Genomic DNA, 69534 nt, shown 5'->3' on the forward strand with positions numbered 1-69534 from the left:
ACTGTAGACTTACATGTAAAATATTAAAAAAAAATTAAAGAGAAGAAAGTCTTAGGATGCAAAGCTAGAGGAAGAATGGAAAAACTAATAAGTTGGACCTCATCAAAATTAAAACCTCTTGCTTTGTGAAAGACAAGCTACAGGATGGAAGAAACGTTTGAAACTATGTATCAACAAGAGCTAGTTCTACAATATATAACAAACTCTCACAACTCAACAGTAAAAATAACACTCTAATTACAAAATAGGGAAAAGAAATTAGGTATTTCTTAGAATGAAGTACACAGATGGCATATAAGCACATGACAAGATGTTCAGCAATAGCCCTCAGGGAGATGCAAACCCAAGCAGCAAGGACATATCACCACAGGTCTGTTGGAATGGCTGAAATAAGAAACAGTGACAGTACCAAATGCTGGTGACGATGCAGAAAAACTGGACCACTCCGACGCTGCTGGGGCGAGCACTCTGGAAAACAGTCTGGTAGCTTCTTTGAAAAACTAAACATGCCACTACCACACAATTCAGCAATTACATTACTGGGCATCTATCCTAGAGAAATGAAGACTTGTGTCCGCACAAAAACCTGTTCGTAAATGTTTGTAGCAGTTTTACTCATATGAGCTAAAAACTGGAAACAATTGAGACACCCTCCAACCAACTGTGCTGTATCTACACCATGGACTACAACTCAGCAATAAGAAGGTATAGATACGCGACAACCTTGTGTAATCCCCAGGGAAATATGTTGAGAGAAAAGGCCAATCCCAAAAGGTTATATACTGTGTGTTTCCATTTATAAAATATTATTGAAATGACAAAATTACAGAAATGAAGAACAGATAAGCTACTGTTAGAGGTTAAGAAAGATGCGGGGCAATACAGAGGTGGGTATGGATATAAAAGAGCAACGTGAGGGGTCCTTGTGATATAGGAATGTTCTGTATTTTGACTGTACCAGCTTATCCAGGTCGCGATGATGTATCATAATCTTGCAAGATGCCACCATCAGGGGAAATTGGGTAAAGGTACATGGGATCTGCTTGTACTATTTCTACAACTGCATATGAATCTACAATTAAAGCTTATTTTTAAAAATCTACGGCAAACACTGTAGTTCATGAAGAACATTTAGTTGTATTTCCTTTGACAATGATGCTCATTGTCACTGCCACTGTTGAACACAGCACTCGTGGTCCTGCTCAAGGCTATGAAAAAGGAAACTAAGAGTTTTAAGGATTAGAAAGCAGCACTCTCAGTGTTTGCTGGTGTTATTATCTACCTAGAAAAGGAGAGAGAGAAAATGAGAGAGAAGGGAATGAGAGAGAATATCAACAAGAAATCAACCACTGAAATCAGCCAGAGAGCCCAGCAAGATTGCCCGTATGTGATCAACCTACAAAAATTGGTTGATTTCTGATACTTGCAAATCGCATATCTGATAAGGGGCTACTATCCAGAATATATAAAGAACCCCTACAACTCAACAACAACAAAGAAAACCACATAAAAGTACAATTTTATTTTACTTGCTTTTTTTGATCCATAACACATTTTCACTGATGCATAGTTTTTCTAAAAAATACAATTTAAAAATGGGTGAAGGACTTGAATAGACATGTCTCTAAAGATGATACACAGATGGCCAACAAACATACGGAAGGATGTTCAGCATCAGTAATCATTAGAGAAATGTTAATCAAAACCACATGAAGTATCACCTTACACCCATTAGGATGGCTACTATCAAAAAAAAAAAAAAAAGCAGGGATTTGAGGAGATATTTGCACACCCATATTTATAGCAGCAGTATTCACAGTAGCCAGGAGGAGGGAGCAACCCAAGTGTCCGCTGATGGAAGACTGGGTAACAAAATGTGGTCTATACAGACAATGGAAAATTATTCAGCTTAAGAAAGGAAAGACAGCCCAGCTGGCGAGCCTCTGCGGTTGATCGCGGTTGGTGTCCAGTCAGGGCACATGCCCGATCCCCAGCAGGGGGCGTGCGGGAGGCAGCCGATCAATGACCCTCATCATTGATGTTTCTATCTCTCTCCCTCTCCCTTCCTCTCTGAAATCCATAAAGACATTTAAAAATAAAATAATAATAATAAAAAGAAAGACATCCTGTCACACGCTACAAGGTGAATGAACTTTATGGACATTATGTTAAGTAAAATGGGCCAGTCACAAGTCTACAAATATTGTATGATTACACTTAAATGCAGTAAATAAAATCATCAGATTTGTAGAAACAGAAAGTAGGATGGTGGTTACCAGGGGCTGGGGAGAGAGGGAAATGGGGAGGTGTTTCATGGGTCCAGAGGTTCGGTTTTGCATGATGAAAAAGTTTTGGAGATTCGTTGCACAGCAATGTGAATATACTAACACTACTAAAATGTACATTCAAAACTGGTTAAGACAACAAGCTGGCCGCGTAGGTAACCCTGGTCCCCGCTGCCTCCCACAGCCATGTCAAAATTACAACTAAAATACAGAACAACCATCATTCAGAACCTCCTGAAATCTAGCTGGACAGAAGTCCTACAACCAGGGAACCGAAGAGGCACATCGAGACCGCAACCTTGGAAGCCACGTGCTGAGACAGGGACAAGGGAGATGAAGAAAGCCTGGATCTCCAAGTCACCGGATGGAAGGGAGTCCTCCCAAAGCTTCCTAAGGAAAAAGGAGCCCAAAGCTTTCATCAGATCCTCAAAGGGTCCATGACGCAAAACAGGACTGAGAAACATTTACCTAAAGAATCATCGTCAAGATCAATGAGGCATAATTCATAAATAGTACGGAGAACACACACAGTGCACAGAACACTTGGCAAATGTTTGTGCTCTTCTCTTTCTCTTTCTCATTTATTCAAACTTTTCTAAGCTTTATTCCCCCAATTATGTTACAATTCTCTTAGGGGCAAAGACTACCTTATAATTCCTTGTATGGCTTCCATTGTAACTAAGTACCGTAGAAATCTGCTACAGATTGAATATGTGTCTCACCAAAATTCCAAGGTTGGCACCTAATTACCAATGTGATGGCATTAGGAGGTGGGGCCTTCGGGTGCTGATTAAGTCCTGAGGATGGAGCCCCTATGAATGGGATTAGTGCCCTTACAAAAGGGACTCCTGAGAGCTCCCTCACCTTTTCTGACACGTGAGAATACAGGGAAAGGATAGCTGTCTAGGAACCAGGAAGCGGGCCCTGATTAGACACCACATCTGCCGGCATCTTGATCTTGGACTTCCTCTTATTAAAAGAAATAAGACAGTCAGACAAAGACAAGAATCACATGATCTCACTTCTATGTGGAATTTAATGAACAAAGTAAACTGACGAACAAAATAGACCGGAGACATTGAAGCAGGCGACAGACTGACATATATCAGAGGGAAGGGGAGTGCAGGAAGAGATAAGCCAAAGAATTTATATGCATATAGGCATAGCCCATGGATATAGGAAGTTGGGGACAGGGTGGGACTGGAGAGGAGGGAGTGCAGTGAAAGTCTGGGGAAGGGGTGGGATGGGGAGGGGATGCAGTGAAAGTCTGGGGAGGGGGTGGGACTGGAGGGGAGGGGTAGAGGGGAGGGGAGGACATCTGTAATATTTTCAACAATAAGATAAATTTTAAAATAAAAATAAAAATAGCTCAGCTGGGAGTGGCTCAGCAGTTGAGCATCAACCTAGGATCCAGGCGATCGGGGTTCGAGTCCCGGTCAGGGCACATGCCCAGTTGGGGGCCTGCAGGAGGCAGCGGATCAGTGACTCCCTCATCACTGATGTTTCTATCTCTCTCTCCCTCTCCTTTTCTCTCTTTGAAATCAATAAAGATATATTTTAAAAATAAATTAATTAAATAAATAAATAAATAAATAAATAAATAAATAAATAAATAAATGGTTAAGATGGTAAATTTATGTTATGTGGTTTTACCACCATTTTTTAAAAAGTGGTTACATTTTAAAAATTGGTTACATTTCTATACATCAGAAATAACTGATTGGAAAGTAAAAGCTACAAAATGTCTAAGAATTAACTGAACATACATAGGACCTCTATGAAAAAGTGTATTTTTTAAAGCATAATAAAGAGTAAACAAGATGATTTGAATAAATGGGGAAATAGCCGCTGCTCTTACATGGGGTAACTTAATGTTAAAAAGAAATCAATTACCCCCAAATGGCTCTATAAAGTCAATATAATATCAATCAAAATTCAAGTTTAATTTTGAGAAACTCAGTAAACTTACTGTAAAGTATATGAAAAAATAAAGATCCACAAAGAGATAGACAAGCCTTGGGGGTGGGGAGACCAGAAATGAGCGTCCTCCCAGGGCCCAGCAGGAAGCGGCAAACTTGGTCTTCTCTTGCTACTGAGGCCTCGTCCAAGGCCAAAGGAAGCCCAAGTTTTGTAACCTTCCCCCGAACCCTGGCTCCTTCCCTTCATATTGCAAATGTGCCAACTGTCTTCCAGCTATCCTCCCGGATCCACACTCCTCCATCCAGGTGACTGCGGGTGCTGGCCTGTAGGACTTCACAGGCTTGCAAGCTCCTTGCTTTCGGCCTTGCCCTGAAAGCCTAGGGAGGAGGGCAAGGTCAGGGTTTTTGTTCCCTTGGCTCCCTCCCTGCAAGGTCACCTTGGTTGGCTGTGTCCCTTGACTGACAAGGTGGTGACTCTATAGAGCTTGCTGTCCTGAGCTGACAGCCCCTCTAGTCCCCTGTCTCTTCAGGCCTTGGGGTGGTGAGAGCCCAGCTACTGCGAGCCAGGTCACTGTACCATCCTTCGCCCCCTTCTCTGTAAACACTTCCTTGTAAACAGACTCTCCTGGAGCTATCCTACTTGGAGTGTGCCCTGTTTTCTGTTGGGCCCTGATACAGTGAAAGCCATTTGTTTCTTTATTTGCTTTCCCAGACCAGTCTGGCTAGGGGCCCTTGGAAGCCTCACATGCAATGGAAAAGTGGGAGAGAGGGGGCTGGGAGAGCCTGAAGTGCCTGTCTGGGAGTAATCTCTGTGGGTTCGGGGCCTCTCCACTCTGCAGCCCCTGGGGACTGGTCTGGCCAACGGTGGCAGGAAGTACCAAGGAGGAGTCCCCTGGGCCCTGCTTTAAGGCCGTGGGAGGGCTCTTGGGAATGGCACGCACTCCCTGCAAAACCAAAGTGGGGACAGGGTTGGATTCCACCTTCATCTGTCATCCGATTTCCCCAATTTTACTTTGCAAACAGAATTACTTGAGATGATCTAATATAATTTTCCTAAATAAACATTGAGATTAAATACCAATCCTGGTCTGTTCCTTTCACACATGCGTGCGCAGGAGGAAGGAAACAGAGAGAACCTGGGACACAGGAAACAACGCTCAGGATACACCCCCACCCTACCCCCACCCCCACTGCTGTATATTTGGATTTATTCCCACTGGCTTTAATGGTCAAAAGAAAACCCTCAGACTTGAAGTCAACACATTTCCCTAAAGTAGTGGCACTGCCCGGAGGGCTGAAGCTCTCCCTGCAGCGCGGGAGCCCTCTAGGCGCAGCCAGCTCTTTCCCGGTGGAGAGCAGGGCTACATGCCTTCGATTCCCGCTCCAAGTTCAGCTTCTAAAACAAACAAAACACTGAAGGGAGAGAATCGTTTGTTGTGCCACTTGGATTAGATGGTCCAAAACCCACTGTCTCTCTCCCTCTCTCTCCGTCTCTCTCTGTCTCCGTCTCTCTCTGTCTCCCTCTCTCTCTGTCTCTCTCTGTCTCTGTCTCTCTCTGTCTCTCTCTCTCTCTCTCTCTCTCTCTCTCTCTCTCACACACACACACACACACACACACACACGCACACACACGGCGTTCTAGCATTTCGCTATGTTCTGCGTCTCCCCCCTCACTCGCCCGCCCTCCACCTCGCGGCGGGCGCCGGGCGCTCCCTGAGCAAGGACACGCACACCCCCCCCTTCTCTCCCCCTGGAACCCGGCGACCGGATCCCAGGAGATCTACATGCACTTTTCCTGCTCCCCATGTGGACGGAAAGAGCCTCCCCTATAAAACAAAACCTCAAGGTCAGGCAGAGAGAAGCCGGCTCGGGAGCGTCCGGAGGGGCCTGGACGCCGCGCAGCTGGCCGACCCCCCTCCCTTCCCCTGGGGTCGTCGCTCTGCTCCCCCCGCTGTGCCCAGACCCGGGCCCTGCGGACCCGCCGCGCCTTCAAAGCCGGCCCGGCACAGGCAAGACCCAAAGCCCCGCCCCGGACCAGACTAGAGTTTCAGGTGGAATTTGCTTTGTCAAACAAACAAAAACAAGAACAGTGGGTGGAAAACTGAAAACGGAACAACACAAGGTCCGAACAGGAAGTTATTACAGAAAACACAGTCAAGTCGAGGCGGCGGATTTGCATGACGCCCAAGCTAATTAAGTGAGCCATATAAAAACTTTAAATGAAACCTAAAACTGACAGCGCGTGGAGATCAGCTTCGGAGCCTACGTTTGGCGAGGGGCGCACCGTCCCCGCCCGCCCCGGGCCGCGCTCCGAGAAGACCCGTTTGGAATCCGTGCGCTCGCGCCTCCCCCTGGCCTCCCCGCCGCCCGGCGGGAGCGATGCCCGACCGCAGGGGTCCTTCGGGGAAACCTCGGGTGTGCCGGCGGTCGGCGCACGGGCCGGCAAACCCTGAGCGCCTGCTCCCGACGTCGAGGCTGCAGGAGCGAGGCCGCGCCCGCCCCCAGCCAGGCCCCTCGGCCCAGAGGCTGTCCGAGGACGCCGCGCCTGGGCGCCCACCCTGCACCCACCCAGCCACGGGCCGCAGCACGCAGGACGGCTCCGCGGCCTCCTGCCCCTGCCCCATCCTGATTCTGGCCGCGTGCGCTCCCTTCCCGACGCCCGCACAGGGCGCCTCCTTAGCCCTGGCCCTCCTTCCGCCGTCCTCTGCGGGGCTGAGCCAGCTCCTCGAGGACTTCTCTTCCTTTCTGGTTTCTTCTCTTCGCCTGAAGTCCAGCGTCCATCTCTAATTCCAAACCCAGCTGCGCAGCCCTGCTCTCTGGGCGCAGCCGGCCTCGCGGTCCCTGGACACGAACAGCACCCCGCTTCTGCTGTTTGAAACCCAGCCCCCAGCAGTGGTCGCCCCCGGGGTTTGGGGCAGGAGGGAGCGGGGGGCTGGCTCGGGAGGGCCCTGTGCTCCAGCACCAGGGACCCCAATACAGCAGTCTAGTTACTGCGCTCAGGGAGGCAAGCATGCTGTCAAGAACGTGCTCCGGGCCCTGGCGGGGCAGCGCCAGGGCTGCGGGCCCACCCCCGGCGGGCGCGTACAGGAAGCAACGGGCGAGCGCACCAGCAGGTGGAACAGCGCATCGACGGCGCGCTCCCTCGCTCTCTCCCAAGTCAATTTAAAATTTTTTAATTTCCTCTCTGACCTTAGACAGGTTGGTTAACCTCTCTGAACCTCATTTTCTTCATGCGTGACGCAGGGAGGCCGTCTGTTCCTGTGGGGTTATGGGGAGGGACAAACACGAAGCCCCCGGCCCGGCGCAAGCTCGTGATGGGCACTAAGCTACTTCCCTTCCCCACTCGGGGTTCCCAAGAAGCAGCCGCCCAGAGCTCAGGTGAGGTTCGGCCTCGCCCCCGAGTCCTGACTGTCCGAGGGCCTGGCAGGGTTGTGGCGAAGGTCGAATGAAATGGCGCGTGTGAGGCACCTGGCGCAATGCCTGGCCCAGAAAGCTGAGCGACTGAGCACAGCTAACGCCCTACTGTGCGCTCGCTTGGTGCCGCGCAGTGTTTTTAGCCAATTACAAGACTGAGCTCGTTTAATCCTGGTAAGATCCTTTATGAAGTAAAATGGCTGTTAGTCCCTCCCTCTACCTTACTCCGTGACTCCCTCCCACCACAGTTCAATTCCTTCTTATAAATTATCAATTTAAAAACTGCCCCGAATTCTGTCTCTCTAGGTGGAGAAATGGGAGAGGACTCCTCCCCCAGTAGGGGAGCATCAACCCCAGCCCCCCACTCCCCGCAGGCCTGCCCAGCGCCTCAGGGAAAGGCGGGGAAAGCAGCCCTTCCACCAGCGTTTATTCCTCAGGGACAGGCCAGCCGCTCCCTGCCCTCGGTGTCAGGCAGGGCCCTCAGGGGCCTCCCTCCCCGGGTTAGATCCACCCCAGAAGTACCGCCTTGGGCAATGGCTTGATTACAGAATATGCCCGGAAATGAGGTCCTCCACGTTGCTAAGGTTTACTAGGGAGGAGACTGGGAAACCCAAAGCGCTGGATGGAGAAACCCTGGGATCCCAGACGAAGTGGAGAGTTTGAGGACGTCGGGGGGGCGCAGGGCACCACTGAGGGACTGAATGTCCTTCTCCTCTGGAGTGGGAGCTGCAGAATCCCTCCTCTAGGAGATGTGCCGACCTGCAGGAGAAATCAAAAGGAGATAATAAGGCTTCAAACCGTCACCCCATCGTTGGTCCCTCTAACTATCATGCCAGAGCCCTTAATACAGTGATATTAAAAATTCCCAGGCCCCCTCCAGCCTCCTCCCCGTGGACACTCCACTGGGTGGGAGAGTGGGGGAGGCTCTCCTCTTTCCTGCTCCTAATCCCGCAACGGTGGCTTAAGTCAAGCTCTTGACCTGACCCTGGTAGAAGCTCACCCCTCCACAAAGCACCATTAGCTGAACCCAACGCTGACCCCTCAGGCATCACCCCTTCAGAAGGACCAGTAGGCAAACAGACAAACACAGATGTTACCTTCTGGATAATTGGACCCAGGGAGGGAAGTATAGCCTAGGAAAGGAAAATATTTGATTAGAGGAAGTCTCTGTGGATAAAAGTATCTGGCAGTGTCCCCAGCAAATGAGGCCGCGCTGGGAGAAGCACTGGGGGGGGGGGGGCGAGACTGGGAGTGAGAGTGCAGATGGGAGTTCAGGAAGGCCACTCACCAGAGGAGCCAGCTCTCCGCCAGCTGAGCAAACCCAGAGAGAAGATGATGAGGCCCAGGCCCAGAGTTGCCACAGACACAGAAACCTTCACTGTCTGCTCCGGGGACAGTCCAGGTGCTGCAAAACCAGAAACTTACTAGAACCGATCTTGGCTGCTCCTTCCCAGAGCAGCTTTATTTATTTCCACCGCCACCTGGCAGGTTCAAAGGTGCTTTACCCCAACCCCAAAGGTCTAGCTCACACTGCTTCACTCCTCAAAACTCCCATCCTGTGAATCTCTATTCCCAGAGTAACCCTGGGGGACCCCTAGAGTTAGCACCCTGGCTTCTAGTTCCTCTCTCATGCCGTGGGGCCTCTCTTCCTTTGCCCCGAAGGCACCCTCACCGAAGAAGAAGGCGTTGCTCCTTCCGCTGTCCATTGACCCCATGGTGACCATGTTTGCTCCCTTACTTGCTCTACCTGAGTTTTCCTATTAAAATGTCTTTCCACCTTTCCTAGCGCCCAGTGGTCCTATTCCGTGAGTTATGTGTCTCCTCCTGCCCACACCCAGATTTCCCATGTGTTCTTCCAGAACCTGCCTCCAGCCCATTCGCAGGCCCGGAGCGGGTCCCCTCTAAATCCTGTCCCACAAGGCCTTCTTTCCCAGGCTAAGATGAACATTCCGCCCCCAAGGGAACTCCTTGGGCAGCTGTAAGGGGGGGCTTGCCCAGGAGAGCCTGGGGAGCCTGCGGGCTCCTCTCTGCTCCCGGTGCCCTTCCAGGCCGCCCAACGACACGCAGGCTCCCCACAGGGGGAGGGCTCCTGTCGGCAGACAGCCTGGGCGGTTCCCTGGCCCGCTGTAGACTCTTCCTCTTCCTCATTTCTTCGTCTTCTCTTTCCCAAGAATCCCCAGGTCTGTGTGCAGCTTCCCGGGTCCCTTCTCTCGGAGCCCCAGTGGCGGGGCTCCCGCAGAGGTGGCTCCTCGCTCTCCCTCCTGACGCCCCGCCAGCGCCGCCCGCGCCGGGGGTCCCCTTCCTTCTGCAGCCTCCGCATTCCTCCAGCCCCCATTCCTGACCCCGCAGCAGGACAGCTGAAATCTGAGGGTCCTAGAGTATTGCGCCCGGCCAGCCCGGCTCCCCTCCCGCCGCAGCCAAGCGCCCACTCGGCCACACCCGCAGGGCTTTCCCTTCCTGAGCCCCGCGGCCGTCCCCAGGCGTGAGCCCTCCCCGTCTCCTGCAGGCCACTTCTCAGCCCCGCTCTCCCTCTCTAGCGCTCGCCAGGGGCCCAGGGACCCCTCCACACCTCACTCCCTCGCTCAGATCCTGGGGTCCATTTCCAACCGCCCACCAGCAATGGCTCCCCGCTTTGACCTGCTTCCTCCCCCTGCCCTGCGCTTACTCCAGTGCTGAAGGATGGGCTCAGGAGCCCCGATGTGCTCCACCACGCAGGTGTAGGTGTCCCCAAAAGCGGGGGTTGTGGCTAAATAGGAGAGGGTCTGGTATGTCCAGTCCCCATTGGGCTGGACAATCTTATGGGCACTGCCGTGAGGGGGGACAAGCTCCCCGTTCTTCCTCCACGTGATGGTCACATCCTCTGGGTAGAAGCCCCACACGTAGCAGGCCAGCATCACAGGCTCCCTCGTGTTGAAAGGAGTGGCTTTGGCCACTTGCACGGATGGCGGCCCTGCACAGAGGAAACCAGCGGTGAAGCAGGAGGGCCTCTTCCCCAGCCTGCCTTCTCTCCTTTAGCTCCTCACGGATTTTGCCAGACTACCCTCCCCCGGCCCACCCCGGGCCCACCCCAGGCCACCACGCCTCCCTTTGAAAATAAGGAATTAGAAACTCATTCCTGCTTTGCTCTCTTCCCTGCCATTCCTTCACTGCCCTTCCTTTCCTCCTTCCCAAAATTATGTTTGATCACAAGAAGCATCAGCCAGGCCCAAACTGCAAGCGTCCCAGACAGCCCTGTATTTATCTCAAGCACAAAGTGGACAATTGTCTAGAGTTGCAAATTGGGGTTTATGTAAAGGTAGAAAAAGACTTTGGTCCTCAAACCTCATTTAACAAATTAATTTGCTAAATAATGTATTTATCTCAAGCACAAAGTGGACAGTTGTCTAGAGTTGCAAATTGGGGTTTATGTAAAGGTAGAAAAAGACTTTGGTCCTCAAACCTCATTTAACAAATTAATTTGCTAAATAAATCCCCTTTTCCTCAGATAGTTTAAGGAAATGAGGCCAACTCAGGACTCTCTCAAATTTGGATAAATGCAGTTCAAATTAATGAGACTGTTAATGTATACATTTTTTACTAGTTTATTCTCCTCGGTCACCCTCCTACTTGCCTCTATCTTGGTGCTTTTCAAACAAAATCCCAGACCTTGTGTTAAAATGCAGATTGCCTAACCAGCATCCCCAGGTATTTTCATTCCACTGGTCTGCGGGGCTCTCAAGGGCTTGTATTTTTAAGGAGCACCTTCCCCAGGCAATTCTGAGGAAGGTGGATCAGAAATCACAGCTCAAGACACAATGCTCTTTCCTGTGGAGATCCAGTTTCCTGTACCACTCTCAGGTCATTGTCAGTGCAGGGGATTAAGGGTGAGAGAGCAGACATCGTGGGAGGCTTTCGGCAGATTCCATACCTGGGTCCATCCCAGACCTGGAAGCTCAGATCCTGGCATGGAAAGGCATGCACCTTGGGGAAGGCCACTCTGGCTATTCTGACATGTCCCTGGTGGAACCGGGATCTGCCAGTTGAGATGCCTGCCTAGGAGGAAAATACTCGGACTGTCCCCTCAAGAGCTCCTTGCGGCCTCAAGCATCACCTCCCCTCCTTTATTCCCGCTCCACCCCTGCAGACCACCTTGTGTCCCCTTTAGGGTCAACCCTCCCTTTTTACATCCAGGTCCACACACTTTCTGCTTCTTTTCTGCCCAAATCTCAAACCCCTTGCCTGCTGAGGGATCCTCCCTGGCCTCCCCTCTCTTAACTGTTCCTAATAGACCCTCCGCACCCCTCTCTCCTTACTTGTCCTTTGGGTCAGCGATCCCCAAAAGGGCTGCGTGTGGTTGGCACAATCTTGGAGCCCCTCAGACAAGCGCTGGAGCAGTTTTTCCTGCTCGTTGAGGGAATCTGAGAGGTATTTGGCCAAGATATTCAGTGCCCCAAATTCACAAGGGGTCATTGCTTTCTCCTTTGGATCCCAGCAGGACAGCAAATCTTTGTTGAAGGAGACACAGTATGTGAAATCCTGTGGAATTCCATTATCATCAAGCAGACAGGTGCTTTCCACATGGGCCAGGAAGCCACCTGCAGGAGCCAGAGAAGAGGGCGGGTCAGAAGCCAGGCTCAGTGACCCCAGCGAGCTGCGCATGTTTCCCACCTTGGCAGCATCTACCGGCCAAGCTCAGGCACGGGAGTCCCCAGGAGCCCCAATTAAGGGAGTCAATGGTAGCAGCAGAGGTGTTTTTAGAACTGTTTCCTCTTTATGTGAGACTAAGTATGAGGACAGGAGTGGCCCAAGATTATTTGCATGTTGAAAAATGACAATTTGCCCAGGAAAAGACCTTCAAAAAGGCACATTATTGAGTGAGAAAGGGTCAAGGGAAAGAGTCAGCCCTGTTCTGTGCTGCACGTGTTACTAAATATTCACTCTACACATGTTTATGAAGTGCTCAGTGTGTGCCTGGCACTGTGTGAGCAGCTGGGGATGCAGCAAATGAGACAGCTGTGGCCCTTGACTCAATCCCGGCAGGAGGTCCCTATTACACAAATGATTACACAGCTTCACTGCTATTAAAATCGCTACACAGGAGCAGTGCAAGAGCTGCTAGAGTACATCACAGGGAAACAAGCTAGTCTGTGTGTCCAAATCCAATGACAAAACTGAGCCCCCTTACCCCGAAACAGGAGGAGAGGAAGACAGGCCCCAGGAAGAAATGTCCTTACCTGCTCCGCTGCAGCCCAGGCTGAGGCCCAGCAGCAGCCGCAGGAGTGTGGTCATGATCTACTCTGGGAGGCGCAGGGAATTCGGTCCCCTGGCCCAGCTCTTCCAGGGGCCTTGAGTCCTTGCCTGCGCCAGAAACCCCAGCCTGGGTGGTGATCTCCAGACCCTGAGCAGAATACGGTATTTTGCGGGCCCCTTGAATCCCACTAAATAAATGATAGATTACTAACTTGTTCCTACCAGCTCATCTAAGTCCCGTCCCAAACTGAGGGTTGTCAGCTTGGCTAGGGAGCTGGGGACAAACGTAGAAACAAATCGGTAAGCGCCTCAGCCTAGCGTCATCAGTTGCTAGGTAAATCTCATCCTGCCCTAGGCTCTAAACAACTGGTCTCTTTCTTAACTCTTGCTGTGCAGCAACCATCTGCAGGTAGATTTCCCTGGGTCAGTAGAGGGAATACTCCCAGTATTCCCAGGACACATGTAGCCTGTCCTGCCAGCTGGTTGAGCCATTTCCTCTCAATGTCTTCCCCAAAGACCTACTAGATAACCTCTTTTGTTCCTTAAGGGAAGGTTACTTGGGAAGATATTCCATAACCTTTGGTCTGCCCTGTCATACAGCAGTTGGAGGACACCGCCCTTCTGGGGCAGGTGGCAGGGGCAGGAATGCTGAGAAGGAAGGTGCGGGAAAGGGCAGGGTTTGCTCTGGCCTCAAAGCAAGACAGCAGAATCAGGAAGGCCGCTCCACCATGGGCAGGGGCATGGCCTGAAAACCCCACCCTGGGCCTCCAGTCTTCCTTTGTCCAGCCAGTGGAGTTTCACGTCCCCCTTTCTGCTTTCTGGAGCAGAAAACCCTGTCCTCCTATGCGCTGAGCCACCTCAGGGCAGCCTGCAGTCCAAATCCACTTAGCCCCTTGATTGATAAAAGGCTACATGGGCCAGTGCCCAGAGCTCACCTGTCTGCCCCAAACTCAAAACTCCCCTGTGTGTTTCCCATCTGAGCCTGGGCAGGTCCCTGCATTATGAAGCCATGAGAAACATAAGATAAAGCTTCCCTAATTTTCTTCCCCTAGAAAAGACAGAATTTATTCAATTTTTTATTTTTTTATTAAATTTATTGGGGTGACATTGGCCAATAGGACCATATAGGTTTCAAGTGTACATTTCTATGATACAAGATCTGTACATTGCACTGTGTGCCCATCACCCAAAGTCAAATCATCCTCCATCACTACATTTGACCCCTACACCCTTTACTACTTCCCCCCACCCCCTTCCCTCTGGTAACCACCACACTGCCATTTGTGTCTATGAATTTCAGTTTTATATCCCACATATGAGTGAAATCATATGGTTCTTAGCTTTTTTCCAACTGACTTATTTCACTTAACCTAATATTCTCAAGCTCTATCGTTGTTGTTGCAAATGGCAGTATTGCATCCTTTCTCATGGCTGCGTAGTAGTATCTATAGTATATATGTCCTGCATCTTCTTTATCCAGTCCTCTATCAAAGGACACTTTGGTTGTCTCCATGTCTTGGCCACCGTGAATAATGGTGCAATGAACATAGGGGTGCATATATCCTCACAAATAAATGTTTCCAAGTTTTTCAAGTAGATACCCAGAAGAGGGATTGCTAGGTCATATGGTAGCTTTTTCTTAATTTTTTGAGGAACTGCCAGACTGTTTTCCATAGTGGCTGTACCAGTCTACATTCCCACCAGCAGTGAATGAGGGTTCCCTTTTCTCCACAACCTCTCCAACACTTGTTATTACTAGCCTTGTTCATAATAGCCATTCTAACAGGTGTGAGGTGGTATTTCATTGTGGTTTTGATTTGCATTTCCCTAATTGCTAGTGAAGTTGAGCATCTTTTCATATATCTATTGGCTGTTCCTATGTCTTCTTGGGAGAGGTTCTCTGCTCATTTTTTAATTGGATTGTTTGTTTGCTTGGTGTTGAGTTGTATGACTTCTTTATATATTTTGGATATTAACCCCTTGTTGGAGCTGTTGTTTAAAAATATCACCTGCTATTTGATTGGTAGCCTTTTTGTTTTGTTGTGCAGAAGCTTTTTAGTTTGATATAGTCATTTATTTTTGCCTTTACTTCCCTTAACTTTGGGGTCAAATTCATAAAATAGTCTCTCTGACCAAGGTCCATAAGTTTAGTACCTATTTTTTCTTCTATGTAATTTATGGTTTCAGGTCTTATATTTAGGTATTTGATCAACTTTAAGTTAATTTTTGTACATGGGGACAAACTGTAATACAGTTTCATTGTTTTGCATATAGCTTTCCAATTTTCCCAGCACCATTTATTGAAGAGGCTTTCTTTTCTCCATTGTGTTTTTGGCTCCATTGTCAAAAATTATTTGCCCATATACATGTGGTTTTATTTCTGGGCTCTCAATTCTGTTCCATTGGTATGTGTGCCTGTTTCTCTGCCAATGCCATGCTGTTTTGATTATCATAGCTCTGTAACATAATTTGAAGTCAAGTAGCACGATACTTCTGGCTTTGTTCTTTTTTCTCAGGATTGTTTTGGCTATTTGGGGTCTTTTGTGGTTCCATACAAATCTGATGATTTTTTGTTCTATTTCGTTAAAAAATGACATTGGGATTTTGATGGGGATTGCATTAAATCTGTATATTGCTTTGGGTAATATGGCCATTTTAACTATGTTGATTCTTCCAATCCATGAACATGAAATGTCTATCTGGAAAAGACAGATTTTAAATGGTAATTCATTCTCCTATCCCATTGTGAACTATACCATTGGTGGCTTTTTCCATCACAAATTTACAGCCCTAAATTGGTTTCTCTCTGCTCCCCAACAGGCTTCCGGGCTGCCTATTCTCACCTTGGTTTCTTAAAACTCTTGGATTTGATTTAATAGTGAGTTAAACAAAAAAGGATTAAGAGGGAGCCCCCGTCACCACATTTGTCTGTCATCCACCCCAAGAAATTTCTGATCTTTATGAAGAAAAATGGAAGGGCAAAAAAGCATGCACCAAAAGTAATACTAAGATGAATGAATATCAGAAACAAAAGACTTGTTTCATACAACTGAAAGTGTGCCCATGTTTGCAGGCTGCCCTGGTGATAAGACTGTTCTGGATACTAACTCCTCTAATGAACCATCAAGGGCATTGGAGTGGGCAGAAGATGGGGCGGGAGACCAAAATTTGATGAGTTTCTTCTTCGTTACAAATTCTATACTAGGCAGGCCTTTTACATGCTGTCTCATTTAATCTTAAAAGACCTGTTCCTTGTCCTCACTTTACAGTTTTGGAAAAAGATCCAAAGATACACACCCAAGGTCTAGAGGTACACACACACACACACACACACACACACACGAGTGTGCCCACACACGGGCTCCCTCCTGGGACTGAGACAACCCGCATGGCTAGCAGTGGCTCTGCTGAGGAAAGAAGAAAGGCAAGGGCCGCGGGATCCATCCGGGCCTTGTCTCTCCCGTTCTCAGACTTCCTTCTGCTCCTAGAACTAATGTCTCTTCCACTTTCCCTTTCAGTGGTTTCAAACTGGGCGAGTTCTCCTACACACGCACACTTCCCCCTTACACCTCCCCCTCCCACTAGGTAGGCGGGAGCCCAACCTCGCAGGAGCTAGGCCTTGGCCCCTTACATGCTCACAAAGCCCGGCCTGGCCCAGGACCCCTCGGTGTGGCCCTCGCCCAGCGGCCCAGGCTGAGCTCCCTCCCGCCCTCCCCAGCCCAGGCCTCTGCTCCTTCGGCCAAAGGAGATGTGAAACCTGTGGGGCGGCAGCAGGAAATGTAGGTTTCACTTCCCTATTACAGAGAAGACGGGGTGATTTTTAGAATAAAGGACAGAAAAACCCGCAGACCTACGCTCAGCGAAGCAGTGCCTTCCTTCCCCTCTTCATCTTAAGCCTGCTTTGTTTTTTACAGACATAACTGTCCCCCACCCCCACTCAACCCAAAAGAATATTTCAGCTGCCCTGTCCACTGTTGGTGATCTGCTAACTATTTATGCAACACTAGGACCCAAGAGGTTGGAGAGCCCCAGCCGGCTTCCCACAGCTGTCCCAATGTCACTGCCATATGCAGGGGCCCCAGGAGCGAGTCCTCCCTTTCCCAGGTGCCGGAAGTGAACTGATCAAGGCCTTTCTGTGCAAAGCAGTCCAGGGAGTTCCCAGAGCTGGGAGACAGGGCCTCGGCCCCACCGTTCCTCATTCACTTAGAGGGCCACTGGGGAGTGAGAATAAACATCTCTGAGGCCCCGGCTGCGGCTCGGGGGTTGAGCATCGACCTAGGATCCAGGAGGTCGTGGTTTCACTCCCGGTCAGGGCACATGCCCGGGTTGCTGGCTCGATCCGCAGTCGGGGGCATGCAGGAGGCGGCAGATCAATGACTCTCTCATCATTGATGTTTCTATGTATCTCTCTCTCCCTCTTCCTTCCTCTCTCTGAAATCAATAAAGATATATTTTTAAAAAAACACATCTATAAGGAGAAGCATTTATGTTAAAGCCAGTGAGCCATTAGGCCAATGGACTTAAAAGGGAAAAGAGAAATCGCCGTGGGGGGCAACAGGGTGTCCCCTCCACCTGCGGGAGGGGCGCTGGGACTGGGCGCAGGCAGTGGGCGTCAGTCACAGCGGGCAGCTGCAGGGGCCTGGCCACGCGATGAGCTGCTGTCCCAGGCCTGGCAGGAGCCTCAGCCGCTCAAACAAAAACGAACTGCAACAATGTCAGTGGCACTGCACACTGGGGGAAGTCACAAATGTGCTCTCGTGCTTTTCCTGAGAGTGTGGCCATAACAATAAATCTCATCTAGTTACTTCCTAAGGCCGCTCCCTCTGAGGTCTCAGGTTCCTCTTCTGGACAGACGCTTTTAACTCGAGCCTCCACTTTAGAAACAAAAATCGCTCAACCCATCAGTTATTAGTAATCTAAGCCCAATAGCGTGGGACCACATTTGTGACTTCCTCCAATGTCTTTTCAAAACTACACACACCTGCACCTGCCGGGATTACACTGCTCCCCAGTCTGCCCAGCCTCGCTCACCCCTCCTCCCACTCCCTCTCCCCTACCGGGATTCATGCTCCAGAGTCTAGACTCTGACCTTGGGGTTACAGTTGCTGTAACTACATCGTCCTTCCATCCTTCAGCCAAAGTGCTCGAATTGCCAGACGATATCCTACCTGATTTGCCACCACAGCTCTTGAGGAGTGAGTGTTATCTCCACTTTAACTATGAGAGAATGGAGGCCGAAGGAGGTTAGTGTTGCCCAGACTTACCCAGATACGAAGTAACAAAGCATAACTTGAACTCAGGATTTATGATTCAAAATCTTATACTTCTAATAATTGATTAAAATAATTGAAAATTGCCAACCATTTAAAATAATAATAAAAGCCATAATATATCCAGAAATTAACATAAAAGTATAAGAACTTTATGAGGAAAAAAACCTTTATTAAATTACATAAATGAGAAGTAAAGAGATATATAATTTTCATGGATAGGGCATCCTAACATAATGAAAAAGTCAATTGCCCCCATATCTTTAACTGAAATGATGCCCCAACCAAAATTATAGCAGGATTTGGGGAGAAATTGACAAGTTGATTCCAAAATGTACATGGAAATAAGGTCCATGAATATCTTAGGCAATTTGGATAAAGAAGAGCATATTAAAAAGCCATAGACAAACCCATGCATATAGGGAACTTGGTGTAAAATCCTTGGGGATAAATGGAATATTTGGTCATCTGTACTAGAAAGATTAATTTACTATTTGGACGAAAAGAAAATTGTATCCTTACACCAAATAGAAAAATTCTAGATCAATAAACATCTCAATGTGAGAAGAAAACAATCACGCTAATTACAGCGCAGTGGAATATCACAGGCAGCCAGATAGCTGTAAGGCCAAGCTTTTTACCCCAAATTACTCATCAGAAAAGAGGGGATCACCTCATATGGAAGTCCTTAGGGTTTTTCATTCCAAATTAAGGCCACTCCAAAGCTATTTGGAGAAGATACATTACCTTGAAATGATCTCAATTAATAAATTCATTAGAAGAATTAGAATAAAATTGTTTTATGAAATGTGAGAGTGAGAACAGCAATATGCATACATTAATATATTACATTAGAAAATGTGGTTTTAAATTTGTGAGTTGGTAACTAAATAAAGGTAGTTTGGCTATTTGACTATTTCCCTATAACTTCTATATCCCTAAAATTGTATATACTAAAATTTGTCAAAAAAATACTTTTAAAATGTTCTCACTGAGAAAGTGGAGTATTTATTACTTTATCACTTTATATTCCAGCAAAAATTGTCACTTTATTGCCATGTGGTTGGAAAGGATTTCTTAAGATCATAAAAGCACAAACCACAATGGTTTTGAAGATCAAAATTAAACCTATTCAGGGAAAAACTGTATAAATTTAACTAATGAGCAGCAAATGGAAGAAGGCATTTGCAATATTTATACTGACATAAGATTACTATATGGAATATATTAGATTCCCACAAATTCACAAGAAAATGCAATTTTTAAATAGACAAAAGATATGAATCAGCAACTCACAGAAGAGCGAACCCTATGAAAAGATGCCAGCCTCACTAGTAATGAGAGAAAGGCAACTTAAAACCAGGTACCGCCTTACACTCACCGAATTGCCAACATTTGAAAGCCAAATAATCTCAACTGTTAGTGATGACCAAGGAAAATGAGAACCGCCTGGCTCTGCTGGTGGAAGCGTAAACTGTTTATGGTCCCTGAGTGCTAAAAATTAGAAACTAGTTGGGTGAAAAAGTTAACGTATGAAACAGGCAGGATATCCTTGAGCGTAAAGCCTGGGTTGAGTGCTTCCAAGAGTTCGGTGAAGACCGATCAGGGCCGCAGGATTAGGGAGAGGTTCGCGGAAGGGTCAACCTTGAGTGCCTCCAGCGTTGGTTAAGATGGGAACAAGCAGAGCGGAATGAGGAAGGTGTTCGGGTGAGAGGAAAAAGCCTGAGCAAATGCCCTAAAGCGAAGACAGACATGATACTGTTGGGGAAGAGGGAGAAAACACACTCACTGAAGAACAGGACTCCTGCTGGGAAAAGTGGGTGATATTTTTTATTAGAAGCAGGACCCAGAGTAGACAGGGTCTTAAGTGCTTCTTGAGCATTATGAGTGACAGTCTAACAGACAAAAAAAAAGTGACAGTCTAATAGGATTTTTGATCAGAAAGCACCTAACCTAAGTCCATCATCTTACAGGTGACGAATTTGAGGCTCAGAGAGGGGATGTGACTTGTCTAAGGTCACACAGCATAACAAAAGCACCTTCAAGGTTTGACTGGAAGGAACTTCTGGATAAGTTGGAAAATAGATAGAAATCAGGAAGTGGAAAGCAATAAGAGATAGATGTAGAATGGTAAAGTGAAAAGAAAAACATCTCAAAGGGAGAAAATATAATACTTGAAGGTAGATTCAAAGTAGATTCCAGAAAAGAGAAAGAAGTCAATGGTGCTGCTATGCTCCCCTGTGAAAATCTTGGCTAAGTTATTGAGCAATTTTTCTATGTGCCACTGTTCTAAGCCTCCATCGAATAGTAACTTACATAAGCTTCACAACAATACTATTAAGGGGGTCACTACTATTATCATCCTTCTACTGAACATGCTACCAAGGCACAGAGGGCTTAAGTAACTTGCCCAAGAGTACACAGCTAAAATTTAAGTCACAGTTGAATTCCTAGTAGTCTGATTCCATAGCCCATACCCTTAACCAGTGTGCATGCTGCTCTTAGAAATGACGTGGTTCAGAGAGGTTCCAGCTCCTGGAAAGAATTGGTATTTTCCCTTAGATTCTGGTACAATGCAAACAACAGAGATTCCTTCACCAAAACCAAAATAATTTCTGGTTAACCTCAATGCCACCCCCTCCTTCAAAGCAACCTCCTGACCCTAAAGAAAGCCAGAGGCAAAGCATATGCAAAGAAATCTAGCCCCGGGAGGCAGGTGCCCTGGCCCAGCCCACTATCAGCCCAGGACAGCACTGTCAGTTCTACTTGGAGGAGCGGCTCAGGCCAAAGAACAGCCCATTTGGAAGGACACGTGAATTCAGGAAAATAGAAATCCAGGCTGTTCCAGGGCCCTTCCAGGCTGTTCAAATGTCACTTCAGGAGTATGATTATACTGTTTTCACAGAACTAACATGTTGAAGTTAGAATAGCGTCTGGCCTGGCCAGCGTGTGGCTCAGTTGGTTGGCAGTCATCCCGTGCACAGAGAGGTTGCGGGTTCGATTCCCAGTCAGGGCACATGCCAGGGTTGTGGGTTTGATCCCCGATAGGGGGCATGCAGGAGGCAGCCAATCGATGTTTCTCACTGATGTTTCTATCTCTCCCTCTCCCTTCCTGTCTCTCTCTAAAAAAAAAAAAAAAAAATCAATAAAAACATTAAAAAGACTAGCTTCTGAAGGCTTCCTTTCCCCACTCCTGCACTCCTGTTTCCCAGCTAGGGCAAAGGGGGAAGGGAGATACATACTTCTCCAGGCGGTGAAGTGCAAAAATACCCACAAGCAAAAACGTCACCATTTGGTGAGCTGGTGATCGGAAAGCAGCTCTGCCTTCATTTCTCACGGTCTGCACACAGTGACAGAGCGAAAGCGACAGCACGGTGCTGAGACCAGGGAACAGGAGGCAGCTGAGGGGGCAGGGGGTTCCCAATTTCCCTCCCTGAGGACAAGCTAGGTTCGGGTTAAGGCATGTTGAATGTGACATGACAACGCACTCAAGTTGAGATATCCAGAAACAAACACCATGAGTTAAAAAAAAAGGCCACAATAAAAAGTAATGAGATTTATTGCCTTGAAGTGGGAAGGACTGTGGTCATGATAGAAAGGCCACTCTGGGTTCTCTGGGATGCAAGCCCCGGATAGCGGAGCCCCCAGCTGAGAACCTGCACACACACACACACACACACACACACGCACATGCATGCACACGCGTGCACATGCACCCACGCACACACAAACGCGCGTGCGTTCACACGTGCACACACACGCATGCACACGCGCGAGCACAAACACACGCGCGCACACATGCACACATGCGCACACATGCGCGAGCATGCGCACACATCTACGCACACGCATGCACATGCATGCATGCACACAGCCCAGGGGAGCCCCAGGCCTTCTGCTCAGGGAAGCAGCGATGCTGGGCAGCCCCTGCTAGCGAGGCCCGAAGGTGTTGGCCTCAGGCTCTGACCAGGAAGAATCAATCTGAGGAGAGAAGGGTGGAGGGAAGCCATCAGGGGGAGGCCTCCTCCCCAAAGGCCCCCTGCCTGCGGCAGCCCTACAGAAGTAGCTCTCTCCTTGTCCCCAGATCATCCCCACACCCTTCCTGCAGCGCCCATCATCACTCCTCCGCCACTCGGGGCCATCCCTGTGACCCATGACTGTGTGTGGGAACCAGGACCCCAACCAGGCGGATGCCCATGGAGCCCATGCAGCCTTTCCCCGCGGGCCTGAGGGTCCCCTAAGTCCCCCGCAGGCCCGGGAGAATGCCGGCAGCCCACGCAGCACCGCCTGTGGCCCCCGCCGGCTGCCCCGCAGGCCACGAACCTGAACAAGGCCTCCGGAAGCAGACTATGAGCACCAAGCCAACGACGATGCCCAGCACACCCAGGCCGAAGGCCAGGCCGCACAGCACATTCTCCAGAAGATCTGAGGGCAGCGGGTTGTGGGGCACTGGACACAAAGGGGAGCAGGTGGGCCCTGAGACCTGGTTAGGGAGCCCCCCCACCCTGGGGAATGACCTGGGTGTCTGGGATGACAAGGGAGAAACTGGGCATGGAAGACTGAGGTTGGCTCAGAGTGGGAATGGACTAAACAAGGTCCAAGTAGAGAAAAAAGGCTCTCCCGTGGGTCTATCCTTTTTTGTCCCCAAATGAGCCAGACTTCCAGGGAGGAGCCTCTCACCCCAGTAGGCAATTGCTGTGTAGCCGTCGATCTCATGAGTCACGAGGCAGGAGAAGAGGTCCGAGGGTGAGGGTGTGAAGTTTAAGTAAGAAAAGGCCTGGAAGCTGAGTCCATTGATGGCTGAGACAAAAGTAGGCCCCGCGCCTTCCACAGGGGCTGCATGATGCTGCCAGGTCACCGTCAGTGTGGGTGGGAAGAGGTTACTGACAAAGCAGACCAGTGTGTTGGGCTTGCCGAACTCCAGGGGCTTCAGCGTGAACACCTCGGCAACAGGAAGCCCTGGGGCAGGGTGGGAAGGAGGTGTGAGGGAAAGAAGAGTCTTATTTAGATGGTACCCTGGTGTTTGATGGGACATGTCATACAGAGGGGAGGGCAGACAGTCAATGGGGATGGGCTTTGAGGGGAGAGATGAGGGAGGCCTTGGGCTCTGAGGTCTTCTTCTAGGCAAGAGCCAGAGCTGGACCTAGAGGCAGAGCCAGACCCAGGCCACCCTGCAGCCATCGGCCCTGACTTCCTGCAGTCTTCCTGTCTAGACCCCTCAGCGACATCTGATCACAGCTGTCTGACCATGAAAACACGGGCACGTCATCAGGCACATCCCCTCTTCTGCTGAGCATAGTAACACAGCGCTCAGTCACTAGGCCTCAGCTGCTCCTGCTGGCTTCATCAAGTTGAATAAATAGCTTTGAATGTTGCCACCTCTAGACCTGCCCTCTGACCCAGAGAAGCAGGGTTCAGCCCAGACGTGGGGGGCTGGTGTGAAAGGGAACAATTCAGTGTATAGATTAATGAGGGTAAGAATGCAGTTCCCATCCCACCCCAAAAAAAGCTCTGACCTCTAGACACTGGGATTTGCCCTTCTAATTTTGGGCCTATTTCCTGGACCATGGCTTGGCAGAAGGCTTTATCAAAGAAAATGTTGGAAGAATCTCCAGGCTTCTGGGCCCAGTCAGCAAATTCAGGCAGGCGAGGAACTCGAGTGTTCTGGGAAAAGTCGAAGGAGAAAAGCAGGTCCTCATCGTAAGCCTCAGAGAGTCCGACGTTGGGACTCCAGTCCTGACAGTACATTGTGTGCTGGAACGTGTGGTTCTGTAGGTCTGGGATACAAAGGAGATAGGGCCCAGTTCAGGACCAGGAGCCTCCTCCCCCTCCCCCTCTTCCTCCTCTCTAGCTTAGAAAAGGCCAGGCCTGCTGCAACCAGAGGGGCAGGGCTGGGATATAACCAACCCCCCCCCCCCCAGTGCCTGTTATTTGGGCTATCCCACCCAGTGGGGGTGAAAAAGAAATTACTGGGATCTCTCCAAACTACCCCTGCCCATAAAAAGGCCAACTGTCTGAAGCTGTGAGAAGTAAACTGGCTGCTGTCTGAAGCGTCCAGCGTTGGTGGGGTTTGCGCACTGCTAGAGGCAGAAACCCAGCCTGCACTCTGCTCCAGGCGACAGTCCGTCACAGGCTGCATCCACCCAGGGGAGACCTTTGTCTAACTCACAGGCCACCGTAGTGACCTGTGGGGGGCCTGGATGGGTTCCCCAGTCTTAGAAGGGAGGGCGAAGGAATGGTTACCACCACCCCAAGCTATTGATGACACCACTCCCTCCTCCGCCCAGATACGTGGTGAACTGAAAAGCAGTCTCCGGGCTTCTTCTCAGCCTCCCTGGAAACGTCTTCCCCTCTCTCAACTGTCCAGCCCTTGCTATGCCAGGACTGGGGGAAATGAGCCCATAACTGCACGAAATAATCCCTTTTCTTTGAAACTTCTGGCAGGAATCCCCCCAGTGAGCAGGAAACCTACCCAGTCAATACCCAATACTTCGAATAACAGACATTTAGAGTAAGAGGGATCTTCCAGATTATTTTTCCATTCTGCCCCATCCTTCTCCGAGAAGGAAATTAAGGACCAATGAAGACTTTTCAAGAATTGCAAGGTGAGTTGATGACCGAGTGCAGAGTGACTCTTGCATGCAGCAGTGGAAATAACATTTGCTTTGTTAAATCCCAGCGCTACCACCTCCCAGTGTGTGAACTTGCACCAGTTACTTTAAACTGAGTTTCATTTTCTTCAACTGGAAAATGGATATAATAATCTCTGCTTCAAGGGACTCTTAAATGAAATGTACAACATGCCCCTGACACTGCCATCCATCCATAGTAGCTTTGTCCCAGTTCCTCTCGTCTCGACCACCCAGCAGCACTTCCCACCACTTACAAAGCATGGGCTCTCTCCCAGGGCTGTGGGTGGGCACCCTGAGCTGAGCCCCCGCAGGACTGAAGCAAAGGGGAGGTGCTGTCATACCTTGAGGGGCGGTCTGGGCGTGGGGCAGCAGCCACAGGAGGTGTAGCAGCAGCGCTGGTCCTGGGCCCCCCTCATGATCCATGGCTGCACCCACACTGCGGGCTGGGAGCTGCCACCAGCTCCCCAACTCCCTTCCAGACCGTGTTCCGCCAGCTCACTTCCAATAGTGTCCCTGCCATTTGGGCTAAACCAATCACAGAGGCGAAAGCTTTCACGTCACCAGTCACCGGGGAGAGGCCTGGGGCCAGCCAGCCTCCTCGGGAAGAGGGCCCTTGGTCAGGCCGGAGCCGGGCGCGGACCTGGGCCGGGCGGGCGCGCGGGAACTGCGCCCCCTGGCGGGGACCGCTCCCGCTGTCCGCGCAGCCTCAGCCGGGCTCTAACCGGGGCCGGGCCGGGCCGGGCGCGGGGCGGGGAAGCTCCCGGTCCCGCAGCGCACTGCAGGCCCTCCGGACCCCGCTCCCGCAGAGGCACTCCCGTCGCCAGCAGCTCCAGCGCGCTCCGCGGTGCTGGCAACGCCAAGGTGAGCAGGGCACGCTCCCGCCTGCAGAGAGCGTGGAGTCTAATCGAGGGGGCGGTGGTAACGGATAAACTGGACAATGTGACGTATTTGAAACGTATTTGAATAAGAACGCGCCGAGTGGTTTGGAATTAGCAATTTTATGAAGTTGAAGGAATGGATGGGACATATCAGGATGGCCCCTAAGAGTCTTGAAGAAAAAAACAATTTGATTATATGCACAACCCAAGGACACGGACAGTGGTGGGGAGAGGGACTGTGGAGGGGTATGGGACGGGGTGGAACGGGTCATTGGGGAGAAAAAGGGACATCTGTAATATTCTAAACCAAAAAAAATTTTTAAAAAAATTTGATCAACAGAACATGAGTGGAGAGAAAAGCGGTCAAGGGATCCGCACGTGTGTACAAGTCAAAGGCACCTGAGCTCCTTGCTGCCGAGCCTCCCCCGCGGGGAAGCTGGGTGTGGATGTTGTGGAGCCGGCTCACGTGCTGTCCAGAGGAACTAGGATTTTAGGCGAGAACAGATCATATAAGCCCCGTTATGCCACAAGGAGGGGCCAGCTTTTCTTGGCAGATGATGGAGATACTAAAACTGAGGCAGCGCCATCATTTCAACCTTTGAAAAGAATTGTTCCGATATTTCAAACAATGAATGGACTGGAGCTTAGAAAGAATTGAGGCAAAGCTGCTGATCAAGAGTCTGTAGCATATGACATCAAAATTAAAAGTCTCACACACACACTGCCCTTTTGTAACAATATAGCAATGGTTTAGGTGAAAATGTTAAGATCCAGAGTTAAGTCAGGAAGAGAGGCGATGGGGGAATGGAATATTGAGGTAATCAGGAAGTAGCCTCCAAAGGGCGTGGCTACTGATTAGATGTGGGAAGGTCAGATGGAGGGTCAGAGATAACACCCAGGTTTCTGAATGGGTGGCAGGGAGAGACGTGAGTGATGGACAGATGAAAGGGATGAATTCAGTTCTGTACAAGTTGAATTTGAGATGCCCATGGATCAGCCACGCAGGAGTGAGGCGTATGCGTGTGGATTTCAGCTTTGGGCTGAAGAACCTTCATTTGAGAGTCACCGGCACAAATGTTGAAACAGAGGTGGTAGACGAGATCACCCAAGTGAACTGCGCAGAGATGAGTGGGTGCATGAGTTCAAACCCCAGGCCTCACGCCCGCCAGGATCCAGGACCCAGGACCCAGTCAGAGCACATAGTGCGCTAGGTATTCAGACTGAGACATTTACCGCAGAGAATTCATTGCAAAGGCAAGAAGTGCAAAAGGGATGGAGAGTGGCTGGAGGTGCACAGAGGAGCGAGGAATACCTGGAAGTCAGAAGCTGCTGTGGCCCCTGAGCAGGAATCCATGTCTGCACCTGCTGTCGCCCTGACGGACAAACTGTCATAGTTGGTGCTGAATCTCCTGAAAAGCTGTCATCTCCAGCAAGGCGGGCTCACTGAGAAGGTACTTCCTGAATCACCTGTTCTTGCTGCTGCTATAACTCCCTGCTACTGCCAGTCTTTTAGAGACAAGGCAGGAAGCTTCTCGGTTTCTCCTGTCTGCTGAGCTGTCTCCTACTGAGAGACTCTAACAGGAAGCCAACCGCCAGGAAGCTAGAAGTACGCGCCTTGCAGACTCCGAGGCCAAGCAGCCCAGAGCCCAGTGTAGGAGGGGAGCCAGGCACTGACGCCGTGTGGTAGGTAACCAGTGCGCTGAAATGCGCTAACTTGTGAGAATCTGGTGGCAGCAGGAGCATCCAGAGAACGAGAGAAGGAAGAAACAGATTAAGAGGAATGGAGGTGTCCCACGAAGAAGGGCAAGGCCAGCATTATCAAGTGCTACTGGAGAGTGTCCCTGCATTTGGCAATAATGAGATGGCTGACGGATTTATGGAGAGCAGTTTCAGTGTTGTGGTGGGAGCGACTCCAGATGGCGGTGGGCTGAGAAGTGGGAGGTGAGGAAGAAACTGTCAGTGTATAGCTGCAAGTTTGATAGAGAAGAAGAGAGAAAGACAGAAGGGGTGGGGGAAGGTGCAGTGAGAAAGCATTAATGTGGCAATTAAGTAACCTTAGAAATTAATCTATGTGAATGTGGACCAGACATGTTTCTGAGACTTTCAAAATCCATACCCCTTTTCGAAAGCAAAAAACAGCAATAACAGCACCCCCAAAATAACTCAGGACCTCCTGGATATTAAGATTTGTGTGGGGGTGGGGCTGGGGGTGGGAGGCAGAGTGCCAGGGCTAGAGTAGGGTTTGGAAATGATTGTATTACCCTCCAAAACATGGAACATTTTCCCACTGTCTCTCCCTTTGTGGACTAACCCATGTTAGTTGCTGTGGTGGAGATTCAGGCCCCTAGGAAAGTAGAAAGTCTGTGATATGCCCAGGCCCGGAAGGGGAGATGTATGGCACTCAGCCACCCAGGGTGCCATGAAGGATCAGATAGTAAATATTTTCGGCTTTGTGAGACACTCCATCTCAGTCCCAGTTCCTCAGTCGGGCTGCCCAACAGCCCCAGGCAGCATGTGAATGACAGAGCAGGGCTGTGCGCTCCCTCCTGCTCCTCTCCCACTTCTCAGGCCTCTCCTCACTCCTTCCCGGACTTGCTCTCAGCTATTTTTTAAATACTGTTGTTCCTGGAGTTTTGTTCTTAACCTTCTTTTGACTTATGGACGCTGAAATTTGAATTTCATATAACTCTTGTAACTCACAAAATATATATATTTTTCAACCATTTAAAAATGTAAAAACCATTCTTAGTTCTCAGGCCGTATAAAAACAAGCTGGATTTTGCTCAGACCATAATTTGCTAAACACTGTTCTATGCATGTGCCAGAATTGGGATGGGGGACCCAAAATAAACCCACCCTCCAAAGAAGACCCCCACTGGCCCGTGGGGATGACAACTGGTTAATGAACACATTGTGCAGCAGATACAGCGGGTGGTTTGGAAGGAGGTCTGGGTGGGAGGGCTAGGAACACATGCAGCAGACACTGCAGCTCCTCTGGGTGGGAGGGTGGCGGCAAAGACCCGAGTGAGAGCTATAACCCCATCACCAGGACAGGACTGAGGCGTGGTTAACTCCTCTCTCCTGGTGTAAATGCAAAAAGGTCAAACACTTGTAATGCCCCTCCCTCTATGTAACCCTTCTTCCCATCAGGACTCTCCAACAACGTCCACAATAGATGATCTCAAAAACAGTCTTTCATCAGTTGGGGGAGTGATAATCATGGGCAAGAGAGGAGCAGGCAGCCAGTCTGGCCCCCCAGAAACTGTTCACTCTGGTCTTCAGATATGAATGCCTCTGAGAACACCAGCATGCCCACGGCTGACGCTCAGCTCTCCCATCCTTTTTGTCCTGGCAGAGCCAAATTTTCTGAAAAAGTCATGGCAACCATCTCTCCACTTTCATACTTGCCTTTTAATACTTACCCCTCCACGGTGGGGCTGTTCACTAGTATTCTGGTGTTGCTAAGTCACATGGACTCTGCAGTCTCTGCAACATTTGACACTGTTGGCCCGGCCTCCTTCCAACCTTTCCAGCATCTGGGCAGCGCTCTCTCCCGGGGGTTTCCCCCCATTTCCCTGGCACTCTGTCTCCATTGCGCACTCCTTCCTTTCAGTTACCCTTTAAGTGCTGGTGTCCCTGGAGGTTGGTCTTCAACTTTTTCTCTTACATTGTCCATGTCCTGGATGGCATTTACTCCCACACGCCTTCCCTTACCACCGACTGGCTCAGCTCTACTCTGCTCCACACCCCTTGTCCCCAACTGCCTGTGTGTGGCTTCGTGGGGGTGTCGACAACAGCAGTTCTCAAACCATATTCCCCACAGAAGTCTCCCTCAGGAAAAATTTTTAAATGTATTTTTTATTCTTAAATTTATTTCAACACTAAACACATTTACATAATAATTATGCAACACTTTATTATATTTAATAAGGCTATTTTGGTTGTAAGCAATAGAAACCAATTCTGGCTAACTTACAATTTAAAATGGCAATTTATTAGGAAACTGAGTGAGCTCATGAAATCAAAAGAGTGGAATAAGCTAGCCCCGGGAAGGGGAGCCATGGGGCCTAGCAGCGGGGTACACTGCCATTAATATGCAACAGCTCCAAAGGCACACTGCTGGGCGAGGCAACCCGACTGGCTCAGCTTGTATGAGGTGTGCACCTCGATATCAATGAGCTGTGGCCAGGCACATCATCACCCCTATGCATTAGAGCTGTTTCCAGAGACGGGAGAATCATCACGAACCTAAAAACCACACCTCTCTTGAACTTGTGGCATCCCAGCTGCTTGAGACCATCTGAGGCATGAACAGGTAGAATCTGCATTCATTCTCAGGCAGCAGTTCCCAAGTAACTGCCTGGGTGACACATGTGATCTCCTTGATGCTCTCTGGTCTGTCACAAGTCTGGCCACAAACTCCAAATATACTTGTGATATGACCTGATGTTGATTAATTAATAAAAATATTTATATTCACTAACTGATTTCCTTTGGACCTATAATTAAAAGGATTTTTTTTTTAAATCCTCACCCAAGGATATTTTTTCCATTGCTTTTCAGAGAGTGGAAAAGAGAGAGAAAAACATCAATGTGACAGAGACACATTGATTGGTTGCCTCCCGCATGCACCCATACTGGGGCCAGGGATCGAGCCTGCAACAGAGGTATGTGCCCTTGACCAGAACTGAACCCGAGACCCTTCAGTCCAAGGCCAACGCTCTAATGACTCAGCCAAACCAGCTAGGGCTAAAAGGATTTTTAAAAATCTCTACTAGAAAAATTTCAAACATACACAAAAGAGAATAATAAACCCCTATGTACTCATAAATTTCAATGATTTTCAACCTTCTGAAAGCTTTCTATTCTTGTTTCATCTATTCTCCTGTTCCACACACTTTTTTTTCCTGTATTTTTTTCAGTAAATGTTTTTAATATATTTTTATTGATTTCAGAGAGGAAGGGAGAAGGAGAGAGAGAAACATCAGTGATGAGTCATTGATCGGCTGCCTCCTGCACGCCCCCTGCTGGGGATCCAGCCATGTGCCCTGACCGGGAATCAACCACAATCTCCTGGATTCTAGGTCGATGCTGAACCACTGAGCCACGCCACTGGACTCCTGTAGTATTTTAAAGCAAATTTTGTCATTGTATTCCACGAGGAAATATTTCTATGGGTGTCTATAATAGATAACTTTTCTTTACAATAACTATACTACTATCTCCAATAACATTAAAAACAATTGCTTAACTCCATTTAACACAATATGTGTTCGTTTTTCCCTAATTATCCAAAAAATGTCTAAAAGGTGTTTTAAATGAAAAGCAACGTCTTATGGTTTCCCAACTGTGCTTTCATTCTTTAAAACACTGGTAAATTTTCTATTTTATATTGTCTCATAACTCCTCTCGATGGTTCAATAATTGTAATAGACAAATTAAATTTAGCAATTACTACTCTGAATGTACCTCCATCTCAAAATTTACAAAACCAAACTCATCACCTTCCCTTCCCAACATGTTCCAACTCATATTCAAGACCTTAATAAATAACTATCCAGCCAAATTATCAGAGCTACAAATGTGTCAACCTTGACTTCATTTTCCTCAAACCTTCTCACTCCATTGTTTACCAAGTCCTATCAATTCTACCTCTTAAATAGCTCTTAAATCTGTCTTCCCTTTTCTTTCCATTCCCACTAGCTCAGGCCATCATTGGTTTGTTTCCTCGATTACTACAACTTTCTTATAAATTGGCCTCTGTCTCCAATCTCATTCTTATTTTCCAGTGCTGCCAAAGGGACATTTTTATTATGCGTATTCAGTCACATCATACTTTTGATCTGGGCCCTACTTAAGCAACTTATATATTCCTTTGAGATGAAATCTCACCTCCCTCAGGAAGCCTTCTGGGAACTGAACAGAGATTAGTGCATAGCATCTTCAGGGTGCTTCCACAGCACCTGGTGCCTGCCATTGCCATCATTTTTTTAAAAATTTATCTTTATTGTTGAAACTATTACAGATGTCTTTTTCCAATTGACTCCTTCCACCCCTTCCACCACCCCCTTTCCGACCTACCTCACTATTGTCCGTGTTCATGGGTTGTGCATACATGTATATTAGTCTTTGATTAACCTCTTCCTGCTCCGCCCCCCACCCCTTCCCTCTGAGATCCATCAGTCTGTTCCATGCTTCCACGTCTCTGGATCTGTTTTGTTCATTGGTTTATTTTGTTCATTAGATTCCACATATGAGTGAGATCATGTGACACTTGTCTTTCTCTGCCTGGCTTATTTCACTCAGCATAATTCTCTCCAGGTCCCTCTATACTGTCTCAAAGGGTAGGAGATCCTTCTTTTTACAGCTGGGTAGTATCCATGGTGTGAATGTCCCACAGCTTTTCATCCCCTCATCTCCTGATGGGCACTTGGGCTGTTTCCTGATCTGAGCGATTGTAAATTGCGGTGCTGTGAACACAGGGGTGCATCAGTTCTTTCTGATTAGTGTTTCAGGATTCTTAGGCTATGTTCCTAGAAGTGGGATCACTGGGTTAAACTGGACCATCATTTTTTTTTCCTTTTCCTTTTTTTGGTTAATCCTCACCCAAGGATATTTTGTGCACTGACTTGTTAGAGAGTGGAAGGGAGGGAAGGGGAGAGAGAGAGGAAGAGAAACATCGATGGGAGAGACAGCGATTCGCCGCCTCCTGCCTGAGCTGCGCTGGCGCAGGGCGGGAACCGCAGTCCCGGGCGGGCGCGGGGCGGGGCGGGGCGGGGCGGGGCGGGCGCTCTAACCGCGGAGCCTGTGCGGGCACCTGCCCCGCCCGCGCCAGCCTTGCTACCGCGCCTGTCCGCGCCTGCTCCACAGTCACCTCACCTCCCGCCGCAAGGTCCCTAAGAGATCACATCGTATTCTTCCTCACCTTCTCGGCATCCACCAAGGTCCACCGAGCGACCACTCACTGGGTGAACAAACAGCCGCCAGCGGCCTGGCCAGTGTGGCTCAGTTGGCTGGGTGTCAGCCGCTGCACTGAAGGGTCGCCCGCTCAACTCCCAGTCAGGCGCATGCCCAGTGGTGGGCCCGATCCCCAGTTGGGGGGGGTGTGGGAGGCAGCTGATCAATGATTCTCTCTCACATTGTTTTTTCTCCTTCTCTCTCTCCCTCTTCCTTCCCCTCTCTCTAAAATCATAAAAACATATTTAAAAAAATAAAATTAAAGTAAGTGGGCTGCTAGTTACTGAAGGTGTTGAAGCTGAGCCACAACAGATCATCCCTTCTAACAGAGATTTCAACAGTAAATCTTACCAGAAATGTCTCTATTCTACAAACACCTTCACCCCCACTGCCCTCCCTGTGCGCCCCACCACTCTTCCCACTCCATCCCTAGGTCCTTCCCAACTGCCACTTTCTTCCTACTTCCACCTCCTACTTCAGAAATCAAACCTAGCCACCCAGCTCCCACATGTACCTTCATTCCCAGTTCAGTGTGTCTCCTCATGTCCATAGTCATCCTCTCCTTTCGCTACATTACTAGGAGTAACAATCCTCTCAATTGCTCCACAAGGTTGGGATTTATTAACCCCACTATATGAACAAGGTCTGTGGCTCAGAGAGGTTCATTCAGTTATTTATTTCAGAAATATTTGCTGAACACCCTCTACGTACCTGGAAGTATGCTGGACACCACACACCTACCATCAAACTTGTAACCTAATAAAAATAAAGAGACATTAAACAAACATACAAATCTATAAAAGCAAATTGTAAAAAGTACTATGAAGGAAAAGAACTATGATTCCCTAAGAGAGACCAGCTGGAGTTGGAGACCTTCTGATATTGAAACGGGATCTGGAGGGCAAGTAAGAATTAGGCAGGCAGGGTGGGAAGAGCGCACCGCCGGAGGGAACAGCATGTGTAGCGCCCGGAGGCAGGAAGGGGCTGGCTCCTTCTAGCAAATAAGGAAGGACCAATGTGGCTGGAGCAGTCAGTGACGCAGTGAGGCCAGAGGCAGGCGGAAGCAAAGCCAGCTGGGACCTTGTGGACCAGGGTTTTGGGTTCTCTTTTAGTGCAGTCAGTCCTGATGCTGCACCTACTTTATTCTTCAGCTCATGTGTGCCTGTGCTAAGGTTGCTAACTGGCCCACCTCCAGCCTCTTCAAAGCCAATCCATGGGGCATACTGTTGCTAAGTAAATCTTCCCACAAAGGTAGCTCTCACTTCCCCAGTCAAAAAGCTTAAAATAGTCCCCTCCTTCCTACTATAGTCAATCTGAATTGCTTGGCCTGGGTCCCCTGCACTTGAGTTCTATCCCCAGGTGACAGAACTGCTCTCCAGTATCAGTAGTGACCCCAGAGCCAACTAATGGTTGCTCCCCTTCTTTATTCCCCCAAACCCATCTGTGGGGTCTCACTGCCTCATCAACCAGAACAGGGCTCCTTAACCTGCAGTCCCATCATAAAATTCAGGGGTCCATGAACTTCGATGGAATAAATAAGTCACTTTGTTTTAGTTTTATGAATGTAGTTCAGTTTTATGATGGAGAAAATAAATCTTTGTAGTACTAGCAGTACGTTAATGTTGTCATCAATAGAAATCATCAGTTCATATTTTCATATCACATATACAGACATCTCTAAATATTTCTACAATTATGGGAGTTGTGAGACCTGCCAATAAATCATTTTATTTAATATATAAGAAACATGTATTAATAAGAAAACACATATTGCTCTGGCCAGTGTGGTTCAGTTGGTTGCAGTGTCATCTTGTGCACCAAAGGGTCTCGGGTTTGATTCCCGGTCAGGGCACATATCCAGGTTGTGGGTTCGATCCCTAGTCGATGTATCTCTTTTCCATTGATGTTCCTCTCTCTTCCTCTTTAAAATCAATTTTTTAAAAAATCTTTAAAAAAAACCCCAGACATTTTACTAGACCATCACGCATTTCTTCAAATATTTTTATAATTATTTTATTTATGCATTTACAAATATGATTGTTGGACAAGGTCCAAAGTGCCACCAAACTGCCAAAGAAGTCCACAGCACAGACAAGCTTAAAAACTCCTTTGGCAAACATGAAGTCCTCACTGGAGCCCTCTCCTGTTCTGCCTTACTCACATTCTGTTGTTTGCTCTTCCTTCCTGTCTGACGCTCTTCTGTTGGTTCCACTTTCTATTCTTGCTCCCTGGGGAGCAAACCGAAAGCTCACTCCTTGTCCTACAACTCAATTGTTTCCTACTTCCTCCCTTATAAATCTCACCTACCTGCCTGCCTAATTCAAAACCTGCCTCAAAGATGACCCCAAATCTACCTCTGCTAATCCTTTTTTCTCCAACTTTCAATCCCGGGTCTTAAAATACCTGCTGTGCTTAGCAATCAGAATAACATACCGTCCAGGGGCAGACCGCCTGGGTTCAAATCCCAGCTTTGGTCACGTACTGAAAGTGTGGCCGTGGGCAAATTATTTAATGTCTCTTGCTTCAGTTGCTTCATTTGAAAAACGGGGGGTGACAACAACAGTATCTACGTTACAGGGTTATAATGATTAAGAGAGTTAATACATGTAAAGTACTTACAACAGGGCCTGATAAATTTCAAGTACTCAATAAATGTTAGCTATCACCAGTCTCATCTCCTTCCAACCGCACACTTTCATTTTTAATTTTTTTATTGAATTTATTGTGGTGATACTGGTTAATAAAATTATATAGGTTTCAAGTGCACAATTCTGTAACACATCATTGTATACTGTATTGTGTGTTCACTACCCAGTCAACTCTCCTTCCATCACCACTTCTCCCCCCTTTACCCTCACATTTTTTGTTTATTAACAGGTATAGTTCTAGCTACCAGAGATATGAAGATAGAGTTCCCATCCTACGACATAACCCTCATCAAGTCATTGCTCAAAAACTTGCAGTGACTCCCCAAAGTCCAAACTTAACAGCACTAGAAATCCTTCGCAATATCACCTCAAATCAATTTACCTTCCAGTCTTCCCTCCTTCAGCTTTACTCTTGAAGCTTTTATTCTCTTCCGGCCAGACTGGACTGCACTGCTCTCTGTAAAAGTGACCTGTGCTATACTGCTTTGTCTTTCCTCACACCATCCCAGTGTCTCAAAAATGTATCTGACAGCAATGATTGTTTCTTACTATGATTATTTCCCCAATACTATGGATGGTGCCTCACAAACATATACATTACAATCTTACCTAAGTCACATACTTACACATCAATTTCCTTCAACATTTGCTGACTTTGTGAGCACCTCATACTGGCAGGTACTATGCCAGGAGCCAGGGATATATACTGGGGCAGGGGGAAAAAGGAGTGCGACATGGCCCTGTTCTGAGGACCAAAGTCTAACAAGGGAGAGGAGCATGTAAGCACATAAACGCCGTTCACTGTGAAAGGTGCAATCATAAGGACACCAAGGAGTGGGCAGTCAGCTGAATTTGGGAGGCAAGAGTAGGCTTTTCAGATGCTTTGGGGGCTTAAATGGATTGGGGAAAAGCCTATTATGTGTTAGACTGCAGTATGTGTAAAATACAAAGGCATAAAACAATGGCATGTCTAGGAAATAATTCATTATGGCTGGAGTATAGGGCACAAAAAGCGGCTAGATTCAAGGCTGAAGAAGTAGCAGACTTTTCTGTCAAGTGCAGGAATTTGGACTTTCTCTCACAGAAAATGAGGAATTAATATAGGGTTTAAACACTAGCACATGACCAGAGTTATACTTTGGAAACCTCACTCCTAACAGAACTGTGGCAGAGGCAGAGAGAAAAATCTAGAGCAGCGCTGACAACAGGGCTTTCTGCAATGATGGAAATGTTCTCTAACCTGTGCTGTCCAGTAGGTCAGCCATTAGCCACCTGTGGCTAATGAGAACTTGAAAGGTAGCCAGTGCAACTGAGGAACTAAATTTAAAATTGTATTTAATGTTAACTTAACCCTTTGCGGTTGTATTAAATTTGGACATGGGTGTCGTACTGGTCGGAATTAATTTCCATTGAAAGAGCAGTGATACATAACATGCAAGATTATGAAGGATAAACAAGAGAAATTATGAACTGATACATGAATGAACAGAGTTAAGATTCGTACAGTTCCTTGCTGTGGTGACTGAGAGCAGACATACGACCAGGACGGTAAAAAAGCTTTGGTGGCTGAGAGTAGACAAACGACCGCAAAGGGTTAAATAGCCACATGTGGACAGAGTGTCATTCAATGGATATTTTAAAGGCAAAACGGTAAGTCTAGTGGATATAAAGCTGTGAGAAAAAGAAATCAAGAATGTGCTCCCAGATTCCAGGTTTTGTGACTGAACAGCTGCCATCAGCCAGGCTAACAGAGGAGCAAGTCTCATGTGCATACAGACTGCATCAATCTTGACCAGGTTAAAGTAGCTGAGGGTTATCCAAGCAGTAATATTTAGTAGCAAGTTAAGCTCTGGAGAGTTGTCTGAACAAAAGGTAGAGATTTGAGAAGCTTTGAGTCACTGAATGAAATTAGAGATGAACAGAACTAGAAGCACCCTGAAGCAAAATCCTGGCAAACATCAACACGTAGGAATAAAGCAGAGTCCATGAGGAGACTGGAGAGAAACAGCTGGACAATAGGGAGAGAAACCAGTGAGACTGGTCACAGAAATCAAGGGTGTAGAGAATTCAGGAAGGAAGCTTGATCAAGTGTCAAACGCTTCAGAGAGGTCACTTAACTGAAAAGTGCTTCCTGCCTTTGCCAATCCGGAGGTCCTTGGCGACATTCGCCAGAAGTTTCAGTAGTGGAAGAAAGGGGCAGAGAGGAAAATTTAGGTAATTTCAGGTCTTGACTGTGCAGGGGAGCTGAAAGGTAAATATGAGAGTATATAAAGGGATACAATAGTGATAAGGTTACTTTCTTTCCCTTTTTTTTTTGTGGGCTGGGAGTAGAACAGAGAAGTTTAAAATGCCAGTTGGTAGAAAAAGGTTAGCTTCAGAGTAATAGATAAGGTCGAACATTTTAAGGTATTTCCTTAAACAGGAGCGGACTTCTAGTACAATGGTAGCAGACGTGGCCGTTTACAGAAGGGCGAGGGAAAGCGGAGAGTCCTGCAGGTCGGCCTTTCTGTTCTGTTAGCGGTGGGGAGTGGGGGTTATGGACTACGGAGCGAACACTGTGACTATACGCCGACGGTCGAGGAGACTGTCCACGAACCAGTAAAAGGTCTGCTTTAGGTAGCAACTCAATCACTGTAACACCCCTAGGTTCTATTTTTATGGGACTGAATCAAGATCAAAAGAGTGAGGGCAAAGCCTTAGGGAAAACTATGTTTTAATTTCAGTGGTCGATGGGTAAAAAAGTAAAAGTGAGCAGAAGGCCGGTAGGTTGGGTAGAAGGCCGGAGTCCAGGGACTAGCAGGTCTCGATGAAGTAAGGAAGTGTAGGTAGGGTCAGGGAAATGAGAAGTTGTAAAACTCTAAGCCAAAGATGGAAACGAAACGCCCACATCTAGCGTCCACACCGCATCTCCCCGCAGCAGGCACCGGCAGGATGACAAGTCCCTACACCGGGCAAGGGGTCCCACCGGGCCACCCCTCAATCTGCAGATCCAGGCCCCGTTCTCCTTCGCGGACTACAGCGCCATGGCGCGCATTTCCGCTGGACTCAGGTCAAGACGAGTCGAGCGTCTCCTAAAACCTGAGGGAAAGGGAGAGAGAGAGGCCGCCGGGCGGGCTCTGGGGAAGGGGAGCGGGAGGCCGAAGGTCCCCTCGCCGCGCCCGCTTCCGCCCCACCCACCGCGCGCGCTCCCGGAAGCGCCGCGGGAGCTCCCACGCCTGCGCCCTGCTGCTCTCGCCGCGGCCTCCGGGGCTCCTTCCCCTCCCCCAACCCGGCCGCACCCTTGCGCCTGCGCAGTGCAACATTCCCGGGCTGCGGTAGCCATGCTGAACCCGTAAGGAGAGGCGTGGGGGGGACAAGGTCGGCGACAGCGGGATAGGAAGCCGGGACTATAGAGAAGCAGCGGCATTAGGGCTCACTGAGCCTCTGGAAATAGGCCTGGGCCATGCAGTTCCCTTGGCGCCTTGTGGCGACCCCCAGGAACCTTCGGAAATCTGGCCCCCGTGGACGGGAAGGGGGGGCGCTCGGCACGTGACCCGCGTCAGCCAATCTGGGTGTTGCTGACGTGTCCGCGCGGCCCAGATGATTTCCCCACCCCCCTACTCCATGGAGAAGGGAGGGGCTGGGGGCTACGCCCCCTCCCCCAACACAGCTTCAGTTTCCGGGGTGGGGGGTGACACCCCGGATTACATCTTCCCCCCGCACCAAGCCAAGGGGAACATTGGATCCCCCCTGGAAGGTTCCAGGATCCAGGTAAGAAGGGGCCCTTGGGCGGAGATGTTGCCAGTAATTTACGTGCTTAACCAATGGTGGGGAGTCCGGGAGGGGGATTCTTGGGGTTCAGAATAGAATCCTGAGGGTGGGTTTGTCCTTCAACTATTTCACAGCCAGTGGGAGCGTAAAGGGGGGCAAGCTGGAGAAGGGCACCTCGGATGGGGGAAGGGAATGGCCAACCTCATGCCTCCATATCAATGGGAGGGCAAAGGGGCTTGGGGCGGTGTGCCCCCCCATTCCCTTCGTCCCCTCGGGGGTACAGAAGCCCGGAGCCAGGTGAGGTTTCCTTTTGGCGAGTGGGGTGCGGGGGGTAGTGACCTAGTGGGTTGAGGAGTGGGAGTGGTGACTAGTCCTTATTTGTAGGTGTGAAGGTTTAGAGTGGGCAGCCCGGGGTGTGAACTGAGATTGTTCCCAGGCCCCCACTCCCTTTCTCCCCAGACTCTGGAAGGAGCATTTCTGTGCGTCCTTTGTGTCAGTAGTAGGAAGCTCGCAGTGGTCACCTGGCACACTGGAGTTTACGCTTCGAGTTGCTTATCAAAATTGTGTGCATTCACGTGGACACGGCCTGTGGAGCCTTCTGCACAAACCTTTGCCCCGTTGGGGTCTTAACTGAGCATGTGTCTACCCCAGGCTGGGGAGGGCTTACAAGCTGAAAACTCGGGGTCTGCTTGGGAGCAGAAACCAGGCCCAAGGTGGGTGCAGGGAGGGCAGTAGATAGCGTGGTCTGAAACTGGAGGGAGTGAGGCTTAGGACCTGGAATGATTTCACAGCTCACAAGGTTTCGGGTTTCTCCAGGGTGGTGTCGTTCGCCTCCATCCCCTCCCCCACTCCTAACAGTTCTCTCCTTGTGTACTGCGGGGGAGGGAACGGAAAGGAGGGAAGAGTTACTTTTCCAAATTACTGAGTAGCTGTAGTCTCCAGGGTGACTCATGTGGGGGAAGGGAGGATTGGGAGGGAGCGGCGGGCAGTGATTTTCCGGAATGCGGGGAAACAAGCCAGAGTAATGTCTGGCTGCCCTTTCGCTTTCTAAGGCCCAGTATTTTCTCTGACCTCCTAAATTTTTCTTTCCCGGCTGGCCTCTGTGCGGACTTGCATGGCCCCGGGTTGAAAAAAGCAGATTTGGGAGGCTGGGCCACTGGGGGAGGGGAGAAGGCTTGCAAAGTTGCTGTGTCATTGCCCTCCCTGCTGCAGCCACCGGGCGGGCCCGTTTGTACTGTCGGGCCGAGGCCTGGTCTCTGGTGGCGAATCTTCTTTCCAGGGGCGCACTTCCCCCGCAGGGTTGCCCGACTAGGGAGGTCGTGAAGACAGGAGGTTGACGGCCATTTTAGACGCAGTAACCAGGTTGAGGCTCAAGAACTGCAGAGGAAGGGTGACGTGTTTGGAGCTCAAGGATGTAGGCCCCCAGGAACCTTTCCGAGGGGAGGGGGCTCTTGTATTTGTTGACTTGCATTAATTTCCTTTCTGTTTTCTTTTTTGGTGTCCAGAAAAGGGGAAATGGTGGGGCGGGATTTACTCTCCCATAAGGGGACGGGAAGCCCCAGAAATAATGGCTTTAGAGATCCTGACCGAGTTATGCTCTTGCTCTATTCATTCGTAGTCTAACCCGATTCGGATAGCCAGCTTGTGGGGACGACTTAGGTGAGTGGGTGGGGGGAGGGGGCGAAACCGAGCTCCCAAAATGGCTCCTGCCCCTCCTCGGAGGCGGACGGCCCGGGGGGAGGGGAGAAGGGGAGAGGAGGGGGAGGGCTAGTGAGCCGCAGCGGCCGCCTCCTCCGCTCGCCCTCCTCCCTGGCGCTGACCGATGGACCAGCCGCTCCGTGGGGAGGTCTACGGACCCTGGTGGGGGGATGGGGGGCCTCCAGCTCCCACGACGGAGGGACCCTAAGGGTGTGCGGGCATGCCCTTGGGGTGGGGGAGGTGGGGGAAAGTTCGAGCTCTCGGCTGTGGTATTCAGTGTGATTCGCCCCTGCCTGGACTTGTTTTTTTCCGCTCTGAGCCAGACACCGGAATGAAGTTTGGGGAGGTGGGTTTCATACCTAAGTGTGTTTGCAGGTTTTGTTCCCACCTAAGGGCTGCCGAGGTTTTGTCGAGGTTTTGCGAAGGTATTTGTATTGATACAGTATGAGTGTGTAGGGGTCGGAGATGTGTTTGGGGTGCAAGTTTTTGGAACGAATTCTAGGTTTTATACCTTGTTGATTCAAGATTTGGGGAGTTTTTTGCCTTTGTCTTTCTGTTGTTTGACCTGGGGAAGGGCAGGGACGATTGTAAGACCAGCCAGCCTGTACTTTTTATTGTGGAACATGGGGCCGTTAGATCCCGTCCTCGCTACGTCCGGGAGCCTTTCGCCGTTTGCCAGATACCAGGCCGTGCTTTTAAGATGGCGTCTTCTTCCTCATTTCAGGTTCTTCACTGCGGCGGCCTCGCGGTCGAGAACAGTCACCCGCCGGGCGTCCTGCGGCCACACCCTGGCGGGCCCGGGCTGGCTACGCCCACGCGGCCCCCAGCAGCCCTGCCTGCCTGGCCTGTGGAGGAGCTACGAATGGCACGACCTGCCCGAGCTTGGCAGTCGCCAGTCGCCCTGGGCCTGGAGGCCTGGGAAGACTTTGTTGGAAAGGGAGGTGGGGAGAGGGTGCTGCACCCTGCCAACGTCCTCGTCTCCCTGGAGTCGCCGGCCCACGGCGCGGCCAATTGGCTCAGTGGTACGGCGGGTCGCCGCTCCCCCGTGGGTTTATGCGGCACTCTTCTGCCTGGTGACTGACGCTTTGGAAACGAAGTTTATGACATAATCGCTTCAGCGGACCAATAGAAAATGCTCCCGCGGAGAGGCGTTCCTTCGCCTTCGACCGGACTTCTTCTCGGGCGCGAGCGAGCGTGCGCGCGCGCAGGGGGTGGGGGAAATTTCGAGCACGGTGGCGCGCATGAGCGGCGAAGCTCCTCCCCTTTGCCTATATATAAAGGGCTGGCGCGGGGCTCGGCGGCGCCATTTCGCGCTGGAGTGGAGCAGCCTCTAGAACGGGCTGGAGGATTCTGCCTACCGATACAGAGCCTTCGAGTCGCCGGGGCCCGCCATTGCAATCCACGTCCATCCGCTTGGAAATGGCCTTCGTCTCGGCCTATGAACGTTCCCGGCGGACAGTACAGACCCCATAGAAGCCCCCGAAGCTCCCCTTTTTCGGGCCCCGCCCAGTCCTCGGAATCTGTCCACCCCCTCTACTCCGCCCTCAAGAGGATTTCAAAGATGGAGGCGGCGGCTCCCTAAACCACTTTCCGTGTTCATCCGCCTCCATCGAGATCGAAACGGGACCTCGTCCGCCTCGGACAGTCCCCGCAGGAAGAGGGGATTCTTGCATACCAACAGCGGGCAAAATTGACGACGGTGTCTGGGATCGGGGGCCTTCCTAGGGTTCGAAGAGTCCGTCTCCCCTCGCTCGCCCGCCTCTGCTGAGGTCGACGCCATTTTCTCGCTGTCCGCCTCCTGTGGAGCGCGCCAAGCTGCTGGGAGCTTTCCGTGAAGCAACGGAAGACTGCTTTCGTGCCTGCCCGGTGGGGGGGGGTTGTCGCCTGGAAGGCAAGGGCAGCGGCCCCCCCTACTTCCCGGGTTATGCTGGACCGGGCGGTAAGGGGAACGGAGGCCACCCGGACTTGGAGCGGCTGAGTGCAGTGCCGGTTCCCCGCGGTCAAGATGCTGCAAAACGTGACTCCCCACAACAAGTACGTGGTCGCGAGCTGGAAGGGGACGTTGGGGGGCTGCAGCACGGGGGAGAGGCACGTCGGGTTCGGAGGGAATGCAGAACTGACTGGCGCGTTGCTGTTCGGCGGCGCGACTGTTGACTCGGGGCTCGCGGAGGGGCTCAGCGGCGGTTTTGGAGCCGAGGTGCAGTGTCCCAGACTCCGCGTATGGAGGGAGTGCAGGCTGTCAGTGTGTGGATTACTCTCCCTGTGGTGGCCCAGTCTTAACCGAGTCGGACAGAGCTAGGTTGGCGGCGGAATGTAATGCGAGGACATTGGGCTGCGGGTAGTGAGCCTGGTGTTTAGTGACGGTTTGTCATATAGTCCTTTTGAGGTGTTCGTGGCCACATCTAGCGCCTTATAGGGTTGCCATGGTGACAGAGCTTCAGGGGCTGGCAACGGGAATTCCCAGAGTAGGGTAGAGGGATTATTGTTTTAGCCGGTGGGTTCCTGGTGTCTAAGCTAGGTTATTAAACCCCCTGCTTGTCTTTCAGTAACAGGGTCGGTTTTGTGTTGGGGTGTTGTGTTTGTGTGGTGGAGGGGACGTTTTGATATCCTTGAGTTTCATTCAAGGCGGGAGGGTGGAGCTAAGGATTCTAGTCCAGCTGTTTTCAGGTGTAAATAGTAAGATCTCGGAGTAGTGATTTTAATCTTAGGCCCTAGGAAACACCTGGTCCAGAGGAGCACCAGAGAGAATGTATACTTGAACCACTGTTGGCCTTCGATCTCATAGTTGATGGTACAGTGAGAATGGTTGGAATCTTGTTTTTTGGCCAGGTTGGGGCAGGGGGTCTGTCTCTAATGAGAGAACTTGCTGACCTTGACTGGGCATCTCCATTTTTTGAGTCCCTTGGAGAGAGATTAGATTTGCAAAAATTTCTGGGAGCTGGCAGCTGGATTATTCCAGGCTGTGAAGTCTGTCAGCTCTCCTTGCTGGTTTTTTGTGTGTTTTGGTGTGTTTTTTTTGTTGTTTTTTTTTTTTTTTTTTTTGAGTTGGTATGGTTTTCCTTTAGATTTCTGGTCCATTTTCTGCTTCGAAGTTAAATATGCAGAGCATGTGGAAGATGTTCATCTTTTCTGCCCAGGTGAATCTTAGTTGTCTCATCATTTTATGAAATTCTTCCTATTTTCTTCTCTTTCTCTTTTCATCTGCTTCCCTTAGGCTCGACCACCATGGCAACCATCAAGCCCCTAGTGGATGGGGCCCTCCTCAGGCTTGGCTTGAGTTTCTAGGCTCCACCCATTTTGCTTAAGTTTTTCCCCCATAACCTGTGGTTCTCAGTAATTTCCTATAAGAAACCATTTGGGAGCTTTTTTTCTCCTAAATAATTTTTAAAAAATAGATGATAGAGTCTATCAGACTCAGAAGGTGGGACCTAGATAAGTGTGCTAGAAATAAGGAAACAAAAATGTGGGAGTAGGGGACAAACAAAATATCTGAGAATGTTTAAATACTTGCTGGTAGTTAAGCTTGCCTACCTCTCACTAGGTCCCAAGCCTGAATTTACTTGGTATATAGTTTAAATTGCATTCTCCCTAATTTCTGTGAGATTACATCTAATTTTGTTTCCAATTTCCACAGGCTCCCTGGGGAGGGGAATGCAGGGTTACTGGGGCTGGGCCCAGAGGCTGCAGCGCCTGGGAAAAGGATTCGAAAGCCCTCCTTGTTGTATGAGGGATTCGAAAGCCCCACAATGGCTTCAGTGCCAGCTTTACAACTGACCCCTGCCAACCCACCACCCCCGGAGGTATCCAATCCGAAAAAGCCAGGACGGGTTACCAACCAGCTGCAATACCTGCACAAGGTGGTAATGAAGGCTCTGTGGAAACATCAGTTTGCATGGCCCTTCCGGCAGCCTGTGGATGCCGTCAAACTGGGTCTGCCGGTGAGTTGAGAAGTTGGAGTGGGGAGGTGTGGGAATGAACAAGAATGTGTGTGAGTGGGGGTGGGCTATCTAGTATAGGTGCTGCGGCCCCTAGGTATTTCCCATCTCTCCTGCATTGGGCAGATAGCCACCAGATTTCTGGATTTTTGGTCCTTTGTCATTGATCCAACCGTTTGCTATCTTGGCATCTCTTATTGTGCCCTCCATGTGTCCTTCCTTAACTTTTGTGCCCTGGCTCCATTTTACAGATTCCCACCCCGGGTTGGGAGAGGACCACGGTGGCCAAAATTCTTAGCTTCTTCCTCTCCCTCATGCAGCCCATGGATAGCCAGCCCCAGAGGTAATGTCACAGGATGGGAAACCTTCCAGAGTGGGTGGGAGGTGGGTGGTTAGAGAAAGACAGTAGGGGCCTCCTGTTGGGTGTTAAGGATACTATTCCATTTTTTTTTTCTGTCCTATAGCTTAATTGGGGCCGCAGTTTAGGAAACTATGTACTCCTTTGACACGGGGTGTGTGTGTGTGTATGTGTGTGTGTTGGGGTAAGTAGTTTTTGCTTAGGAGAACAAGCATGCATTTTTCAGTGGCTCTGACCTAGTTTGTTTTGTTTTTAGGATTACCACAAAATTATAAAGCAGCCCATGGACATGGGTACTATTAAGAGGAGACTTGAAAACAATTATTATTGGGCTGCTTCAGAGTGTATGCAGGATTTTAATACCATGTTCACCAACTGTTACATCTACAACAAAGTGAGTTTTTCTCTGTGTGTGTTCATTAATAGGGAAGGGGAGTGCTTTTATTGCTAGTCTTGTCTACACAAAGTCTAAGTCTTTTACTATAGGAGGTATTCTCAGTAGTCAGGATCTAGAAAACCTGAGCTCCAAAGTATACCACTACACACAGTGATATGGTTTCAGAAATTCGGGGTTAAGGGTTGTATAAAGTAGAAAACTCTTCATACTTGGGGATGGTGGCACTGTCAGAAATTCCTAGATGCCTGAAAAGAGCAGCATATTTTTTCCATGTGAGATCTTCCCTTAGTTTTGAATTTTCTTTCTTGGTTGTATTTTGAGGGACAGGGTTGACAAAGAAAGTGGGAATTAGTGGCCCAGTGTAGTATCTTGCTGGTATTTGAACCTTTCTTGTTTTTTATAGCCCACTGATGATATTGTATTGATGGCACAAACGCTGGAAAAGATCTTCCTACAGAAAGTGGCGTCAATGCCACAAGAGGAACAAGAGCTTGTGGTGACCATCCCTAAGAACAGCCACAAGAAGGGGGCCAAATTGGCAGGTAGGAAGAGTGGGTGTTCTGCTAATGGAGAACGAAAGATGGGAAAGATGACCAAACTAACCTTTTCTTTTTTTCTAGCACTCCAGGGCAGTATCACCAGTGCCCATCAGGTGCCTGCTATCTCTTCTGTATCTCACACAGCCCTGTATACTCCACCTCCTGAGATACCTACCACTGTCCTCAACATTCCCAACCCATCAGTCATCTCCTCTCCCCTTCTCAAGTCCTTGCACTCCGCTGGACCCCCGCTCCTTGCTGTCTCTGCAGGTCCCCCAGCCCAGCCCCTTGCCAAGGTATAGATCCGTGGATTTCTTTTGGACAATGGGGAGGGAAAGCTTGATAGAGGTAGACCTGAGGTAAAGGCTTCTGTCTTGTTTTTCTTCGCAGAAGAAGGGGGTAAAGCGGAAAGCAGATACTACCACCCCTACACCCACAGCCATCCTGGCTCCTGGCTCTCCAGCTAGCCCCCCCGGGGGTCTTGAGCCTAAGGCAGCACGGCTTCCCCCTATGCGCAGAGAGAGTGGCCGCCCCATCAAGCCCCCACGCAAAGACTTGCCTGATTCTCAGCAGCAACACCAGAGCTCCAAGAAAGGAAAGCTATCGGAACAGTTGAAACATTGCAATGGCATTTTGAAGGAATTACTTTCTAAGAAGCATGCTGCCTATGCCTGGCCTTTCTATAAACCGGTGGATGCTTCTGCTCTTGGCCTGCATGATTACCATGACATCATTAAACACCCCATGGACCTCAGCACTGTCAAGGTACCCACTGCATGGGGCAGATGGGATGCTCAGGCAGTGATTGGAGCCTAGGGATCAATAAAAACCAACAGTCGTTTCTTACAGGCACACAGCATTCTTTGGTTCTTAATATTTTACTTTAACAAAATAGCAATGTGGCAATTGGTCAAGTATTTGTTACGAGTCCCTAATTTCTGGAGTTTGAAACTATATGGTGGGTTTTGTCTTCAGAGCAACACTATTCACAGTTAAGTCCTACTTATTGGGGGTATTGGGTTAGGGAAGTTAACAGGTGAAGGGTAGGTTGTCTAAGGCCACTGACCCGCCCCTGTTACTTAGAAATGATTTTTTTCCTAGACAAAGATATTTCTTCAACCCACCCAAATTCCTTTGACTTCACACTTGTACGCCAGGGCACAGATCATTAAAGTCATCCCCACTGTGCTCTTGAGAGGGCTGCTCTTGCAGTGTCTGGGGTTGGCAGGGAAAGGTGAGTCTCCCTGCCTGTGCAGCTTCTGATGCTGCCTCCTTCTGCAGCGGAAGATGGAGAATCGTGATTACCGGGATGCCCAGGAGTTTGCTGCTGATGTGCGGCTTATGTTCTCCAACTGCTATAAGTACAATCCCCCAGACCACGATGTTGTGGCCATGGCACGAAAGTTACAGGTAAGTGTCAAGGTTGGAGTTTGGCAAAGAATAAGTAGGTTTGGGGAGAGAGGTTTTTATCACCTGCGCTGCACAGTCTTAACATGAGGCTCTCCTAATCTTTACAGTTGCAAATTGGAGCCGTATCACCAGGTGGCTGGGTACAATCAGGGCACTATCCCCCAGCATGGTTTTGAGTCTGCCTCTCTTTCTAGGACGTATTTGAGTTCCGTTATGCCAAGATGCCAGATGAACCCCTTGAACCAGGGCCTCTGCCAGTCTCTACTGCCTTGCCTGCTGGCCTGGCCAAATCATCTTCAGAGTCCTCTAGTGAGGAGAGTAGCAGTGAGAGCTCTTCCGAGGAAGAGGAGGAGGAAGATGAAGATGAGGAAGAAGAGAGTGAAAGCTCTGACTCTGAGGAAGAAAGGGCTCATCGCTTGGCTGAACTGCAGGAACAGGTATTTGTCACTGTTCAGTTTACTAAGACATTCTTGCCTGCCTGCACTTTTTTCTTTTCTTGGTCTTTTTAAATTGTTGTACTTGGTGTGTATTTTCCCATTTTACATCTTGATTATTTTTTCCTTTCTAGCTTCGGGCAGTACATGAACAACTGGCTGCCCTGTCCCAAGGCCCGATATCTAAGCCCAAGAGGAAGAGAGAGAAAAAAGAGAAAAAGAAGAAACGGAAGGCAGAGAAGCATCGAGGCCGAACCGGGGTAGATGAAGATGACAAGGGGCCTCGGGCACCCCGCCTTTCTCAGCCCAAGAAGTCCAAGAAAGCAAGTGGCAGTGGGGGTAGCAATGCTGCTACACTAGGTACCCCTGGCTTTGGACCTTCTGGAGGAAGTGGTACCAAGTGAGTTGGAGCAGGAGGATGCTTTCTCCCATTCCTTACAAAGTTCTTCTATAAGTGGCCAGGTGACAGACAAGGACTCTGAGGACCACATTGTCTCTCAAAGCTACTCAACTCTGACAGTACAGTATAAAAGTAACCATAGGCGATAAAGATGTGAACACTAATGTATGTTGCAATACAATTTTATTTACAAAAACAAATGGCAGGACAGATTTGGCTCCAGGGCCACAGTTTGACTACCGCCTCTAAACCCATGACTCCATACTTGATTTTTGTTTTCCGTGGTGGGGTGGGTTAGTAGTGCTTTGGGGAACAAAAAGATGTATTCACGCCAACCAGCATACCTATATCTAGTTCACAAAGCCCCCCAAGAATGTGAAGTGGTTGGCATTCCCTAAAACAAGTGTCCCAGTAGCCCACCTCTGACTCACTTATTTGCCTTAATGGCAAACCAGGCTGCACGCCTGGCAGGAATCCAAGTTATTGGATTAAAGAGTGGGAACCTATTGGGAGAGATTAAGGATGCTTCTCTAATTGAGAGTTTTTTTTGCCCATAGACTGCCCAAAAAGGCCACAAAGATGGCCCCACCTACCCTGCCTGCAGGCTACGATTCAGAGGAGGAGGAAGAAAGTAGGCCCATGAGTTATGATGAGAAGCGGCAGTTGAGCCTGGACATCAACAAATTACCTGGGGAGAAGCTGGGTCGAGTTGTGCACATAATCCAAGCCAGGGAGCCCTCTTTACGTGACTCAAACCCAGAAGAGATTGAGATTGATTTTGAAACTCTCAAGCCGTCCACGCTTAGAGAACTTGAGCGATACGTCCTTTCCTGCCTTCGAAAGAAACCTCGGAAGCCCTACAGTGAGTATGAATGGGGTTCACCAATCTTCCTGAGATTCTCAGGACAGTTTTAAAAAGGGGGTGTTCAAGAAAGGAACTTGGTAACGCAATAAAACTAGGATGTTTATGGTAATCTTACTCCTGATATGTGTCTCTCTCTAGTCATTAAAAAACCTGTGGGAAAGACAAAGGAGGAACTGGCTTTGGAGAAGAAGCGGGAACTAGAAAAGCGGTTACAGGATGTTAGTGGGCAGCTCAATTCCACCAAAAAGCCCCCCAAGAAAGGTGAGTATCCTGTACATCACTGTAGATTCACTGCATTCTGCCCTCTTGACCTTTTCTTCACAAATGGAGGTCAGATTTCTACATCTTTAACCTTTAACTTTGTTCTGCAGCGAGTGAGAAAACAGAGTCGGCATCTGCTCAGCAAGTAGCGGTGTCACGCCTCAGCGCTTCCAGCTCCAGCTCAGACTCCAGCTCCTCCTCTTCATCTTCGTCCTCTTCAGACACCAGTGATTCAGACTCAGGCTAAGGGGCCAGGCCAGATGGGGCAGGAGGCTCCGCAGGACCGGACCCTTAGACCACCCTGCCCCACCCCTTCCCCCCTTGCTGTGACACTTCCTCATCTCACCCTCTCCCCCCACTGTAGGAGAGCTGGCTCTGCAGGGGGGAGGGATGCAGGGACATTTACTGAAGGAGGGACATAATGGACAAAATAAGGTCGAGTTCCCAGCCCCATTGAGAGTGACCTCTTGAGTATAGGGCCCCCATTCAAAACAACTGGGACAGGGCAGGGAGTGGGCAAACCTGAGGCCATAGTTGCCCTGTTCACTTGTAAAAGCCCAGTTTTGAGGTTGGTTGGTTCTAATTTATTTTAAGCTAGGTAAGGGTGAGGCGTGTGGGGCCACGGTCCCCTTGGCCTCCGTGGGGAGGGAAGAAGGGGGAGCTCATTTTTTACGTTGACATTTTTCTACTCTGTTTTCCCTTTCTCTTCTCCATTTGGGGCCCCTGGGGGTTTCTGTCATCTCCCCATCTGGTCCCCTGGATTGTCTTTCTTTGTCTGTTGATTCTAACTTGTAAATAAAGAAAGTATTATTCAAGTTTTGAGTTACCTTACCATTTGTTTCCGTGGTACTTCAAAAGGAACATGGTAGAACTGTCTGAATTTTGAGGAGAGAAAAAGGCAGAGCCATTCTATAATTGGATTATATCCTGGTTTTTATACAAATCCGTAAGCTATTGTAGTGATAAAAGTAAATGCATCTACCCCTTATAAAGTAAGCCTTTCAGAATAACCTTTAGGTGCATGATTTGCTGTGGTTTAGATGATGAAAACAAACCCTCTGGCTTCTGTGTGCCTTAGTCATGAGGTTAGAGCTCGATGGTAGGCGCTGAGGTTTTCGTCTGCAGTGCTGTGTGGATTGGCTCTCTAACACACAGCGAATGTGAAGGGATGGGAGGTAGCCACAGCAGGTACTTGGCATTGAGCATCTACCTGAGAAGGTACTTGTGCCTGCTTTTGTAATTTGCTGCTTTGGCTTCAAATTATAGATTGAAAGGGCCCTGCATAGTTTATTACTAGAATGCCAATTCAGAACATTCTGGCAATTCTTCAAATCACGACACTTACACAGTCTTAACCCCTTGTCTTTCCCTAAGGGGAGAGGGACTTTATACTTAGGGAGGTGGGACATGCTGGCTCTGGAATTTGGGACTTAAACTGTAAAATGACATTTAGTATAATGGATCATAGTAGGAAACCTGAATTTTGAAATAAAGGCTGTGAATTGGTAATGTAGAACAAGTGGTTTATTCTTCCATAAGTAATGTTGGAAGAAACAAGGTATAGGATGGAGTCTGGTGGAGATAGTAGTGCAAATTTTAAAAGCAGTGACTCTTCAACCCTTGTTACATATTAGGACTCCAGCAGAGCTTTTAAAAGCTGCAGTTTTTTCTGGATTCTATGGTTATGAATTCTCAGCAAATTGGGGTCTGGGCAATAATTTCCGAAAGCTGAAGAGATGGTGATATGCAGCCAGGACTGAAAACTACTGTTTTGCAAAGTCCTTCACTCAGTTTTAACAGAGAGGAGACCCCAGTTGGGCATTTTGGCCAACTTAAATGTGGAGCTCTGAGCGACCTCAGCTCCCTTTGAGTTCTTGTCCTCCTAAGTGTTAGACAAGAGTTTGGGAACTAGAGGTAACTCGATAGAGGTCTGTGTTAGTGGGATAGGAAGGAGTAAATGTCTAGGTTACAGTTTCATTTAGATGCATGTCTGGGACTACAGGCACATCATGACAAGGCTCTGGAAAAGGCCGAGTTCCAGAAAGAATAAAAGGCAGCAGGAAAGGACCCAAGTATGAGCTGGATTGACTCCTTGAAAGAATCCATGGGCCTGAGCCTAGGAGCTGAGCACTGCTATTGAGGACAGGACAGTGCGGACATTTTCACAGGGTCACCAGGAGTCAGCTGACTTACAGGGCACATGGCATCTCGGAAGGAATTTCATGTTTGAGTTGGATTGGTTTGAGGAAAAGGCTACAGAATCTTAAGGCAGCCCAGCTGCATTCTCTTACATTCATGCACTCAAGATCTTTTTTATTGGTTTGGGAAAGTAAAAAATTTCAGCTATCAAAAGGTGTGTTTCTAACTTTGTGCCTTTGGAGGCATCTTAGTAGTTTACTGTACCCTGACTTGAGAACAACCCTAAATCCTGTGAGAGGAGGCCTGGCTTGTCTTCTCGACTGGGAAAGTGGCCCTGGCCCTGCAGTATACCTCCCACCCTGCCATGTTAGGCAATTTACATAGTATGTGGATTTCCTGACCACCAACCTTTTGGCAGAGTCCCTGCCCTGTTCCCTGGCCCTTGAGTTCTTAGCTCTACCCTGTCTCACCCCCTTTGGACACTAGTAGTTGCAGGAGTCAGACTGAGTGCAGTCTTGCTGGGATAACTGCCTTCCACAGTAACTCGTCTCCAGCACAACTAGCACTGTGGTTGCCATTTCCGGCTTGTACTCATCTGAAATCATGTCCCAGTGCTGCTGCTTTTTGTTTGTTCAGCTCATGCCATTTGCTCCTCTTGAATGTTTCCAAAGGAAACATTCCATAGGAGGCATTTATTCAGTCAACATTTTGTTGAGTTTCCTTGATTGCTTTTTGTTTTTCAACAAGCTCTGCTAAGCTGGGGTGTAGGGATGAAGACAGAAGACAGGCCCTGTCCTCAAGAAGCTTGCTCTGTCAGTAGGATTTGATGATTAATCATGGAAACAGTGGTTGTACTGACTGGCTTCAAGATAAAGGCATCACTCTATCTTCCCACACTTCATCCTTATTGAACCTCAGTGTGTGACCCCAGTCCCAGCCCTGCAAACCTTCCTCTTGGGTTCGTTCAGGACTGTACTTAATGGGAAAGCCCTGCTTCCCTGAGGGACCAGCATGAGGGGCTCCCAGGACAAGGACCAGAGATTCTCTGGAGCTTGCCCAAAATAACTTGGAGGGAGGTCTCCCTGAGCAACGAGATGGGCTGTAAGAGCCAGCTGGGAAGGAGCTGTGGGAGTGGTGGGAGGGAACTGAGCTTATGTTTCCATGATCTCACATCTTTGCTTCTTTCTCCTTTCATGGGTCACTGGAGCAAGCTCTTTCCAAATTCCCGCTAGCTGGTCTCCAGCCCCGAATGAGGTAGCTTTCTGCCCCATAGTTTGCATGCTGGGAGTGAGGAAAGGGTTAACATTAGGCAACTGCAGGAGTTTTGTGTGTTTTTTAATTACAAGTGGTTTTAGCAACACAATATGCAAAGATCTATAACGAATTTATAAGAGAGGGTGCTGATGTGAGTGGGGCTACTCAGATCTTTGGACAGCTCTCAAGTATGAATGACAGCATCAGGGAGGAGGCGGGCGAGTGAACATTTTCTGCAAAAGAAACGGTGAAGGGGAACTTGCCTGAATGCAGGTGGTGCTGAAGCAGCAAGAATGAAAGGGGAGTTCTTTCAGAAAAGGCCAGAAGTTGGATAAGCATGATAAAGACTTGAAGTTTTATCCCAAAGACTTTAATAGTGGCTCACATTTATTGAGCATTTACTATGCCAAGCACTGTACTAAAAAAAGAAACTAAACTCATTTCATCCTCATTATAGCTCTATAATTAGTAACTTATTTCCGTTTAACAGATGAGGAAATGAGGCACAGAGAAAGGTTAAGGAACTTGGCCAAAGTCGAGTGCTGGAGGGGGACTTGAACCCAGCAGTGTGTCTCCAGGAGCTACTACACTAGAATCCCAATACCACGGGCTGGTGGGCAGCTGGGAGATGCATACTTTGCAGAAATTGCAGTTGGGAAAGGCATGGGTTTGTGGGGTGTCAGGAATGGATGCAGAGTGACCATTTAGAAAGCAGTTGCCACACGCGGTCCCAGCGGGTGAGGGTAGTGGTTTGGGACACAGGCAGCGATGTAGATGCAGAAACATGGATAGGCTCAAAGCTTGGCAGCAGTGGGAGTTCGACCATTCGGTGAGTGAGTGAGTGCCACCTGGCAGGTGTGAATGAAACTCCGGCAAGGCTAATGGGAAAGGCCAGTGTTGATACACTTGATAGGACAGACACAGAGGGTCCGTGGCCCCACCTGGCGACCACGTTACCCATGATTTGGTTCTGAATCTCTAGTCGATATTTTTGTTCCCACCCTGCCATCTCTAGGTTCTTCCCTTTTCTTCTTACTTCCCTGTTACTTCACATCGAAGCATGAGCTTCACTTGTATGCGCAGAGGCCTCACCTCCTGGGACCTCTGAAGCACCTCCTGGGCTTCCCGGGTTCCTTTGACCCGCTTCTACCCTCACACTTTCAGCGGTCCTAGTCGGCCCCCAGATGTCCCTGTGTTACCTTCTTTGGCCCTCTCATTTGCAGAGTTTCTAAGCAACTTTACCCATTTCCTGGAGGCAACTCCCATCCATAAGCTGTCCAGACCTTGCTCCAAAGTTTCAAGTCTGTTTCTCAGCTGCTTAATGGCAATGTCCCACAGGCTCCCAGCACTCAGTACGTGCCCAGCAACGACCCTTTGTTTTCCCCAAATATGTCCCTCTGTGACTTCTCTGTTTATGTAACAAGCACTCATGCAGAACTCGCTGGTGTGCCGGACACTGAGCGCCTTCACAGTGAGTCCTCCCAACACCGCCACGAGATAGGCATCACCCTTTACAGATGAGGAAACAGGCTCTGTGATTTGGTAACAGCTCTACCATGAATTAAGTGGTAGCACAGCCAGGATTACTAATGTGCTGCTATCCTCCCAGTCATCTGAGCCAGCCTGGTGCTCTGCCTGGACTTCGGCCCCTTGCTCACCCACCCCCCACTGCTCATCCATCACACCTGTTGGGCTTTCCTCTGCTGCTTCCATCAGTGCCCCCATTGGCTGGACCATCTCGACTCTCCTAACTAGTCTATCCACAGTCTTATTTCCATCTGATTAACCCACCCCCCACACTGTAGCTGCCAGAGAGATTCTTTAGAAAACAAATCTGATCATGTTGCTTATTACCCTTAAGGTTTAAGCCCTTTGCAAGGCCTCTATATAGTCCTTGTTACCTCTACAAAGTTATGTCCCTCATTCACCCTTCCTTGAATTCTGTGCTCAACTCAGAGCAAAAGATGGGCTTTCTCAGATTCTCCCATGCTGCTTATTGCCACTGGGCCTTGGCACATGCTGTTCTCTCGGCCCAGAATATCATCTCCCATCAGCAAATCCTACAGAATCTCCAGGAACAACTTGTTCCCTCCACTGTAAAGGCTTTTTCTAACTGTCTTTCCATCTCCCATCACACACACACAGACACATACACACCCCTGCTCGCCTACAAGGGACCTCACTGACTGCACTGGGCCCTCCAACCACTGCCCTGTCTCCAGACTCAAGCAGGAGTGTCCTGCATTGAGTTAGCGTGGCCTCTCTATAGTGGCTGTTCTGCTCCTCAGCCTTGGAGGACTCTCCCAGTGAATGATCAGACTTACAACTTCCACTTTTAGTTCACATTTAAGCACTTTCTTCCTCAATTTTGCCCCCTTGTGCATACGCATCTCCCACAGCTCCTTGTGAGGCAAGGATTGTGTCTTTTTCTTTATAGCCTTAACCCACCAAGGCCAGGGGACAGTTTAAATATAAGCATGGATGATGGCTACACCGCCTCCTGGCATGTGTGCTCATCCAGGTACCCTGCACAGATTCCATCAGGAGGCTCACCAGCCCTGCCCTAGGGCTGGCAGGTCCAGGAGCTGAGGCTTGGACAGGGGTATTGTCACTTCCTAGGAGACAGGACTCATGGCAATAAAATGGGAAATCCCCTGCAAATTGGGGTGAGTGGTCACCTCATGAATGGGAGACATGGCATCATCACCTTGGTGGTGCAGGGAGCCAGTGAGCGCTAGCATACCCCAGGCTCATATCACTTTCCAGGCCCCATGCTCACCACTTTACATACATCATTTCGTGATTCTCAAAGCATCCAACTCCTGGTCATTAGATTCTATCACTCCCACTTACTAGAAGAGAAAACAGAGGCTCATGGAGGTCTATTAACTTGGCCTAAATCCTTGGTTCCAAAGCCTATCGACCACCTTCCTCACGCTCTGCACCCTTGCCAGGAAACCTCCCTCCCTGAGGACCAGGCCTGTCACCTCAACCTAAGGTAGCCAAGATAAGAATAGCTCCTTGTGAAAGTAAGAGGAACCAATCATCCTTGCCAAATTTGATGTATTTTTGTGTTTTTGTATAACAAGTAAATATTTATACATAATATTTCTCATGTGTGTTGGCTGAATGAGACATTGCTAATCTTGTCAGTGAGGCTAATGTTTGATTTGAGGTTGGAGGAGAAAAGGGATAAGAATTTTTGTCAGCCCTAACTGGTTTGGCTCAGTGGTTAGAGCATCGGCCCACAGACTGGAGGGTCCCAGGTTCAGTTCTGGCCAAGGGCACATACTTTGGTTGCAGGCTTGATCCCTGGCCCTGGTCAGGGCACGTGCGGGAGGTGACCACATCAATATCTACTCTCTCATCCATGTTCCCCTCACTCACTCTCTCTCTCGCTCTCTTCCTCCTTTCCACTCTCTCTGAAAAGCAATGGAGAAAATATTCTCAGGTGAGGATTTTAAAAAAAAGAATTTTTTCCAAGTGTTCATTTGAAAAAACAGTGTTTCTAAAGTGACCCTCAGCCCTGGCTGGGTAGCTAAGTTGGGTAGAGCATTGTCCCAACACACCAACGTTGCAGGTTTGATCCCTGGTCTGGGAACATCCAAGAAGCAACCAGTGAATGCATAAATAAGTGGGGCAGCAAATTGATGTTTCTCTCTTTCTCTCAAATCAATAAATTTAAAAACAAAATTTAAGATTATTTTTAAAAAACACACCTGAAACCTGTATAATTTTTTTAACCAATGTCACTCAATAAATTCAATTAAAAAAATTTTTTTAAATAAAATAAAGTGATCCTCTACCAGCTGCAACTGTCAGGGTTCAGAGTCTGTTGCTGTTGTAATCCCTGCGACTAGGAGAATTGGCCAGTCGAGAGATCCTTTCTCCTCTTCTGCACCTGCAGCATAAATATTGGCACTGGATTCCTCAGAACGGCAGGTTGTAGAGACACTGAGTCCTGAAATGATTATCACCTGTCCTGCCTAGTCTACCACTCAGCCGGAGCTGCTGCAAGGAGAGTTTCACGGTTTCCTTCATCTTTTTCCCCTCTCTTCCTCTCTCTCTCTCAAAACAAGCAGTTTTCCCAGTTGTCTAGGTTTGTTCATATGTTTTAACTCGAAGTAACCCTAGGGAAATGAAGGCTGAAAAGTTACTAACAGTGATAGTTACAAAGGGCCAGACCTTGTCCCCATCGAGTGAACCGTAGTGCTCCTTGACAGGAAGGAGAATGATGGTTGTTCTTCTAGATCTATGGTTTGTTGTTGTTTTTGAAATGTTTTTATTGACTTCAGAGGGAAAGGGAGAGAGAGAAACATCAGTGACTAGAGTCATTGATGAGCTGCCTCCTACACGCCCCCTACTGGGGATCAAGCCTGCAACCCCAGGCATGTGCCCTCACTGGGAACTGAACTGTGACCTGGTTCAGGCATGGGTCGACGCTCAACCACTGACCCACACTGGCTGTGCTAGATCCATGGTTCTTGATTTGAGAAAGAATAGTGCTGCCCAACCCCCCTAGGGTTCCTGTATCAGATTTCCATGTGCACCTCCTGCCTTCCCTAAGGAACTCTCCTTACATGGCCCCCAGTTCCCTAGGGTCTGGCCAATGACCTGGTGCTGAGATTGGCATGAACCTGTGCTTAGATTCCCCTTAAAACTGCATCCTGTTCTGGACCTGATTCCAACCAGTGACCCAAACCACTGATCTGCTGTTCTCGAGACCACCTCCTGCCCCTCAAGCTGATTCCCAGCATCACATTCTTCCATCTCTAGCTTTGGCCTCCCAAATAGTCTGTAGAGCCTCACGGTGATTTAGCCAGGGATTTGGCCAGGAGAAACAACTGTGATGAGCAATTAGCGGGGAACGTGGGGTTGAGAGACTAGTTCAGAGAGCAGTCTGTGAGTGGGGGTGGTGGTGAAGGCTCACTTCAGAGCAAGATACAAAACAAAAGAGAAAGGACCTTGTTTCCACAGAGTCTGGGGAACCTGAGATAGAAGGAGGCCAAGGAATGGAAATTGACATTGAGCTCTTGCTAACCGCCAGGTTTTTTGATGGGCACTGTTTAAGTGTAGCTTCTGCCCAAGATTCCTCCATGCTGTAGGAAATTAATTTTTTTTCCACCAAGCCCAACTAATTGAGCTTAGCTGAAGAACTATTAGGAAGTGTGAAGAAATGAAACAACCTCATTCCCCAGCATAAGTGAGGGAATTCCCAGTGATTGCTTTTGCTGTGTGAAGAGGAAGCACGCTGAGTGGGAATTATTCACTTTTTAAAAAATTTGTCTTTATTGTTGAAAGTATTACAAATGTCCCCTATTTTCCCCATTGATCCCCTCCACCCCACATTCACCGCTCCCCCCCCAGACCTTCACCACACTAGGGACTATGTCCATGGGTCATGCGTATATGCATATAAGTTCTCCGATTCATCTCTCCCCACCCACTCCCCCACCCCCAACTTCCCTCTGAGATCCTTCAGTCTGTTCCATGCTTCTGTGTCTCTGGATCTATTTTGTTCCTCAATCTATTTTGTTTATTAGATTCCACATATGAGTGAGATCATATAAAACTGAATCAGGAAGAATCAGAAAACCTGAATAGGCCAATAACAACTGATGAAATCGAAGCAGTAATAAAAAAAAAACTCCCAGCAAACAAAAGCCCTGGTCGAGATGGCCTCACAGTGGAGCACCACCAAGCATTCTACTTATTACAGCCGTCCCTTTAACATTTCCTGCAATGCTGGTTTGGTGGTGATAAACTCCTTTAGCCTTCTTTTGCTGGGAAGCTCTTTATTTCACCATCTATTTTGAATGATAGCCTTGCTGGATAGAGCACACTTGGTTTCAGATCCTTGTTTTGCATTACCTTGAATACTTCATGCCATTCCCTTCTGGTCTCATTCTTAATTCCCTCCATAGTTTCCATATCTTTTCTCAAGCTGTTGAGAATCCTTACAATAATTATTTTGAACTCTATATCTGATAGATTGCTTATCTCTATTTAATTTATCTCTTCTTCTGGACAATTCTCTTGTTCTTTCATTTGGGGCTTGTGTTTTTGTCTCCCCACTTTGGCTGCCTGTTTGGGTTTGTTTCTATGTATTAGGTAGGCCTGCTAGGACTCTCAGTCTTTTTGGAGGGTCTCTGGTGCAGGCCAATGTCAGATGCTGTTTGTGCCTGGCCTTGAGTACTTTGTTTGGAGATATCAACGGCCCACAGCCTGTGGTTCCCTCTGCTGCGGTTAGGTGCTTTTGGAAAGAACCAGCATGTGCACCAAGGTCTGCTTTTTCTAGCCCTGAGTCCAGAAGCAAGTCAGGCAAAGACTCAAAGCATCCAGATTGTTATTCAGTCTCTTAATGAGCCACAGGCTGTAGGAACTCCATAGGGTGGGGCAAGAGGTTTTCCAGCAGAGTGGTGCAATTGCTTTCCGACAGGCAAAAGCTGCCTGGATGGTAAAGATCTGCCTGAGAAAGATGTCCTCTTCAGTATGGGGGAATGACTTAGCACAGAAATCCAGATAATTACCCCCAAGCTCTATCTCCAGAGCCACCAATCCTGGATTTTCCTCACAGAGCTCTAGTCCACTCTGCCTTCCCTCTGCCGGAGACAAGGTGAGTGGCTGCACACAAAACTTTGTGTGTTGTCCTTTTAAGAGGGTGCCTGCATTTCTAGCTATCTCTCCCTGGCAGACTGAAACCCTGCTGCTATTCATAGCCAGATGTTATGCGGGCACCTTTCCCAGGTCTGGTGCTCTGGGCTGGGGAGCCCAGCTTGGGGTTTAGGTCCCGAAGTTCTCAAATAGGAACCCCCCACAGCTGAGATATCCCTCCAGACCTTCAGCTGCTGCCTGTGGGAGCCCCGCCAGCCCTCTCACACTTCCACACTTCCTACAGTCTCTATGTGGTCTCCACTCTAGGTCCTTGGTTATGAGGGTGCTCTCCAGCTAGTCTTCAGTTGATTATTCAGGATCGTTTTTCTATATTTTAGTTGTAATTCCAGTTTGGTCCTGCTAAAGTGTCAGTGTAGCTTCTACTTAATCCCCCACCATCTTGGAATCCCAAAATTATTCACTTTGGACTGAGTAATACCTGAATGGTGACTATTCATACCTACCATCTCTCCTAACCCTCTTTAAGGCTTGGCTTAGATACTGGGACCTTTATGAGAGACGAGGCCTGTGGGAACCAGGGTGTAGGAAGCGAAGGTGAAGGAGATAGGCCTGTGACCAGGTGGACAGGACCATGAGAGGAAGTGGAGTGAGAGAGACCTGGGCTTGTATTGATCATGTAAGAGGACAGGAAAAGGGTGACAAAAATTAGAGACTTTTTGGAAACTTTGTATCTTTTTCATTTTTACTATTTTTTAAATTAATCTTGTCTGTTTTCTGATTCGGATTGACAATAAAATCTCAAACATGGAGAAAAGTACAAAATTACAAACCATCTTAATATTTTTACAGTTGAATTTATTCTTGGTGTTCATGAGATGTGTATAGACAGTGTTACAGCAATTTTTGACTGCAGAACATTTCTCTCAAAGGATAAGATTTAATGAAGCAATTGTAGGACTCGAAGATAAAATGAGACCGTGCTCTGAACCCGTGGTTGAAAAAGTTGCTGGTAGAAGTAGTCAAGTTTTATGTGTGTATTTAATAACCATGTAATGAAACAAAATGTTAAAGGCATTACATCATGCTTATTTTAGTGAAAATAGAAAAGTATTTAAAATATCTATTGCAGAGGAGTACTTCAATTATTCAGTAGGCGCCATACATCAACTTGTGGGTTCAGATTCCAGTGATCTCTCATTTAATATGCTCAGCATCACACACACACACACACACACTATGAAAATTCTAAACATACAGAAAATCTGGAAAAATACTTGAATACCCATAACATAGATTCAACAACTGTCAAGATTTTGCATATTTGTTTCAACTGTGTGAGTTTGTGTATCTGAATCCATTTCAAAATAAAGGCATCATGGAATTTCATCTCTAAATACTTAAGCATGAAGCTGTCTTGCGGTATAACCACAGTACCATAATCATACTGAACAAAACTGAAAATAATTTCCTCATGTCATTGATTACCCAAATTTAAATGTTCCAATTTGTCTCAAAAAGTGTCTTCATATCTGTTTTCCCCCAAAGGTGTTGCCAAAAATCACCCACTAAATTTGATTGTAGTGTCCCTTAAGTCCCTTTTAATCTCTCCCCACCCCACTATTTCTTACTCTGTCTTTTTAAAGAGACCAAGCCAACTGTCTCGCAGAATAGCTCACACTCTGAATCTGCATGTTTCCTAATGGTTTCACCTGACTTACTCCTCTACCTAAAGTATTTTCTATCAACTAGAACTTTGAACCAAGTCTCGATTAGATGCAGGTTAAAGGTTTTGGCAGTAATTCTTCACAGGTGATGCCGTGTGCTTCACCCTTCATCTCCTCTGGAAGCCTATGATTGCTGTCTTGTCCCATTACTGGTGAGCCTAAGTTGATCACTGAGATGAGGTGGTGACAGCCAGTTCTCTCTGCTCTGTACAGACATTTTCCTCCTTTTTTCCATAGCAAACAATCTATGGGCATGAAACTTCGGCACGATGTGACCCTCCAGCTCCCAGTCATTTGTTCTCCTAATGGTTCTAACATCTACAATGCCTTCCCTGAACCAATGGGTACAATAGAGTGCAAAATACTGATTTTCTTATTCCGTTATTTTGTCTGCATTGATTAGCTAGCAGTCATCTAAAGTGAAGACCTTTTCTCATCAAGGGAACTATAGGGTGTCCTAAAAAAATGTATACACATTTTGAATAATTATTAATTCCAATGGGTTACATCTGAAAAAAAAGAAACATCAATTGAGCTATCAGCTGTTAAAGCGTGTATACATTTTTGAGGGGACACCCAGTATATAGTTCCTCCTGAAAGGTCAGGATATATATGCTTGTTTTCTCTAAGCACCAGTTTTCTGTTAGGAATTCAAATATCATATCCAGGTGACAGTAAAGTGTTGTTGCTTGTTCGTTCCATTTTTATTTGATCATAATTAGGGACTCATGGATTTTTATATAATCAATGATTTAAGTCAATTACAGCCAATTTTCTGATGCTCAAATTGTCCCAAATTTGGCCAATGAAAACCCCTTCCAGCTGGCTGCTGTTTTCTTTTGACATGACTCTTATTAGTCCTTGACCACTTCCTTGTTTCCTAAAACACACCTGCCTTGTATTTTCCCTAACCCAGACCTGAAATCAGTCACTTCTCCAAGGAGCTCCATCTCTTTTTATGGATAGCGGTATTTGGAAGCCACAATCTGTGCACCAGGGATGCTCATTGCTGCTGGGGGATCATTGGTGCCAGGTTCTTTCATTTGCTGGGGCTAGGATTTACACTACAAGGTGTCCCCAAAACATGTATCCTCGCCTGAGGATATTTTTTCCATTACTTTTCAGAGACAGTGGAAGGGAGAGAGAAAGAGAGAGAGAAACATCAATGTGAGAGAAACACATCAATTGGTTGTCTCCGCACACACCCCAATGAGGGCTGGGGATTGAGCCTGCAACTGAGGTACATACGTGCCCTTGGCTGGAATCGAACCCAGGACCCTTCAGTCTGCTGGTGGACACTTAACCACTGAGCATACCAGCTGGGGCAACATGTATACACATTTTAACAGCTGAGAGCTCAATTGATGTTTCTTTCTCTTCAGCCAGACTAAGCTTTGAACAAAGGAAATTCATCCTAAAATGCTACTGGCAGTTTGAAAACACAGTTGCAGTACAAACACTGTCTTTATAATTATTCAAAGAGTGTCCCCCCAAAAATGTATACACACTTTAACAGCTGATAACTCACTTAATCTTCACTCCTTTCAGGTTTAACTGACTTGAAATAATGGGTGAAGCCAGACTATGCTTTGAACAAAGAAAATTTATCCACTAGACTTTTTTATGGGGATACATAAAAGATAAAGGATATGGTACAAAACAGGCAACAGTTGATGAATTGAGAGCATACAAGTACTGAACGAAATGATTCTTGATGTTTGCGAATCCACTGATTCATGCTGTCAGTGCCTGGACTAGAATGGTCATCAGTTTGAAAACAGGCATTGACACACACACACAAATTATTCATTTCTGTAGAGTCTTTTAAATTTTGAAAATGAACTGTATGTTAATAAACACTGACTTTATAATCATTCAAAGCATGTACACATTTTTGAGACACCCTATATATAATAAATCATTAGATAAAATTGACATTTGTTATAATTCAGCTTCTTTTTCCTTCCTTTTTATACACTGACGATCTTTTTTTTTTTTTTAAACTTATCTTTATTGATTTCAGAGAGAGAGATAGAAACATCAATGATGAGAGAGTCACTGGTTGAGCCCGCAACCCGGGCATGTGCCCTGACCGGGAATCGAACCCTGATCGCCTGGATCCTAGGTCGATGCTCAACCGCTGAGCCACGCCCGGCCTGGGCGACACTGAAGATCTTGGTTGCTAATTACATTACATCAGGAATTACGGATTTGCTTTATCCTGTAATATACACAACATAGTTTCAAAAATATATATAATATTACTATTAACAATGACTATTAAGTCTACTGACATTTTTGGTATTTCTTTTTGTCATTAAAATATATTCCACTGGAAATATACAGTATTGTTTTCTAATTACTTTAATATTTTCTCTGTGTGGGTCAGTTGTTTATGTTTGTTTTAAATTTTACAATTTTTTGGCTTAGTTTTTATAAACGGTGTAAAGCATTTATATGTTTTAAAAGTCAGTGTTCACTGTTGCTCCAAATCCATTTCTTCAAATCTATTCTCCTTTCCCCTCATTTTTCTCAATTTCTGGTTTATCTTTCTGGTGTGGCTTTTTGCAAATGTGTATCTCCCCTTTCTCACCCCAAAGGTAGCACATACTAGATACACTTCTTTGTATCTTGCATTTTCCACTACATCCTAGAGACCCCTCCACATCATTTCAAAGAGACCCTCCTCAATCTTTCTCTCAGCTGCCACCCCATTGTGTGGATGTGCCGTAGCTTTTCCAGCTACTCCGCTCTTACTGAATGTTTCCAATCTTTTGCAATTACAAAAAATGGCATGTTCCATCCTAAATGGCAGATGACTATTTAATAATGACTGCATACATGTTTGGCATTTCCTTACACATATTAAAATATATTGTAGAAGGGAAATATTACTTATGTTGATTTGTTTTTATTAACATTCTTCTGAACACTTGAGTTTCATGAAACAATTCGGGAAACCCTAGGTATGCTTCATGGCGAAGGTGCAGACCAGTAAATCTGACAAATGTGAGGTGTTTAGATCGTGCCTGGCACTTTGGAATTGCTCAATAAATGAAAGATAATAGTTATAAAAGCAATAACAGCAGAAGCTTTATTATTTCTTTTTCTTCATTTGGGCATGTCATTAAGAAAATTGAGAGCCGAATGGACACATTTTACTCTTTAGTCAGTTCGTCGTTTTGACATTTACTGAGAAACTGCCATGTTCGGGTGTTATGGTGAGAACGTGAGCTTGGAGCAGAGCCCTAGGCTGCGGGCTGAAGGAAGGGAGGACGGCAGCTGGGAGTCAGCCGTGTCTCAGGAGTGGGGCTGGGCTCCAGGGAGGAGGCCAGAAAGTTCCCAAGGGCTAGCAATGAGGGGAGTGCTCCCCTTGGGGGACTCTCCTGCTCAGGTTCCACAGTTAGTGCATCGGGGAGGTGTGAGGAGAGAAGAGGGAGTGACCGCTCCTCCAAAGGCGTGGTCCCTGCCTGGAGGGCTCTCAGGAGGTTAGAGAAGGGAAGGGAGCCTGCGAGGAGGGCTGCGTGGGCATCCCCGGACCTTATCCAAGATGCAGACTCTCTGTGCCCGCTCCTCCCACCCCTGAAAGTCGCTCCAGGAGGTCTGGGTGGAGCCTGCACTTTTTAAAAGGTTCCCAGAGATCTCTCATGGCCCCTCTGGTTTGAAACCACTACTCTATACCACTTGTTTGGTACTGGACATAAACTAGTTTGTATGGTTACTTATCTCTCTGTGTGGTTCATTCACAGTAAGCCAAAATCTCCCAGGCCACGATTTAGAGAGCGTTCAAGTGGACCTCTCTTAGACGGCCCCTCTTACCAGACTCCGCTTCCCTCCTAACTGACGTGAGTGACCCCAGGTTGGGAAAGCAGTCACCTAATTCCAGCCTCGGGACAGTCACGCACAGGACTCTAGGGAATGTAGAAAAAGACACTGACAGTGTAGATCATGGCAAGACACCAGTGGCCTCTTCATTACAGGGTAAACCCGAGCAAGAGCGGAGCTCTTGGGAACCTTCCCTCCTGGGCCCTTCAGAACTGGTGTTGGCTGCAGGGAGTTGCAATGAACAGAGCACTTAGTGTCCCTTTTAGGGCAAATCCTAATTCAGGAGTCAATTTCTTGAAGTCCTTGTGACAAGTGGCACACATGGGCCCCAAAATGATGAGTCGAATGAAGCAAGACGCAGCTGGACTAGCCTGAGGATAACTGCCAGTCCCAGTCCCAGGTGGCCAGGCTCAGTGGTCACCACCCAGAATCCCCTCTTCCAAGCCCCTGCATCCCTCACACCCCGGGAGAATTGGCCAAGAACTGGATACAGTGCAAACATCACTAATGAATTTATTGCTGCTAGTCAGAGCTTTGGGTAGAGCAAGATAGTGTGTGCATGCATGCGTGTATGCATGTGTGTGTGTATGTGTTCACATGAGTGTGCATGCATGTATATGTGTATATGTGTATGTATGTGGGTGTGTGTTTGGGAGGGAAGGGTTGCCAGTTGGTGTCCCACAAGTCCTGCCACGAGTACTGGGGACAAGCAGGAGGAGACCTCTGGCACAGAGGTTGATCCCATTCAAACAGCACAGGAGGATGTACTGGGACTGGCTCAGAGCGTGCAAGACCTGCCAGAAACTTCGAGGAACCCGTAGGATGCCTCCCACAACCCATTTCTCTCAAGGGTCGTTACCTAAAGGAGAAGAGCCAATGACCAAGGTGCTGAAGCTCACAGTCCTGGGATCCTTCCTCCGCCTGCCACCTCCCCTCCCCTCCCCTCCCCTCCCCTCCCCTCCCCTCCCCTCCCCTCCCCTCCCCTCCCCTCCCCTCCCCTCCCCTCCCCTCCGTCCCCTCCCCCCTGCTCTCCTGTGCCCCATCCCCCTTCCCGGCCCCATTCCTCCCCACAGAATGGCCGGTTCCCCACCCTCACCCGGTTCAGATCCTTCCACTCCACCCGCAGGCCGCCGGGCCCTGCACCGGGGGGCACTGGGCAGGCATGTGCCTGTGATGATGAGGACGGTGCCCGCGAGGAACCCACCAGGCCGATGGCCAGGCCCAGGGCACGGACGAGGGTCTCTGTGGTGTCTGGCAGAAGGGGGGCACCTGGGGCTCTGGGAGGGAAAGGAAGGTCGGGGTACAGTGGGGGCTCCTGGGGTGAAGGAAACGGACTAGAGGAGTGGGCTGGGAGGGCGCGCGCCCCAGTGCCCGAGCAGCGCCCCGCAGCGAACAGCTGCTCCCGCCGGCCTGGCGAGCGGCCCGAGGCGCGGGGCTGGCAGCGGGCTGGTCCGTAGGGGCCCTGAGCCGGGGCTGGCAGCGGGCTGGTCCGTAGGGGCCCTGAGCGGGGGGCTGGCAGCGGGCTGGTCCGTAGGGGCCCTGAGCGGGGGCTGGCAGCGGGCTGGTCCGTAGGGGCCCTGAGCCGGGGCTGGCAGCGGGCTGGTCCGTAGGGGCCCTGAGCCGGGGCTGGCAGCGGGCTGGTCCACAGGGGCCCTGAGCCGGGGCTGGCAGCGGGCTGGTCCGTAGGGGCCCTGAGCCGGGGCTGGCAGCGGGCTGGTCCACAGGGGCCCTGAGCCGGGGCTGGCAGCGGGCTGGTCCGTAGGGGCCCTGAGCCGGGGCTGGCAGCGGGCTGGTCCGTAGGGGCCCTGAGCCGGGGCTGGCAGCGGGCTGGTCCACAGGGGCCCTGAGCCGGGGCTGGCAGCGGGCTGGTCCACAGGGGCCCTGAGCCGGGGCTGGCAGCGGGCTGGTCCGTAGGGGCCCTGAGCCGGGGCTGGCAGCGGGCTGGTCCGTAGGGGCCCTGAGCCGGGGCTGGCAGCGGGCTGGTCCACAGGAGCCCCTGCGCCGCCGTGAGGGCGAGGCCGCGCTGGCAGCGGCGGGATGGGCCACACAGAAACCAGGGGCCAGGACGAGCCGCCCAGGCGCCCAGAGCCGGGACACGGGCTGAGACCCCAGGCGCCGCCGGCACCACGCTCGTGTCTCCTCCCGCGACCCGAGCCCAGCCTTCCGGGAATTGGGGCTCACGTTTTAATCAGCAAGCTTCCTCTGCCTTTTCTCTCTTAGTTTTGTCCTCTTATTGTGTTACAGCGCCTGCCTTTTACCTTATGTATTCACTTACTTCCACTCAACCTTACTTTGCACCAGTCTCGGGCGCGCAGCACAGGGGTCAGACAGCCAGCACTTCACAAAGTGACCCCCGACACTGCCGGCACCCGCTGGGCAGCACAGTTATCACGGCGACAGTCACGATATTCCCCGCGCTGCACTTCACATCCCAAGGCTGTTCCGTAGCCGCCAGTGTGCGTTCTGAACCCCTTCACCTTCTCAGCCCGCCCCCAAGCCCCTCGCGTCTGCAGCCCTCAGTGTGCTCTCTGTATCCCCTGAGGTTCCTTTGGAAAGCTGGTGGTCACTGAGGGACTACTGTGTGCCCAGCCCAGTGCCAAGAACACAGACGCACCAGCTGCAGACCCCACACACAGGAGCTCACGCCTAGAGCAGGAAACAGACAGGTGGACAGGTGACTAGTGACATGGAGACAAATACTGCAATAGGACTGGACTTGAACGGGCACCCTGCTGCCAGGACGGGGCACGACGGAGGTTTGGGAAGGAATCGGGAGGTCACCTGAACGTGACAGAGCTGAGCCAGGCGCCGGCGCGGCTGGTCCGAGCTGCACCTGTACTGCAGGCTCAGGACGGGCGTGAGAGGCGAGAGGGATGGGGGTCTCCTGGGAAAGGAAGCTGCCCACAAGCCACACACGGTGAGGAACAGTTCGTGCTCTGGCTGGCTCTCCCATAAGCCGACACCCTAAATCTCCTCCCCTCACCCAGGGGCCCCCAGCGCTCACCTTTGACGGCCCCAGCTTCCTGGGCGCTCAGGAGGGTCCGCAAGGTGTGCAGGCCCAGCACCAGCGCCCCACTGAGGCCCATGGCCGTCTGGTGCTGTAACCAAATGCGTCTGGGTGGGTGTCGGGGGAAAGGAGCCAGGCAGAGGGAGAGGAAGAACACAGTTGGGGGGGACCCCTGCTGCATTCCGCCAATCAGAGAAACCCTCTGCGCTAATGGAGCTGTTGCTGGGCAAAGAAGTGAAGAGCCAGGGTGAGAAGACAGCAGAAGTCAATGAGTCGGTGTGCACCGCGGAGGCTGGTCCACGGAGAGTCAAAGGGAAGTTTCTGTTTGGGGGACTAGGAGGGGCTTCGATCAACTATTACTAGTCCTCCAAGAAGGGACCTCTGAAGGGGGAGGAAAGGCCACCAAACCCCACACCGCAGAGCACGGACAAATCCCTCCATCCTGATCCGCGGTGGAGAGAATCATACTCTGCGTACAAGGTTCTAAAGTCTAAATTTTACTAACAAACTTGAAAAGGGAATCAGTGGATAAAATACTTTAAACCTTTAAATCACTTTAGATAATATTTGTTTCATTGTGTGAGAAAAACAATGTGCTAGTTGTTGGGGCCAGTTAGTCTGAAGAAGAGCTGTAAGGGGTCTCAGTGGGCTGCTCAGGGGAGGGCAGAGGGTGCTGTGTGGCCTCCACTTGCCCCCTTGGGTTCTGAGCACCCTCCTACATGCTGCCTGGCTCACCCGAATCATCACCCTTGGTTTGGCTTCTGGTTGGGCTCAGCCCACAGGAGGCATTGGCAGAATTTTGTCCAATATAAAAAGTATAGTATCAGATACCAAAGGCTTGTAAATACCAATATGTCTAATAATGCAACATTTAAACACAGAATGAACTAGCTTTGTTTCAAATCCTAAAAAAAAAAAAAGTATATATGTCAAGCTAACTGTCCTTCCAGGTAAAGAGAAATCTAACAAATGTCTGAAGACCATTTGTCAAAGATCATGAAATGCATGATTTTCAACTTGGAAGGGGCCTAGGAAATCATCTGAGTCTGGTTCCAAACCTGGCTACAAGGGAGAACAACCTGTGCAGTTTGCTAAAAACACAGATTCCCAGGTTCCATCCTGACCTGAGCTAAAGGAGCCTTTCCAAGGGGAGGGCAGGGGCCTGGGTGTTGACCATGCGCCCAGGTGACTCTTGGACTGACTTCTGGCAAAAAAAAAAATCCACCTCTGATGCTCTTTCCTCGATGAATAAGGGGTCCCTACACTGAGTAGAGCAGATCATGGCTTCTGACTTCAAGTTCACCAAATTACAACTCGCAACAGACTTGGGAGGCACAGCTATGGGAACCCTAACCACAGCTCTTTTTGTTTCCATGCCGCATCCTAGCACACAGTGGGAGCTCAGCAGCTTTGTGGCCATGACCAAATGGCCCCGCCCAGGTTGGGTCCCTCACCGCCTTTCTCCTTTGGGGTGGGAGCTGGAACCACAGGACAACAGGGTAATAGGTCAGTAAATCCTGGGACGCTCCTGACAGAATGCTGCTGCTTTGTTTAGCAGCCATTGGGGACTGAGTGTGTTTTGTTTCAAAACACATGGGGATTTTTAAAAAATATATATATCTTTATTGATTTCAGAGAGAGGAAAGGGGAGGGAGAAAGAGAGAGAAACATCAATGATGAGAGTCATTGAT

At 48.9% G+C, this 69534-nt stretch overlaps 3 protein-coding genes across 14 annotated transcripts; 1 reads left to right on the plus strand and 2 right to left on the minus strand.

Moving 5' to 3' along the window:
• Positions 1 to 7768: 7768 nt before the first annotated feature.
• Positions 7769 to 13106, minus strand: LOC308559050 (HLA class II histocompatibility antigen, DM beta chain). 2 transcript variants are annotated; one of them, XM_081141247.1, is made up of 6 exons: positions 12832 to 13106; positions 11911 to 12192; positions 10284 to 10568; positions 8907 to 9023; positions 8716 to 8751; positions 7769 to 8377 (listed from the first exon to the last, which is right to left on the minus strand). In XM_081141247.1, the coding sequence occupies exons 1-6, from the start codon at positions 12884 to 12886 to the stop codon at positions 8361 to 8363; spliced, it is 792 nt and encodes a 263-aa protein (XP_080997373.1). In that variant the 5' UTR covers positions 12887 to 13106; the 3' UTR covers positions 7769 to 8360. The 2 variants fall into 2 exon arrangements, 1 of the variants encoding a protein (XP_080997373.1); XR_013999087.1 differs by having other exon boundaries at positions 7781 to 8377; positions 8619 to 8751; positions 12832 to 13100.
• An 8554-nt stretch (positions 13107 to 21660) lies between these two features.
• LOC308558593 (HLA class II histocompatibility antigen, DM alpha chain) lies at positions 21661 to 25262 on the minus strand. 3 transcript variants are annotated; one of them, XM_081140454.1, is made up of 5 exons: positions 25091 to 25262; positions 23634 to 23894; positions 22798 to 23076; positions 22441 to 22566; positions 21661 to 22098 (listed from the first exon to the last, which is right to left on the minus strand). In XM_081140454.1, exons 1-5 carry the CDS (start codon positions 25170 to 25172, stop codon positions 22094 to 22096), a joined length of 753 nt encoding a protein of 250 aa, XP_080996580.1. In that variant the 5' UTR covers positions 25173 to 25262; the 3' UTR covers positions 21661 to 22093. The 3 variants fall into 3 exon arrangements, with proteins under 3 accessions (XP_080996580.1, XP_080996581.1, XP_080996579.1); XM_081140455.1 differs by having other exon boundaries at positions 23634 to 23781; positions 25091 to 25245; XM_081140453.1 differs by having other exon boundaries at positions 25004 to 25225.
• A 200-nt stretch (positions 25263 to 25462) lies between these two features.
• On the plus strand, positions 25463 to 50094 carry BRD2 (bromodomain containing 2). 9 transcript variants are annotated; one of them, XM_081140443.1, is made up of 14 exons: positions 38896 to 38982; positions 41405 to 42714; positions 44315 to 44618; positions 44867 to 44958; positions 45230 to 45367; positions 45774 to 45912; positions 45991 to 46205; positions 46300 to 46674; positions 47191 to 47319; positions 47514 to 47756; positions 47888 to 48153; positions 48711 to 49015; positions 49157 to 49279; positions 49390 to 50094. In XM_081140443.1, the coding sequence occupies exons 5-14, from the start codon at positions 45257 to 45259 to the stop codon at positions 49524 to 49526; spliced, it is 2043 nt and encodes a 680-aa protein (XP_080996569.1). In that variant the 5' UTR covers positions 38896 to 38982; positions 41405 to 42714; positions 44315 to 44618; positions 44867 to 44958; positions 45230 to 45256; the 3' UTR covers positions 49527 to 50094. The 9 variants fall into 9 exon arrangements, with proteins under 9 accessions (XP_080996565.1, XP_080996563.1, XP_080996569.1 ...); XM_081140442.1 differs by lacking the exon at positions 38896 to 38982 and adding an exon at positions 40782 to 41026; XM_081140444.1 differs by lacking the exon at positions 38896 to 38982 and adding an exon at positions 43746 to 43817 and having other exon boundaries at positions 41983 to 42714.
• Positions 50095 to 69534: the final 19440 nt, after the last annotated feature.

Source organism: Miniopterus schreibersii (assembly GCF_964146895.1).
Source record: "Miniopterus schreibersii genome assembly, chromosome: 6".
Taxonomy (NCBI): Eukaryota; Metazoa; Chordata; class Mammalia; order Chiroptera; family Miniopteridae; genus Miniopterus; species Miniopterus schreibersii.

Bases quoted from the DNA above. Each gene is read 5' to 3' on its own strand.
- LOC308559050 (XM_081141247.1), bottom strand. From the start codon at position 12,886: ATGACCACACTCCTGCGGCTGCTGCTGGGCCTCAGCCTGGGCTGCAGC. The intron at 9,024-10,283 runs GTAAGCGCAGGG...CTGGTTTTGCAG, and splicing joins GCCCATCCTTCAGCACTGGA to CACCTGGACTGTCCCCGGAG. The intron at 8,752-8,906 runs GTGAGTGGCCTT...TTCCTTTCCTAG, and splicing joins GCGGAGAGCTGGCTCCTCTG to GCTATACTTCCCTCCCTGGG.
- LOC308558593 (XM_081140453.1), bottom strand. From the start codon at position 25,172: ATGGATCATGAGGGGGGCCCAGGACCAGCGCTGCTGCTACACCTCCTG. The intron at 23,895-25,003 runs GTAAGTGGTGGG...TTTGTATCCCAG, and splicing joins TGGGAGAGAGCCCATGCTTT to ACCTACAGAACCACACGTTC. The intron at 22,567-22,797 runs GTGAGAGGCTCC...CTTTGTGTCCAG, and splicing joins CACAGCAATTGCCTACTGGG to TGCCCCACAACCCGCTGCCC.
- BRD2 (XM_081140439.1), top strand. From the start codon at position 42,686: ATGCTGCAAAACGTGACTCCCCACAACAA. The intron at 42,715-44,314 runs GTACGTGGTCGC...CAATTTCCACAG, and splicing joins AACGTGACTCCCCACAACAA to GCTCCCTGGGGAGGGGAATG. The intron at 46,675-47,190 runs GTACCCACTGCA...CTCCTTCTGCAG, and splicing joins TGGACCTCAGCACTGTCAAG to CGGAAGATGGAGAATCGTGA.